General features: G+C 42.8%; 1 protein-coding gene across 1 annotated transcript; it reads left to right on the top strand.

Moving 5' to 3' along the window:
- Window positions 1–35577: 35577 nt before the first annotated feature.
- Window positions 35578–48171, top strand: LOC138351838 (piggyBac transposable element-derived protein 4-like). Its single transcript, XM_069303851.1, has 3 exons — window positions 35578–36103; window positions 46788–47497; window positions 47752–48171. The coding sequence occupies exons 1-3, from the start codon at window positions 35578–35580 to the stop codon at window positions 48169–48171; spliced, it is 1656 nt and encodes a 551-aa protein (XP_069159952.1).
- Window positions 48172–72089: the final 23918 nt, after the last annotated feature.

Genomic DNA, 72089 nt, shown 5'->3' with positions numbered 1-72089 from the left:
GTAGACTACAATTATTAACTGCCACCTCTGAGGTTGGTCTATCTGTCACCCCGCCTCTGATTCCATTGTCTGATAAGTGGGACTGTCTGGTACACCGCCTCTGATTCCATTGTTTGATTAGTACCCCCATTGTTTGTTAAGTGGGGCTATCTGGCTCTAAAACCTCTACTTCTGGGAGCCTCGCTCAGTGGGTTATAAGCAGCCATCGCAGTCTACCATTATCTCTGAAGACTTTGTATTCCTGGGAGAGCACGAAGAAGCCAAGTTTAGTGGGCAAGGAAGAACCAAGGATATCGAACTTGAGGATATCGGTCGGCACTGACTCAGAAGAGCCTGCCTGGCACCCGCGAGTCTGGCTTGTTGCAACGAGCAGTGTTGCAGTGACTGGGTCACATCTGCTGAGACGTTGGAGGGAAGACACCGTTTCCAGATCCAGGAGAAAATGTCTGGTTGAAGGAACATGTGTATACAGCGACTGGCTAAGTGACCACTGGTTGGACCAGTATAGGAATACCTGAACTCTAGGGAGTGGCACGGATACGATGCAACTACTTCACGACACCTGAGGCCTTGCAACACGCTACTGGATCGCTGAGGAGCGACCCGGGACCTTTAGGAACCTCACACAATTGAAATACAGGCGTCGTGGACAGAAGTGATTAAGGTAGATCATATTTCTCTTCCATTACACCTTGCTGATTAGTCTAGTTAGGCCAGTAATATATTTATATATAGATGACATTAGCATATGTATTATTATGTTAGTATTAGGAGAAGCTGTAGGGCAGCCAGCACTCTACAGTTTGGAGACGACAGTGTGTGGACGACGTGACAGTTGGTGAGGCGGCAGCCGACGTTGAAGAAGTGCTCCCCCCCCCCTTCTTGAGAGGGGTGTGAGTCCCCCATTTAAATCTGCCTAGCTGATGGAGTTGCCAGAGCTCGTGAGAGGAGAGCTGCCAAAGATCTCCAGAGCATTTATTTATATGTCTATTCATGTACCATTTCTATATGTGTGTTCATGTAGCTTTTTGTTAATATATGTCATATAATTTTACTGACGTGTTTGAGTTCGCCTCCATATATCTCTACGAGCATACACAAGTGATATTATAGTCCCCACAGATGAACAGTAAGATTTTATATGAAAATATTCTAGTGGCTGGCAAAGTGAGAGCAACACAGATATTTATGGAATGTACACTAGGCTGGCAATCCTGATTTAACACTGTGAATGTAGCAACACTTATGCTGTCAAGCAACAGAGTTCAACCACTAAACTCCACTGCTGGGGGGCAGAGATATAAACCCAGCTGGCGACCTTGTGATAGTGGAGAAATGCAGGTGTGAAAGAGAAACCTGCGACCCTTTTGTTACAGCGGGCAAGACTCAGAGGAAGTGCTGTTGAAGGTAAGTCTGAGTCTTCCTTCACTCCTCCATGGAACAAGGCTGGAATTGCTGGTAGCAGTTTTCCCGTGGTTGACTGAAGGGCTTCCAGGGCGATCAGTAGCACCCAGGTGGTGGAGCATAGACCTACGGTGGTGGGCTTGACGTGGTCCTCATCTTTGAGACCAACAGACTCTGGTGAGTCGCGTGAGTCAGACCTGGCTGACCTTCTTAACCCTGAACCACTAGCAACCTCCTTGGCCACAGCTCACCCCCTGTATAGCACCATCCATGTATCCATTCTTCTGCCCTCTACTCTGTCCATCTATTTATATACATCTATCTTTCTATCCATCCATCATCTTTCTATCCATCCATCTGTGCAGCCATATGTTCAGTCATCTATCCATCTATATGTGCAGCCAGCTATCTATCTAGCTTTCTATCCATTAATCTCTTCATCTCGCTTTCTATCCATCTGATCATTACTCTATCCATCTAGCTTTCTATCCATCTATCTAATCGTCTGTCCATCTAGCTTTATTTAATTCTATCTATCCATGCACCTAATCATCTTTCTATACATTAATCCATCCAACTATCTTTTCATCTATCTAGCCATCTATCTATTTGTCTATCCATCATTCTACCTATTCATCCTTATCCATCTGTCTATTTATCTGTCTATTCATGTTTATACGAGCAGAGGGTCTTAGTTGACATGGACTTAAAAACCCCCATATACTGCAGGTATGTTGCGACATTTTTATGCAGGTACCTGATGTCAGAAATCTGCAGCAGCTGAAGGAGGCATTCGAGCAGAATTCTGTGTTGAGTTTCACGTACGAGATGGAGAATGATTAGAAGCTGCCTTTTCTAGATGTAATAGTCACGGAAAGGAACGGAGGCTTCCACACTGCAGTCTACACTAAGGAAACAAACATATGAATATGCCTCAATTACAATAGGGACTGCCCAGACAGTTACAAGAGGAGTGTTGTCAATGCTTAGGTCGACCGTGCTCTCAGCCACAGCTCAGGATGGAAGTAAGTCGATGAAGAACTCTGTAGGTTAAGGCAGGTCCTAGTCAACAACGGCTTCTCTAACGGTCTTGTTGAAGACATCATAAAAAGAATGGTGAAACGCCATGCAACATCTTTAGAGTCAACCAACACAACACGTCTACCCCCTATTACACTATTTTACAGGAACTTCTTTTCGACTACTCATGAAATGAAGGAAAAGAAGGCTTGTTTGCATTTGTGTTCCTCACGTGTGCCCCAAAGAATGAGGTGATTTGATAAAATGCTATGCCCAAGATTACCATCCGAGTGCTGGCGGGGAAGTGGTTCAAATAGCTTCGGCTATCACTTCCTTATGTCCGGTCGTGATGGTCAAACGGATTAAGGCGTCCCTGTACATACCAGTTGCGTTGCTCCTGGCAGTATGGGTTCGAGTCACTTCTGGGGTGTGAGTTTTCAGTTGTATATAGTCCTGGGGACCATTCAGGCTTGTTTGCATTTGTGTTCCTCACGTGTGCCACAAAGAATGAGGTGATTTGATAAAGTGCTATGCCCAAGATTACCATCCGAGTGCCGGCGGGGAAGTGGTTCAAATAGCTTCGGCTATCACTTCCTTATGTCCGGTCGTGATGGTCAAGCGGATTAAGGCGTCCCTGTACATACCAGTTGCGTTGCTCCTGGCAGTATGGGTTCGAGTCACTTCTGGGGTGTGAGTTTGCAGTTGTATATAGTCCTGGGGACCATTCAGGCTTGTTTGCATTTGTGTTCCTCACATGTGCCCCAAAGAATGAGGTGATTTGATAAAATGCTATGCCCAAGATTACCATCCGAGTGCCGGCGAGGAAGTGGTTCAAATAGCTTCGGCTATCACTTCCTTATGTCCGGTCGTGATGGTCAAGCGTATTAAGTCGTCCCTGTACATACCAGATGCGTTGCTCCTGGCAGTATGGGTTCGAGTCACTTCTGGGGTGTGAGTTTTCAGTTGTATATAGTCCTAAGGACCATTCAGGCTTGTTTGCATTTGTGTTCCTCACGTGTGCCCCAAAGAATGAGGTGATTTGATAAAATGCTATGAACAAGATTACCATCCGAGTGCCGGCGGGGAAGTGGTTCAAATAGCTTCGGCTATCACTTCCTTATGTCCGGTCGTGATGGTCAAGCGGATTAAGGCGTCCCTGTACATACCAGTTACGTTGCTCCTGGCAGTATGGGTTCGAGTCACTTCTGGGGTGTGAGTTTTCAGTTGTATATAGTCCTGGGGACCATTCAGGCTTGTTTGCATTTGTGTTCCTCACGTGTGCCCCAAAGAATGAGGTGATTTGATAAAATGCTATGCCCAAGATTACCATCCGAGTGCCGGCGGGGAAGTGGTTCAAATAGCTTCGGCTATCACTTCCTTATGTCCGGTCGTGATGGTCAAGCGGATTAAGGCATCCCTGTACATACCAGTTGCGTTGCTCCTGGCAGTATGGGTTCGAGTCACTTCTGGGGTGTGAGTTTTCAGTTGTATATAGTCCTGGGGACCATTCAGGCTTGTTTGCATTTGTGTTCCTCACGTGTGCCCCAAAGAATGAGGTGATTTGATAAAATGCTATGCCCAAGATTACCATCCAAGTGCCAGCGGGGAAGTGGTTCATATAGCTTCGGCTATCACTTCCTTATGTCCGGTCGTGATGGTCAAGCGGATTAAGGCGTCCCTGTACATACCAGTTGCGTTGCTCCTGGCAGTATGGGTTCGAGTCACTTCTGGGGTGTGAGTTTTCAGTTATATATAGTCCTGGGGACCATTCAGGGTTGTTTGCATTTGTGTTCCTCACGTGTGCCCCAAAGAATGAGGTGATTTGATAAAATGCTATGCCCAAGATTACCATCCGAGTGCCGGCGGGGAAGTGGTTCAAATAGCTTCGGCTATCACTTCCTTATGTCCTGTCGTGATGGACAAGCGGATTAAGGCGTCCCTGTACATACCAGTTGCATTGCTCCTGGCAGTATGGGTTCGAGTCACTTCTGGGGTGTGAGTTTTCAGTTGTATATAGTCCTGGGGACCATTCAGGCTTGTTTACATTTGTGTTCCTTACGTGTGCCCCAAAGAATGAGGTGATTTGATAAAATGCTATGCCCAGGATTACCATCCGAGTGCCGGCGGGGAAGTGTTTCAAATAGCTTCGGCTATCACTTCCTTATGTCCGGTCGTGATGGTCAAGCGGATTAAGGCGTCCCTGTACATAGCAGTTGCGTTGCTCCTGGCAGTATGGGTTCGAGTCACTTCTGGGGTGTGAGTTTTCAGTTGTATATAGTCCTGGGGACCATTCAGGCTTGTTTGCATTTGTGTTCCTCACGTGTGCCCCAAAGAATGAGGTGATTTGATAAAATGCTATGCCCAAGATTACCATCCGAGTGCCAGCGGGGAAGTGGTTCAAATAGCTTCAACTATCACTTCCTTATGTCCGGTCGTGATGGTCAAGCGGATTAAGGCGTCCCTGTACATACCAGTTGCGTTGCTCCTGGCAGTATGGGATCGAGTCACTTCTGGGGTGTGAGTTTTCAGTTGTATATAGTCCTGGGGACCATTCAGGCTTGTTTGCATTTGTGTTCCTCACGTGTGCCCCAAAGAATGAGGTGATTTGATAAAATGCTATGCCCAAGATTACCATCCGAGTGCCGGCGGGGAAGTGGTTCAAATAGCTTCCGCTATCACTTCCTTATGTCCGGTCGTGATGGTCAAGCGGATTAAGGCGTCCCTGTACATAGCAGTTGCGTTGCTCCTGGCAGTATGGGTTCGAGTCACTTCTGGGGTGTGAGTTTTCAGTTGTATATGTGGTGTTTGTGTGTTACTGAGGAAGTCTTGGTTGTAGGGTTGATGTAAAGTCATGACTTGGTTACTGACTTTAATACTTAATATGATTACATGACTAGTAGCTACCAAGCTTGGCGGGCGTCCTGTACGCTCTCTATTGTTTTCCTTCTCTCTCTGGCGTCTCAGCCGCCGCACATAGAAAACGGATGGTACCATTTTCTGTGAACATGACATCCCTCCTTTTCTTTAAAAAGAATGAATACAGGATGTCTACCATGCTTGTAGCACAAAGCAAAGTTATTGACACAAAGTAAGTTATTAACATATCAAGAGATACTGCATACATTTAACATTAATTAAGCACACAAAGAATTTAAACAACTTAATCTTTTCCACAAAGGATTTCAATGTTAAAAATACATATGCAATGTTAAACATACATGAAAGAAACTGTAATACAAAGTTACAAAATATTGAATGAGATATCTGCATTATTCAAACAATATTAAATTTAGTTTAGCACAATAAGTAAATACTTTTCATTTCATAGGAACACAATTAATCATCAAATCGTGTAGGGCGTTTAACATGACGTTTAGGACGAGAGTCCTTAAATGCAATAACATCCCTTGATGAATTGTTTATCGGCTTATAACTCATTTTTTCTTTTTCTTTTGCACGACTTTGCACTTCATCATTTTCTACACTAGTTGGAATCACTTTGAAATAAGCCATATTACGTGTTATACTATGATCTCTATTACTAGCTGTTACCATAGTTCCTTTTACACTAATCACTTTATATGGTTTTGTATCATACGGCATATCTAACTTTCCCTCTTTTTTCCTTTTAACGAGAACAGTATCTCCAACTTTTATGAATTGTTCCTTTGCACGTTGATCATGAGCAATTTTCATCTTGCCCTTGGCTAGTGCATCCTTCTGAGCGAGACGTTTATCCGTTACCTCGGCTGGCATGACGGGTAGTGCGATTCTCATAGGACGTCCAAATAAAAGTTCGCCAGGCGACTTGCCCAGTGTTCCATGTGGTGTTGCACGGTAGTTCCTGAGAAAAGCATACATAGCTTGTTTCCAGGATCGTCCTTCGGCATGAGCACAGCGTACCGCTTTCATGAGAGGTTGCATGAATCTCTCAACTTCTCCATTTGCTTGGGGATGTAGTGGCATCACACGGCGGTGTTTGAATCCAATATGCTCAGCAAAGTTGACAAAGTCTTGTCCATTGAATGGCGGTCCATTGTCCGTCTTGACAACTTCAGGAATGCCAAAGTTTGAAAAGATCTTGTCAAGTTTCGGGATGACGGCCTTTGCAGATGTGGAATTGATGATTTCTACTTCTGGATAACGTGAGTGATCATCAATGACTACCATCAAGTACTCTCCAGTTGGTAGTGGTCCGCAGAAGTCCATCGATACTTCCGTCCATGGTGCAGCAGGTAGTGGTGAAGGTTGTAGAGGTGTTGGTCTTGAAGTATCCACTGCAGCTTGGCAAGGGACACAGGCATCATGCATATCCTTTGCTTGACGATCAATGCCAGGAAACCACACCTTTTCTCGTAGCAGCTGTTTGGTCCTAACAAGACCTTGGTGTCCTTGATGTGCAAGCTTCAGAGCACGTTGCTGGAGAACAGCTGGAATCACGATACGAGTACCTCGCAGCACAGTGTCGCGTTGTTGCGTAACACTTAATATTGTCTGGATGCGTTCAATATTGTTTGAATGCATCTTGGTCAACTCCTGAGGGTGGGATGCGTGGAAACTTTTTCTTAGTCAATGCATCCACTGTTGCTTGCAGAGTTGGGTCCTCCAGGGTTGCAGTACGGATTTCATCAAGAGTAAGAGCCTTAGGGACTGCATCACAGGTTACAGAGTGTACATATTCCTCGGCAACTTGCTGATGCTTGGTGATGGTGAAACTGTTTGCAGGATGTCGACTGATGTAATCAGCGGGATTGCCTGCACCCGGCTTGTATTTCACCGTAAAGTTGTATGGTTGCAGACGAAGAGCCCATCTCTCAATGCGAGCTGGTGGTTTGGACTTTGGATTATTGAAGATGGTCTCCAACGGTTTGTGGTCAGTGACTATCGTGGTGAAGGGTGCACCAAGCAGATACACATTGAAGTGTTCACAGCCCCATACAAGAGCAAGAGCTTCCTTCTCTGTCTGACTGTATCGTTGCTCAACATCTGTGAGAGAACGGCTGGCGTAGGCAATTACTACTCTGGAATCTGGTTGACCAGGTTTGTGTTGGGCTAAAACAGCACCTAATCCAACAGGACTAGCATCCACCGTTAACTCAGTGTCCATTGAAGGATCAAAGTATGCAGCAGTCGCATTCTCTACTAGTGCATCTTTCACGGCATCAAATGCATTTTGCTCGATATTGCTCCAGTACCATGATGCATTTTTCTTCAGGAGCTCACGTAGAGGCTTTGTAATGGTAGCAAAATCTGGAATGAAGCGAGAACAGTAGTTTGCCATTCCCAGAAAACTATGTACTTCAGTGGACGTTGAAGGAGGTGCAGCATTCTTGATATCTGCAACTTTCTTAGGATCTGGAGACAGACCTTTGTCACTAAGTACATGCCCAAAGAATTCAATTTTATGTTGATTGAACTCACACTTTGCTCGGCTTAGCGTCAAATTCTTTTCTCGTAAGCGTTGCAATGTTGCACGAAGAGCTTTGTCGTGTTCAGCTTGGGTACGGCCATAAACAATGATGTCATCAGACATGTTGTCAGCATTAGGTATGTCTTGCAATACCTGGCTGATGATGTGCTGGAATACCTCGGCAGCACTGTTGATACCAAAACTCAGGCGCTTGTACCTATACAGACCTCGATGTGTCGTAAACGTTGTGATGAATCGACTCTCCTCATCAAGTTCAAGCTGATGATAGCCCTTGTTTAAATCTAACTTGCTGAATACAGTTGCACCATTCAAGCGGTAGATCATATCATCTACAGTCGGTGTAGGATGGCGTTCACGCATTATTGCCTTGTTGGGAACACGCATGTCCACACAAATGCGTATCTCATCTGGATTCTTCGGCTTTGGTAGAGTGACAATTGGGCTTACCCATGGTGTTGGGCCTGTTACTGGTTCAATGATATCTAGTTCCATCAGCCTATCCAGTTCGGCATCGACTTTCTTGCGAGTATGGAATGGTTGTCGGCGATGTGGTTGGGCAACTGGAATTACATCTGGGTTGATATGCAGATGTACTTTGCTATCAGTATAACAACCTATGGATTTAAATCGATCCGAAAATTCAGCAACAATACCATCAACATTGTTTGCAGATTCCACTGCTACAGCATTAGAAAGCTGAAGTAGCCCCAATTTGGTTGAAGTCTTGTAACTGAGTAAAGACTCCTTTGCATTCCTAACAACATGGAATGTAGTAATGAGCATTGCATTCTTTGACTTAATCTCTGCAGTTAAAGTTCCAATCACTGGCAAGGCTAACTTCGAAGCATAGGCAGTGGCTTTACCATTGTATTTTTCTAGCTTTGGGAACTGTTTTCTAAATTTTTCATAGTGGCACTCAGCCATGGTGTCAATGTTTGATCCAGTGTCAATGAGAACTTTGAGACAAATACCAGCAATGTAAACACATGTCTCTGGGTTGTTTGGAAGATCATTCCATTCTGTGATTGCTTGTACTCCATAAGTATAATCACATTCACTGTCATCTGAGACTGGTTGTAATGAAATGTTGTCTTGTACATTATTAACATTCTGGATATGAGGTGCAATATTGTGTTTACCACCTCGACCCCTATGACCTGATCCTCGTACAGTGCTTTTATTCATTGACTGTGGTTTCTTTAGTGCGGAACGACACATAGCACCAAAATGACCTAGTTTTCCACACTCATAGCACTTCTTACCTTGAGCAGGACAAACATTATCTTGGTGTGGGTAGTCTCCTCCACAATTGCAACATTTATTGTTGACACCCTCTGATGTGGGTCGTTGTGACTGCTTGAGCCTTGTTCCTTGACCCCAGTTGTGACGTGGTTCTCGGCTAAATTTACTGTTAGGTTTGCCATGATATCTTCTTTGATCACGGTGTCCTCCCTGAACCTTACGTACCTCATCACTGTTAGTAACAGTGGCAGAACCGTTATTGGCACTGCACTCCATGACACGAGCATCACGTGCAGCATCTTCCATTCGACGAGCAATATCCAGTATCTTGGTAAGAGAACTTTCATCATCAACAAGTTCTAGAGCTCTTCGACGAAGACGTGTAGATGTGCATGATTCAATTATTTGCTGTTTGATTTCTTTGTCAACATCAGCAAACTCACAATGGGCTGCTAAACCCTGCAGACGTGTGTGGTATTGCTCCACAGTTTCATTGGAGAGTTGTTTTGCTCTCCTGAAATGCATAATTTCCATAGCAGTATTTTGCCTTGGTTTGAAATGCTCTGTTAGTTTGGCTTTGGCAGTGTCATAATCTTTGGCACCACCAGTGTCTTTCAGTGTGTCAAAGATGTCACAAACTCTATCACCTGCATAATGAAGTAGAAAGGCACGCTTTCTTTCAGCACTTTTGATGTCAGAAACTATCAACAAATTTTCAAACCTTTTAAGCCATTTGACCCACCTCTGTGACAGGTTTGTCTGGTCACAGTCAGGATCAAATGCAGGAAACTGAGGTATATTTGCCATTTTTACTGAATAAATGTAACTTATCACTTAAATGTTCCTCAGAATATTAAACACTTACTGCACTGTATATGTTAGTCAAGAATTCACTGTAATTACTTTAATTTTGCAAAGCACACAAGCATTTCAATGCAAAAGTTCACAACAGTGCACAATATAGCAGCAACTGACTTCTTACCTAGCCCTTGTGTACATGTGTTGTTCCTACTCACAGCAGCAGCACAGCAGTTGGCACAGCAGTTGGTACAGCAGTAGTTGGTACAGCAGTTGGTGCAGCAGTTGGTGCAGCAGTTGGTACAGCAGTCAGTTCAGTATGATGAATTTTGTAGCACGAAGCGTCGTTTCGTAACCAAAACATCAGGTTTTGTACACATCAAAGCGTCGTTTCGTACACAACGTCGGCAGATTCCTCAGTACACAGTTTCTTCAGCACAGCTTAGGTAGCACACAGCTTGGGTAGCACACAGCATCGGTTAGCACACAGCATCGTTTAGCACACAGCATTGGTTAGCACACAGCATCGGTTAGCATACAGCATCGGGTATGGCGCTCACAGCTTCTCTTCCTCCTCCAGGCAGCATGCTTCTCCCTTGTGTTTGAAACTGAACAAATACCTGCGTTCACAGTTCATCCTCGTCGCCAATGTGGTGTTTGTGTGTTACTGAGGAAGTCTTGGTTGTAGGGTTGATGTAAAGTCATGACTTGGTTACTGACTTTAATACTTAATATGATTACATGACTAGTAGCTACCAAGCTTGGCGGGCGTCCTGTACGCTCTCTATTGTTTTCCTTCTCTCTCTGGCGTCTCAGCCGCCGCACATAGAAAACGGATGGTACCATTTTCTGTGAACATGACAGTATATAGTCCTGGGGACCATTCAGGCTTGTTTGCATTTGTGTTCCTCACGTGTGCCCCAAAGAATGAGGTGATTTGATAAAATGCTATGCCCAAGATTACCATCCGAGTGCCGGTGGGGAAGTGGTTCAAATAGCTTCGGCTATCACTTCCTTATGTCCGGTTGTGATGGTCAAGCGGATTAAGGTGTCCCTGTACATACCAGTTGCGTTGCTCCTGGCAGTATGGGTTCGAGTCACTTCTGGGGTGTGAGTTTTCAGTTATATATAGTCCTGGGGACCATTCAGGCTTGTTTGCATTTGTGTTCCTCACGTGTGCCCCAAAGAATGAGGTGATTTGATAAAATGCTATGCCCAAGATTACCATCCGAGTGCCGGCGGGGAAGTGGTTCAAATAGCTTCGGATATCACTTCCTTATGTCCTGTCGTGATGGTCAAGCGGATTAAGGCGTCCCTGTACATACCAGTTGCGTTGCTCCTGGCAGTATGGGTTCGAGTCACTTCTGCGGTGTGAGTTTTCAGTTGTATATAGTCATGGGGACCATTCAGGCTTGTTTACATTTGTGTTCCTCACGTGTGCCCCAAAGAATGAGGTGATTTGATAAAATGCTATGCCCAAGATTACCATCCGAGTGCCGGTGGGGAAGTGGTTCAAATAGCTTCGGCTATCACTTCCTTATGTCCGGTTATGATGGTCAAGCGGATTAAGGTGTCCCTGTACATACCAGTTGCGTTGCTCCTGGCAGTATGGGTTCGAGTCACTTCTGGGGTGTGAGTTTTCAGTTATATATAGTCCTGGGGACCATTCAGGCTTGTTTGCATTTGTGTTCCTCACGTGTGCCCCAAAGAATGAGGTGATATGATAAAATGCTATGCCCAAGATTACCATCCGAGTGCCGGCGGGGAAGTGGTTCAAATAGCTTCGGATATCACTTCCTTATGTCCGGTTGTGATGGTCAAGCGGATTAAGGTGTCCCTGTACATACCAGTTGCGTTGCTCCTGGCAGTATGGGTTCGAGTCACTTCTGGGGTGTGAGTTTGCAGTTGTATATAGTCCTGGGGACCATTCAGGCTTGTTTGCATTTGTGTTCCTCGTGTGTGCCCCAAAGAATGAGGTGATTTGATAAAATGCTATGCCCAAGATTACCATCCGAGTGCCGTCGGGGAAGTGGTTCAAATAGCTTCGGCTATCACTTCCTTATGTCCTGTCGTGATGGTCAAGCAGATTAAGGCGTCCCTGTACATACCAGTTGCGTTGCTCCTGGCAGTATGGGTTCGAGTCACTTCTGGGGTGTGAGTTTTCAGTTGTATATAGTCCTGGGGACCATTCAGGCTTGTTTGCATTTGTGTTCCTCACGTGTGCCCCAGAGAATGAGGTGATTTGATAAAATGCTATGCCCAAGATTACCATCCGAGTGCCGGCGGGGAAGTGGTTCAAATAGCTTCGGCTATCACTTCCTTATATCCGGTCGTGATGGTCAAGCTGATTAAGGCGTCCCTGTACATACCAGTTGTGTTGCTTCTGGCAGTATGGGTTCGAGTCACTTCTGGGGTGTGAGTTTGCAGTTGTATATAGTCCTGGGGACCATTCAGGCTTGTTTGCATTTGTGTTCCTCACGTGTGCCCCAAAGAATGAGGTGATTTGATAAAATGCTATGCCCAAGATTACCATCCGAGTGCCGGCGGGGAAGTGGTTCAAATAGCTTCGGCTATCACTTCCTTATGTCCGGTTGTGATGGTCAAGCGGTTTAAGGCGTCCCTGTACATACCAGTTGCGTTGCTCCTGGCAGTATGGGTTCGAGTCACTTCTGGGGTGTGAGTTTTCAGTTGTATATAGTCCTGGGGACCATTCAGGCTTGTTTGCATATATGTATATATATATGTATATATATATGTATACATATATATATATATATATATATATATATATATATATATATATATATATATATATATATATATATATATATATATATATATATATGTCGTACCTAGTAGCCAGAACGCGCTTCTCAGCCTACTATGCAAGGCCCGATTTGCCTAATAAGCCAAGTTTTCATGAAATAATTGTTTTTCGACTACCTAACCTACCTAACCTAACCTAACCTAACTTTTTCGGCTACCTAACCTAACCTAACCTATAAAGATAGGTTAGGTTAGGTTAGGTAGGGTTGGTTAGGTTCGGTCATATATCTACGTTAATTTTAACTCCAATAAAAAAAAATTGACCTCATACATAATGAAATGGGTAGCTTTATCATTTCATAAGAAAAAAATTAGAGAAAATATATTAGTTCATGAAAACTTGGCTTATTAGGCAAATCGCGCCTTGCATAGTAGGCCGAGAAGTGCGTTCTGGCTACTAGGTACGACATATATATATATATATATATATATATATATATATATATATATATATATATATATATATATAATCTATCAATCCACCTATCTTTTTTCCATCCATCTATGCAGCCATTTATCATACAATCTAAATATTCATCTATTTTTCTATCCATCCATCTATTCATCTCTTTATCAATCCATTTATCAATCAATTTACCCGTCCATCTAACTACTCATCTTTCTTTATATCTATCCTTTCACTAATCTATCTATTTATTACACAAAAAAATAATAGCACTATCGAGATGCATCAATGAGAAAATGCGTAACAGCCGTGACGAGGGTTCGAACCATTGTTCTGGGTGTTCCCAGGCACACACTGTAGACGACTAGGCAACGACATGGTCAAAATGATTGCAACCTGGAGTACTAATGCACCATGTACGATTCCTAAGGCTTCCACTGAAGCCGAACCAGGGTTTTCACACACTTCTTCCATGCACTCTGACTCTGTCATCTCGGAATGTTCTACCTCTGACGCTCCTCCTTCAATACACAGAGAGCATGTTTATTCCTCCAAGGAGTGCCGGACCAACCGGGCTGTGGTGGGTATGTGGGCCTGCGGGCCGCTCCAAGCAACAGCCTGGTGGACCAAACTCTCACAAGTCGAGCCTGGCCTCGGGCCGGGCTTGGGGAGTAGAAGAACTCCCAGAACCCCATCAACCAGGTATCAACCAGGTATGTGTCTGGGAACACCAGCATATAGGTTCAAACCCTCATCACGGCTCCTACGGATTATTTATTTACTCATCTGCCTATTGGTCTATCTATTCCGTGTCTCTCCCATTCTCTTCCTCTATCTTTATCTCTGCCTCTCTCTATCTCTGTCTATCTGTCTCTAGCAGTGTTTCTGTTTCTGAGTTTCTGTGTGTGAGAGAGAGCTCTGTCAGTGCACTAAGTCTTTGCTTGATGTTATTGATGTTGAGCTTGCAAGAGTTAACCTTTAGGTACCAAATAACGGAGTTATCAAGTTGGTTATCATTGGACTCGCTACAACGAGATGAGTACAAGGAGGACAACAGTTGCGACACAGGGCACTTGGGTCAGCTGTAATCGATAATGCAGAAGTCTGTTACAAGGGGAGACATACTACTCAACCAGTGGGAAAAATATTGATGTAGAGTGGTAGGGGGGGGGGGGGTGAAAATGAGGTTTCCCTTCACAAAACCGTTGGAAGGCCTGATCACAAAACCCTCCACCTCGAACAACTAGTCACTATGTGAGAAGCAGTAACGCCAGGCATGGCTCCACCAGCATAAACTCTTGCCACAACGAATCAGAGAGGAGTATAAAAGTGGAGGGAGAGGCCTGTGGTTTTCACTGACCAAGACGAAATGAAGTCATAGGATCCACAAGGTGCCCGCAGCTGCTCAATGAAGCGTCTTGTGCTGGCATTCTCGTCAGTACATTCAGGGAGAAAGCAGGCCGTGTTTAAGAGCTCGAAGGAAGGCCTCTATTTGCCATTGTCCTGAACTATTGTTATCCTCACACCTGTAATTATTACTGGCACCGGAACGCTGAGATATTGCTGGAGTTTAAACGACATAATTTCCTTCAGCAAGAAGAAATTAACGATACTACGGCGGTTTTGGATATGCCAGTGACCATGTGTGTTGCCTTGATGGACTTTCAGTGTTAACAATGCTAGATTAGAGTCACGTGTAAGCTTCTGAACGTGAGTAGTGAAACCCCTTAGAGGAAGTTAAAAAAAAAACGAGTATACGCCTATTGTGCTGCATAGTGGAAGCAGTAATGGCTCAGTTAATGGAAGTCTGATTTGTAGGATGATTGTCCAGTCATCTGAGGAACAATCAAGTGTTGGAAATTTCCAACACATATTTATTAACACTTAGTACTTTAAGAAACTATTCTTGTACTATGTATTATAATCCACTAACTCTACTAACCAATAGTTTAGTAATCTTGAGTTCATTTTATTAAAGCGTAGTAATAACTCATTTTCCCTAGAAATTATGGCGGACTGTTGCATCAACCCACACAGCTGGGGGAAAATGTTTACCTTTACGTGAATTGCATTAAATTCACTTTACTTCAGCATTCTTTAATAAGAATTATTACCTGATCATAGATTTATAGTCGATTAATCCATATATTATTATTTGCTGGAAATATTTTATACAGCTAAATCCTGCTATTCCAGTGAATATCTGAATAACGAATTTCTACTCTTTATATTCTCTCCCATATGAACACGGATTCATTTAAATTATTTGTACAGCAAGAACTTATTTGTTGTCTTGTAAGACAACTTAACATCGTTTAATCTATATGAATTAAAATGGAAATATTCGTTTGTTCATAATCGCTAATCTCCGGAATTTCTTCACCAATTGCTTTGAAATTTTCCAACAACGTTCCATTCGCATCCGAACAGGTTTTTATATACATACTATATAGACGTCACGTCTGTGACGGTAAAAATCCTGCTCTTTCTGAAAAACTGTGTTTTTCATTCGAGGGAAATCTTCGAAACCTCTTTACCGGTTGCGTTGAAATTTTGACACAACGTTGCATTCGAATAGGCGCGTCTTTTTATGTAGCTACTATATACCTGACTCACCTATGACAAGAAAAAAATGCTTATTTTGAAAAACAGCGCCATCTGTTGGTCGTAAGAGCAACATACGCTGTAATCTCCGAAATTTCTTCACTGATTGCTTTGAAATTGTGACACAATGTGGCATTCGAATAGGCGCGTCTTTTCATATACCTACAATATAAATGCCACCCCAGTGACAGGTAAAAACATGCGTTTTTGATAAACAGCGGCATATGTTACACATAAGATCAACCATGCTATGCTAAATATGTTATGATTCCATTTCAATGTCTCTGATTTCATTGATAAATGAAATTTTCATAAATTTCGATTTATTTTAATTTTGATTTAATTATTTTGTGTAACATTGCGTAGGAATTGAGTTTTCTTGTTAACCATACCGTTCATTTCTTGAGTATAGTTTGTTTTTCTATTTTTTCATTATTTTTCATTTCGTTTTTGAGCTTTTTTTCTTATATTTCAGTGATGGGGACATCTGGGGCCAGATTCACGAAACAGTTATGCAAGTACTTACGAGAGTGTACATTGATGGCTTTAGTTGCATTTATTAACTGTTTACAAGCATGAAAACTTGTCACTCAACTGTTGTTATTGTTATAAACAGCCTCCTGGTGCTTCGAACATCATTAACTGTTTAATAATTCTAAACAAAGCTGCCAAAGATTGAGAAGAGATGTACAGGTTCGTAAGTGTTTGCCTAACTTCTTTGTGAATCTAGTCCCAGATCATTTGATGTTCCCAATTTTCTGATGGGAACATCAGATCATTTGATCATCAGACGAGGGAGTGGGGAATGGTGGGGAGGACGAAAGGACTTGGGAGGCGGTAATTCTGGGGGAAGACTAGGGGACGGGGTGGGGGTAATGGTGGGGGAGAACGAGGTGACAGGGGAGTTGGGGATGAGGGGAATGGAGAATGGTTGAGATGACAATGGGACAGGATAGTGGGGAGGACAAGGGGACAGGATAGTGGGGAGGACAAGGGGACAGGGGAGGAGGGGAATGGTGGGGAGAACAAAGGGACGGGGAGGGGGGAATGGTAGGGAGGACTAGGGGACGGGGGAGTAAGAGATTGTGTGGAGGACGAGGGGATGGTGGAGTAGAGAATGGTTAGGAAGTCGAAGGGATGGTGGAGTGGAGGATGAAGGGGAGGAAAAAGGAACGGGGGAGTGAGGAATGATTGGGAGAACGAGGGGACAGGGGAGAGGGGGCGAATGGTAGGGAGGATGAGGGGACGGGGTAGTAGGAGATTGTGGGGAGGACGAGTGGATGCTGGAGTGGAGGATGAAGGGGAGGAAAAAGGGACGAGGGAGTGAGGAATAGTTGGGAGGACGAGGGGACCGGGGAGGGGGGAATGTTGGGAAGGACTGGGAGACAGGGGAAGGTTGCTGTGGCTCAGCAACGCACATGCGTTGCTGAGCCACAGCAATGCGTGGCCGGGTACAAATAGTCTATATAAATAAAAATGGAAATGTTCGTTTGTTCAAAATCGCTAATCTTCGAAAGTTATCCACCGATTGCCTTGAAATTTTGACAGAACGTTCCCATCGCATCAGAGCGGGTTTTTATTTACATACTATATAGATGTCAGGTCGGTGACAGGAAAAAAACATGTTTTTTTTTAGAGATTTGTTTTTCGGGCGTTTTTCATGTTAGGGAAATTTTCGAAACCTCTTTACCGATTGCTGTGAAATTTTGACACAGAATTGCATTCGAATAGGCAAGTGTTTTCATATACCTACTATATACATGCCTCACCTATAACAGGAAAAAACATGTTTTTTTTAAAAAACAGTGCCATCTGAAAGACGGCAGATCAACACACGCTTTCCACACGTTCTTCACCGATTGCTTTGAAATTTGAACACAACGTTCTATTCGAATACTTGCGTGTTTTTATATACTTACTATTTAGATGCCAAATCTGTGACAGGTAAAAGCATGCGTTTTTTTTAAAACAGCGCCATCTGTTGCACATAAGAGCAAGACACGATATACAAAATATGTTATGTTTCCATTTCACTGTTTCCGATTGCATTGATAAATTGAATTTATATAAATTTGTATTTATTTTCATTTAGATTTAATTATTGTGTGTGACGTTGCGTTGGAATTGAGCTGTGTTGTCTACCATACCATTCATTTCGTGGGTATAGCTTATTTGTTTCTTTTTCATTGTTTTTATTTCGTTTTTTTAACTGTTCTTCTTATTTTTCAGTGCAATTGGTGGTGAAATTGAGGGGTGAACGATTGATCTGCGTTTGAATTGAAATATCTCGTTAGTATTTTTTGTTTTGTTTTTTAAACAAGAAAATGGACAACACGTTTATTTCACAGCTGCAAATGTGCAACAAACAGCTATGAATCCACCAGCTACAACGTTAACCGTTTTCTTCACGTTATGTCAAAATGACACGTTTGCGAAAACACTGCTGTACTCGGAAGTGCCTACGTATTACACATGGAATGCCAGTAGAAAATCATTTGATCGACGCAAACGAGGACAACGAGTCGACGGACATCCTGGCATATTCAAATAAACTACGATAGGCAGACTGTACACCGTGCATCCCAATCAAGAAAAATGCTTCTTTCTTCGTATGCTGTTGGTAAATGTGCCGGGTCCAACATCTTTCCAGCCATTGAGATACATGCCACTTTCGGTAGTGCAAGTCAAGCTCGGAATTTATTGGCGAACGACCGACACTGGAATGTAGGCATTAATTAATGACGCTTCCAACACGACACATTCAAATCAAATTCGTGCATTGTTTGCAATCATACTGACCACCGACTCTCCTTCATCTCCAACAGAGTTATGGGAGAAATATAAATCGCACATGGCTGAAGATATTATCCGTCGTTGAAAAGTGTGGGAATTAAATTAAACCTCATTAAACAGTTATTGTTGCAAATTGTGCTGGTGCTCTTAGGGTCTTGTCTGTGTGATAGGATCAGCCCTGTGTATTGCAAATCCTAACTCCTAGATTTAACATCGATCATCTGATAGCTGGAGGTGGAAGCTATCCATTAATATGGGTATAGTACTGGGTCTCCTCGCTCACATGTACAGCCTATCTGCCACGCTGACCATCATCTACAGCAGCTGCTGTGTGTATGAGCGTGTCAGGGTGTGAATCTGTATGCAAGTACAATTTCCGGGTATTGTTAATATAGTGTGCACTCATTAATTTGGTAATTAGTAATTACCCGATCTTGGATTATCAAAGTATCTCACAACAAGTTTTCTGGGGGAGTGTCCAAAGGGATCGTGGAATGTGTTAATCTGTCTGCTTGACAGCTCTTAACCTTCCTTGGCCTGTCATTAGTGATTGTAATTGTCCGCGTGAGCCAGTAATCGGGTTCTGCGTAATGTGCCTTAGAGCCTCTTCTTCTATGATCCCACCTGCAAGTCAATGGTAAGTTCTCAAGAATTGGCGGTAGCAAGGAATAGTGCAAGGAATAAAGGGGAGTAAACAAGATGCAATTACACCTTCACCAATATATCATCTATGGAAGTATAACTACACCTATGTACACAGTGTTGCGTTCACCCAGGACACTCAATATATCTGCAGTGTTCCTCAAAACCCGGTGAGTCTACTATCTTCACGTATACGTCGTCCACGCTCAGTGTTATTCACCGTCGAGTTCACCTTCCTCAACATGAGCCAGTCCACACACCGTATCGTCACAATGTCCCAATACCCCACATTTAATCTCCAGAAACACTGGCAGAGAGCTTCAGCAACACATTGAAAGAGGTCACAAATAATCACTTCCATGGGTCTTTAACACCCTGACAGAAGTCTCTAGCAACACACTAGCAGCACTTCTCAGCAGACGCCCACTATTGTCGTCTTGTAACTCCTCTTGGCCAAATACCGGGTACGTCGGTCCACACAATCATTGCCTAATTACAAGAGCCAACTGCGTGCTTAATACCGATGGCGGCCACTTGTCCTCGCAGGAAACGTCAAGAGTTCTGGACAGCCCAAGGTAAACTGATTTCCAGAGTGCAATAACCTTCTACGTCACATCTGTGAACATAAAAGTCAATAGCAAGACGGAAGACAAGGAGAACATAGGATGGAAACCTTTCACTTGGGAACGGTGAAATGTTAATGGATAAAATTTAGATGGGGTTGATATCGTCACGTCACTCACCAAAGATCATCACCAACGATCTCACCTCCTAACTGAGATATGAAGCAGGAGTCTTTCACAGGCGTCACACCTCCTACAACAGATGACGTTGTCTTCGTCTAACTTGATGCCTTGGAGTTGGAGTACAGGTCCATAGATGGCGCTGATATCGTCACTCCTCACTCCAGCAATGGTGTTGATACCATAACAGTGATTGACAGGTGACGTATTGTGTGTGTGTGAATGATTTAGGATGCTAACATCTGGTACAGGTATTGAGAAGAGATTCACTACTACGGTTGTCTCAGTGGCACAAGAGTAAATAGTGGTTGTCTGTGTGGCACACTAATATTGATATCAAGTCTAAATAATATTTATATTATATATAATATAATAATTTTTTATATAAAATTTTAAAATAATATTTTAGATTTAGTGTTAACTAACAAGGAAACACAAATTAAGGACATGGAAATAGGGAGTGAGCTAGGGAACAGTGATCATAAAGAAATCAGATTTATCATAGAATGGAATAGCTCTTTCTGTTATTCTGTTATTCTGAATTCTGTTAAAGTGCCAGATTTTCGAAAAGCTGATTATAATAGCCTAGAATTTTTTTGGGTCAAATTGACTGGAATGTCTTGGGGATGGGGTGTGGGCGAGATGTGAACCCAGTAACAGGTGACGGAAATGGGGATTTCTATGTTGATTCAAAATATAGCCTATTTAAAAATATTCTAAGCAAAGCCCAGGAACGTAGTATACAATATAAATTGAATAGATCGAATACTAATGATCCAAAGTGGATAACAAAGGATCTGAAGAACCTTACAGGTAAAAAGAGAGCGTGGTACAAAAGGATTAAGAATGGGGAAGTTAGATTAGAAAGGGAATTCGTTCAACTGGTTAGAAATGTTAAAAAAGAGATTAGGAAAGCAAAAAGAAACTACGATGTTCGCATAGCAGGGCAAGCGAAGACAAATCATAAAGGGTTTTATCAGTTATATCGAACTAAGACTAGGGAAAGGATAGGTCCATTAAAAACTGAGACAGGTCAAATAACAGATAGTGATGAAGAGATTAGTATTTTTAATAAATATTTTGTATCTGTATTTACTAAAGAGGAACTTAACAATATGCCTTCAGCCGAACAAGTCTATGTGGGTGGGGACGAGGACAGGTTTCATCAACACAAGACAGAACACGAAACAATGGATATTAAATAGAAGTGTTTGTAGAAAGCCTATTGGTCCATATTTCTTGATGCTTCTATATTGGAGCGGAGTCGTGAGGTGGGTAGAATATAGTTGTGCATTAATTGGCTGTTGATTGCTGGTGTTGACTTCCTGATGTGTAGTGCCTCGCAAACGTCAAGCTGCCTGCTATCGCTGTATCTATCGATGATTTCTGTGTTGTTTACTAGGATTTCTCTGGCGATGGTTTGGTTGTGGGAAGAGATTATATGTTCCTTAATGGAGCCCTGTTGCTTATGCATCGTTAAACGCCTAGAAAGAGATGTTGTTGTCTTGCCTATATACTGGTTTTTTTGGAGCTTACAGTCCCCAAGAGGGCATTTGAAGGCATAGACGACGTTAGTCTCTTTTAAAGCGTTCTGTTTTGTGTCTGGAGAGTTTCTCATGAGTAGGCTGGCCGTTTTTCTTTTTTTATAGTAAATCGTCAGTTGTATCCTCTGATTTTTGTCTGTAGGGATAACGTTTCTATTAACAATATCTTTCAGGACCCTTTCCTCCGTTTTATGAGCTGTGGAAAAGAAGTTCCTGTAAAATAGTCTAATAGGGGGTATAGGTGTTGTGTTAGTTGTCTCTTCAGAGGTTGCATGGCGTTTCACTTTCCTTCTTATTATATATATATATATATATATATATATATATATATATATATATATATATATATATATATATATATATATATATATATATATTTATATATTTATATATATTTATATATATATATGTCGTACCTAGTAGCCAGAACGCACCTCTCAGCCTACTATGCAAGGCCCGATTTGCCTGATAAGCCAAGTTTTCCAGAATTAATAAATTTTCTCTAATTTTTCCTTATGAAATGATAAAGCTACTCATTTCATTATGTATGAGGTAAATTTTTTTTTATTGGAGTTAAAATTAACGTAGATATATGACCGAACCTAACCAACCCTACCTAACCTAACCTAGCCTATCTTTATAGGTTAGGTTAGGTTAGGTAGCCGAAAAAGTTATGTTAGGTTAGGTTAGGTAGGTTAGGTAGTCGAGAAAACATTAATTTAAGAAAACTTGGCTTATTGGGCAAATTGGCCTTGCATAGTAGGCTGAGAAGTGCGTTCTGGCAACTAGGTGCGACATATATATATATATATATATATATATATATATATATATATATATATATATATATATATATATATATATATATATATATATATATATATATATATATATATATATGTATATATATATATATATATATATATATATATATATATATAAATATATATATATTTATATATATTTTTATATATATATATATATGTATATGTATATGTAAATGTATATGTATATGTATATATATATATATATATATATATATATATATATATATATATATATATATATATATATATATATGTATATGTATATGTCGTACCTAGTAGCCAGAACGCACTTCTCAGCCTACTATGCAAGGCCCGATTTGCCTAATAAGCCAAGTTTTCCTGAATTAATATATTTTCTCGAATTGTTTTCTTATGAAATGATAAAGCTACCCGTTTCATTATGTATGAGGTCAATTTTGTTTTATTGTAGTTAAAATTAACGTAGATATATGACCGAACCTAACCAACCCTACCTAACCTAACCTAACCTATCTTTATAGGTTAGGTTTGGTTAGGTAACCGAAAAAGGTAGGTTAGGTTAGGTTAGGTAGGTTAGGTCGTCGAAAAAACATTAATTCATGAAAACTTGGCTTATTAGGCAAATCGGGCCTTGAATAGTAGGCTGAGAAGTGAGTTCTGGCTACTAGGTACGACATATATATATATATATATATATATATATATATATATATATATATATATATATATATAAATATATATATATATATATATATATATATATATATATATATATATATATATATAGGTGGGTACCACCACTGGTGCAATTATAGGGACCCACAGCTTCAGAGAAGGGAACACAGAGCATTCAGAGAAAAAATTGCCATTTAACTCTGAATATGAAAGAGTGTTCGCTTCTCCTACCACCCCTTTTTTTTTTTATTATGGTGTACACTTTATTATGCAAGGTTATACAGTTACATATCTGATTTTATACAAAAAGTGAACATTAAGAGGACACAAGAAAAAGTTCGCTTCCTATAGGCTGTAGATTTCCTCGAACTCCTCCGACGCCGGGCAGGAACCAAGGATGCAGCGGGTATTCCCCCTCTGGATCGCGACACTGAGGCGCTGAAAGAGAAAACTTGCCACTCTAGGGTCTCTTGTGGTGTCAATGAGCTTGGAACCTAGATCCTTAAGAAACCTTCTTGCACTCTCACCCCATGGGCCTAGGGTCTCAGACCCTATTGGAATGAAGCTGTACCAGTGATCTAATTGCCTGTACTTGACGGACTTTTGTTTTTCTCTGTGTATCGCTGTGGCTCCTGCTGTGCCGGCAGAGAGGGTGATGTATGTTGTTGCCAGGGTGGATACTCAAGTATAGTCCCATGCTAACTGCCTGCCACCCTTCCACGGACGCAGTGTGATTCCGTCTGGTCGGCCGGCGAAGCTAACAGAGTCACGAATCAGTAGGTTGCGGGGCTCTCTCTCTGCTGGACACTGAGCAGAGGCAAGGCTTCTTTTAATGATGTCGTTGACTTCGTCGTGTCTAGTGTGCCAACCACCCGATTTTCCACAGTGCAGGCCATGCAATCCATATTCGTCAGCATCTGCTTTGCCGCAAATACACCTGTGAACAGTGTGGATAGGGGCAGCAAGGCGGAGAGCAACTGCAATACGGAGCTCCTGCGGATCAAGACGTGTGCCTGTCGCAGACATGGGGACTGCCAGAAGGAAGTCCCCAGCATGGGGAGCCTGCACAGCTGTGAGGCGTGCACGATCACTGGGGGTTGTGGCTGCCTCCAGCAAAGCTGTGGCTTCTTTGTCTACAATGGGAGTGTCCCAACTGGATTGTTTCTTGGCTTTCGGCATGGCTGGTCTGAGTGCTGGATCTGTCATGGCACCCCATTTCGTGTCGCATTCCGTGTAGTGGAGGTCCTGTATCCCCGCTACATCACTCAGGGTGTCAGGTAGAATTTCCTTAACCAGGTCATCTGATGCTGACGAGGAAGACAGGAAGGCTGGGACAGCAATTTGGGTGGCGGTGCGGACACCCAAGCCACCGAGCCTGACAGGAAGAGTGGCTTGTTTCCACTGGCGTTTGTTGAGGGAGAGGTTAACAACTTTTTCCAGCATGGTCTGGATTTTCCACCTCCTGACCCAGGTGGAAAAGAAAGGGCTGAAAAAAAAGAATGTTGTCGCCTTGAGGGGCTCTGGGTGGGTGCTTGCTTTGCAGGGCCCGTGCTGTGGTTATGTTTCGAGGAGCAATTTTTATTTATATATATATATATATATATATATATATATATATATATATATATATATATATATTAGTATATTTTGGTAGCAGTCTTTCCTGTAGACATATATTATTAAATATGACCGAAAAAGTAAGATTAATAATTCTAACACGAATTTTCTAAATCTTTCGTACATTTCTTTTCACTGTTGGAGGTAAATAAAAAATCAATTCTCCAAAATTCATTTTTATTTCTAGTCTGACGCGACACGAGCGCGTTTCGTAAAACTTATTACATTTTCAAAGACTTTAGTTCACAAATACACAACTGAATAGAACTTACGCATCTCCGATTTTATATCTACATTTGAGTGAGGTGGAAGGGGTGATGTGGCATTAACACAAGACAGAACAAGAGGTGGCATTAATAGGGTATTAACTTCATCAACACAAGACAGAACAAGAGGTGGCATTAATAGGGTATTAATTTCATCAACACAAGACAGAACACGAAACAATGGGTATTGAATAAAAGTGTTTGTAGAAAGCCTATTGGTCCATATTTCTTGATGCTTCTATATTGGAGCGGAGTCTTGAGGTGGGTAGAATATAGTTGTGCAATAATTGGCTGTTGATTGCTGGTGTTGACTTCTTGATGTGTAGTGCCTCGCAAACGTCAAGCCGCCTGCTATCGCTGTATCTATCGATGATTTCTGTGTTGTTTACTAGGATTTCTCTGGCGATGGTTTGGTTGTGGGAAGAGATTATATGTTCCTTAATGGAGCCCTGTTGCTTATGCATCGTTAAACGCCTAGAAAGAGATGTTGTTGTCTTGCCTATATACTGGTTTTTTTGGAGCTTACAGTCCCCAAGAGGGCATTTGAAGGCATAGACGACGTTAGTCTCTTTTAAAGCATTCTGTTTTGTGTCTGGAGAGTTTCTCATGAGTAGGCTGGCCGTTTTTCTTTTTTTATAGTAAATCGTCAGTTGTATCCTCTGATTTTTGTCTGTAGGGATAACGTTTCTATTAACAATATCTTTCAGGACCCTTTCCTCCGTTTTATGAGCTGTGGAAAAGAAGTTCCTGTAAAATAGTCTAATAGGGGGTATAGGTGTTGTGTTAGTTGTCTCTTCAGAGGTTGCATGGCTTTTCACTTTCCTTCTTATGATGTCTTCGACGAAACCATTGGAGATGCCGTTATTGACTAGGACCTGCCTTTTCCTACAGAGTTCTTCGTCGACTTGCTTCCATTCTGAGCTGTGGCTGAGAGCACGGTCGACATATGCGTTAACAACACTCCTCTTGTACCTGTCTGGGCAGTCGCTGTTGGCATTTAGGCACATTCCTATGTTCGTTTCCTTAGTGTAGACTGCAGTGTGGAAACCTCCGCCCTTTTCCATGACTGTTACATCTAGAAAGGGCAGCTTCCCATCCTTTTCCATCTCGTAAGTGAAACGCAGCACGGAACTCTGCTCAAATGCCTCCTTCAGCTCCTGCAGATGTCTGACATCAGGTACCTGTGTAAAAATGTCGTCAACATACCTGCAGTATATGACCGGTTTCAAGTTCATGTCGACTAAGACTTTTTGCTCGATGGTACCCATGTAGAAGTTTGCAAACAGGACACCTAGGGGAGAACCCATGGCGACCCCATCTACTTGCTAATACATGTGCCCATCCGGGCTCAAGAAGGGTGCCTCTTTAGTACAAGCTTGGAGTAGTTTCCTCAGAATATTTTCTGGTATGTCAAGAGGAGTACAGGCTGGATCACGATACACTCTGTCGGCTATCATTCCGATTGCCTCGTCCACAGGTGCGTTGGTAAACAGCGATTCTACGTCCAATGAGGCTCTTATCCCTGTGGCCCGTGTGCCCCGCAGTAAGTCAACAAATTCCTTTGGAGACTTCAGGCTGAAGGCGCAAGGAACATAAGGAGTCAGCAGGCCGTTGAGTCGCTTCGCCAGTCTGTACGTGGGTGTGGGTATCTGGCTAATGATTGGCCGAAGTGGGTTTCCAGGCTTGTGTGTCTTGACATTTCCATACGCATATCCAGGTTTATATTCCCCAATGATCTTTGGCAGGTGGAGTCCGGATTTCTTGGCGTTCACAGTTTCGATCAGTTTGTTGACCTTTGCTTTTAATTCGGCTGTAGTGTCCTTCGTTACCCTTTGGAACTTAGTTTGGTCAGAGAGTATGAAGTTCATTTTCGCCAGATATTCGTCTTTTTTAAGAATGACATATATTGCCGACTTGTCAACTCTCCTGACAACTATCTCCTTGTTCTCACGAAGGCTTTTAGCTGCCGCTTTAAGCGACATATATATATATATATATATATATATATATATATATATATATATATATATATATATATATATATATATATATATATATACCCTAGGCTGCTATAAACCGGCCTCACTCTAATATCATCTCCAGTTTTCCTCAAATAAACGGCACTAGGCTGCTGTTCAGTTTTCAGCCCTTAGCCTACTGCCTCCTCACTGCTTGGTTTGCCTAACTAAAATATAAAGAATTTCTTCAACAAGAAATATTAGATTTTCTCACCTTGCATTGCTTCACTCACGCCATATGTACTCATGCACTCCTGCATACATATCAAAGTGTCTCTACAATCCTCCGTTCTATGTCCTGAGGCCCACCACTAAGAACGACTGTCTTTGGGTCCTCAAAATATTAGGTAGGTACTCCTGCAGTTCTCCAATATCTGCTGCTACTTGAAATCCCACTCAATGTCTGTGAAGTTCCTCTAAGCAGCTTCAATAACGACACGTGTAGGTCCACTACACTCGAAGTTTTATATTAACACTGAAGCTCTGTTCCACCACTGAAGTTCACCATGTAATCTTCATCAGACACGGAGCTCCTTCACGAACTTCTCCCCCCACACAAACCTAATTCCATTACCAAACCCTAATAACAATTTCCCTAGCAACACATAATTAATATATATTTACATTAATATCGCCATCCGACATCTCCTTACCGGTTTTTCTGAGATGGGTCCTCCCCCATTCCTAGGCGAGTCCACACCGAAATCAACCTTTGAGGCGTACCCCTGGGGCCAAGCCCCCAAGTCGCAGGGTTGCCAGATTGGGCTACAAGTAGCGAATTGGGCTACTTTTGAGAACCCCGCGCTCCCATATTTTTAATTTCGCTACTTGCTACTTTTTGGGCTAGTTTAAAAGCAAGTTGGGCTACTTTGGGCTATTAATATTAAACAACTCAATGATTATTATTTATGCTTTAATAATATAATGTGTACAAATCACAGCTGCGTCCAACAGCCTGACTGACTTGACCATTTACCCCAGGAGGCCTGGTCCCAGACCGGCCCCCTGGGGGCATTGATACTAGGAATCTTCGAAAGAAAAAGTAACCGCAAGGCAAGGTAATCAATCCTCCCCAGGCGCCATAGATTTCCCAACCTTAATTGTCATTAATACTTTATCCCAAAAGCTACACCTGGTTAAACAGATCTTCATTAAGGGGAGAAAGTTATCTAGAAATTTCCAGATTGATAAATGATTGGAAAGATCCCTTACAGTTAATACCTTTGTCAGGAAGACGATGGTTGGCAAGGAGTGGTAGTGTAAAGCGGCTGTTAGATCAGTGGGATTCTTTAACCACTCATTACCAAATAGCTTTTTTCCTCTTGTGATAAATATGTTGCAAGGCAACTAATTTCAATGTACGCTGATCCCTCCAATAAGCTATATTTCACATGTCTCAAACCAATCCTAAATGATTTTGAAAGGATGAATTTACTTTATCAAAAAGATGAAGCAGATCAGTATAGCCTTCACACTGTCTTAGAAAAATTCACTCTTGGAATACTCAGAAGAATCGTGCATCCTCATCATGAAAGCTTCATGTTAATTTCGACTACATTTCTATGTATCTGCCCCTTGAGAAAATTGACTTTGGTTACGAATTTTCAACACTTCGGGCCACTAACAGACAAAACCATTTTATAACCCAGGACAAGTTTCAAAATATTAAAGAAAGATGCGATAATTTTTTAGTGAAAGCTTGCAAATAGCTTCTTTCTCGTATTCTTAGTAATGTTGAAACTATAAAAAAGGTGAAAAATCTGTTACCTGTCATATGCCTTAGCCACATACGGCCACCATTTTCAGAACTAACATTAGTATTAGCTGACCAATCTAAGCTTAGTGAAATTGAAAGTCAGCGGCGCCTACTGTTAACCATTGACTAGTCCAACATTTGTGAGGGACAAATTCCGACATCTGAATCGTCACTTTAGAATAAGACAATAACTGTTAAGAACGCTGCTGGCGATTCTATACTGATTGACCTCGCCCAGTTTGCCTTGAAAATATACAGCTTGCAAATCAGTAATGTCCTGGTTGAACGGGTATTTTCGAGAGTAACGTCTGTGAAAACTAAACTGAGAAATCGAATGGGACTTGAGCTTTTGACATCAATCTTGAGAATTAAAACATATCTCTAAGAATATGTAACTTGTTGCTCGTCATTTGAACCACTCATGTCAATGTTTAAATATGAGTCCGCAATATACAAGAACGAGGTTGTGGATGCAGATCAAGATCTTGGTAATCTTCAACTGTAAAGACGTGGAAGGACTCCACACCCATTATGCTTCATACAGTAAATATTGGTAAGTTATCCTATTATCATAGTGATTAAATATATATATGCAGAGATAATATTAACAAAACAATTAAAATCGTTTTATGTACTCTATATATTATAATATATTACTTTGAAACCCGTATTAGTCACTAAACAAAAAATTGGGCTACTCTTATTACAAATTCGCTACTTTTAGACCTTCAGCTCGCTACTTTCAGCAATTTGGATCTGGCAACCCTGCTTGGTCGCTCACTGACCTCCGGAGAGCAAGCATGCGTCACTCTCACCTCCAACATGTCCCATCATCTCTAATTGCTTATATATTCTTACTATCTTCATGAAATATCTAACAAATGTTCGTAAACGTCTCTTATTATCACCAGGAACACGATCGATTAATAATAAACTATCTGTCAATTAATTAAGTGCACTCAGTGCAGAAAGTGACTATCTGGCGACACTCGCCCTGGGCGCTCCAAAATGGCGCTACGCTTGATCGTCCACCAAAATCCTTTTGGACTGTCTCTTGAAGCTTCCCCTCAGTCTTGTCTTGAGAGCACGATGTCGCCTGGCAGGCTTCACAGAGAAACACCTGCTTACTGTCTTCCACCCGAAGGATAACACACATCCACAGAGTATACGACCATCATGTAGGCTTCCGGCCGTCCCTATTACTATTCCTGATCACTGAGAAATGACTTATGACGTCCCAGGCATTTCCCTCACACTTTGTAATATGTAGCCTTCACTCATCCACTAAACTGGGAACTATATTGTTCCTTCTTCCCAGGAGGAATCCGACGTACGTCCATTCCTGACGACTGTAGCAACTCAAGTGACGCATTACGACTTCCATCTGCGTCACGTCACGTAACAAAATGTAAACATTTTGACATTTTGACTCTCACTCACTTCTATAAGATGCTTGTCCTCTGCTGGTTTTCTTTTCGGTCCTAATTCACCGACGTTTACTCTATTCAGTTCCTTTCCCAGACTTCTAACTATAGTCAGGTGGGTAGAATAACTCTCACAAGGCACCTACCTCACTTGGGTACCTGGGGGTCATAACAATAGTGTCCTTCCTTGGGGTCATCATTGGTTACAACTTCGATGAATTTGTTATAGAGTTGTTGTTGTATTATGTCCTGGTACAATTTCAGGTTCCCAGGTTGACTAAGTGCAACACCTAAGACCTTAATTGATGCCAGTAAATCATGAAATGATTTACTGGCATCTAAAGATGATTCAGCTTCCATGGTAACCTGACCCAGTATTGGTTGTCCCAGTAGACAAATGAGTCCAGGTATTGATTGTATATCCAGTCGTCATCTGGATTAGGTTGTTCAGGGACGATCCCTAAGGTGGCTAGATTTTATAATTTATGTAAAGAGGGATCTCCGAATTCTCTGAATCTTCAGAGACAAGTCTCTGAATTTAAGTGGTGACTGTTCTCAACCTAGTAGCGCCACCATCTCTAGGTTGACATGTTGGTTGTCTAAAGATGTGGGTTGTTTCAAACTCAAAACTGAACCAGTGAGCAAATTGCCTCCCACAGACAATAACAGGTTCATTTCCTGCTCTTTAGAGTGATGAATTGTCTAGTGAGAATTTATGATAATATTCTGAACGTACAAGGAATCCAATGATGAAGAGGTGGTCAGACGTGATTTTGTTATCATGCAACTTAATTCCCCTTTCTTGTAATTATTTGGCTGTTGTCCCTAGACCATGATCATATTGGTCGGATGGGATTTTGTCTACTACAATGGCTTGTACAGGTCGCACATAACCGCCTAAATATACTAATGGTTGGACCACTTTCAGGCGTGGGGTCCTGTGTTGATCAGGAACCCTGTTATATTTAGTTTTTCCTGTGCAAAAGGTTTCAATTTTAAGTTATCTGCCACTTCCTGGGTGACAAATGTTTTTTGGGACCGTTGGTCAAAAAATCCGTGGGTGTTGACCTCAGCCATACTGTTTTTTTATTGTAAGCTGGGCAGTTAACAAAGTCACATTTTTCTTAGACTTTGTCGACACGACACTTATATCCTTTCGTTCTTTGCAGAACAGGACGGTGAAGCAAGCCTCTTCCTCCACCTTGGCTTTGGGAACTTTAATTTTATGTCTCCACACAGTACTGAGTAGTGTTGCCCTTTATCGCACCTGTTGCAGGTTTGCAGTTGGGTTGTACATGTATCGGTGTTAAACAACCTGAGGTACTTAGTGCATTTATGCAATTCCTTGAGTCGCTTTACACGTGTAGTACGGTCAAGGTAATTAGTGCAGTGGTATATGGAATGTTCTTCATTACAGAATAAACATGTAATCCAGCCTACAGCACATTTGGGAGTCACCACCTTGGGTGAAACAGTAACTGTAGACTGTAGCTAGTAGATTATGCCAATAATATACTCGCTCCAATCTCATGAGCTTAATGAGAGAGAAGAACATTTCTCAGTAGCACTAATGACTAAACTCAAATCATTTCCGTAAATACAGTTAACATTCCTTCCAACCTATTGGATTAGGTTTAGATGAGGTGTAGTCCAATCATATAAGCGACCAAGAAGTGTGTAATCATCAGTACAATTCCCACAGTGATTCAATTAACTTCACTACATACACTTGGGAGTTACCACACACTTTCTACCTCAAAAATGTAGTACTCGGCATATTCAGTTCTAACCGACCCCAAGATGCTTTGGCTTTGACACAGAGTTCGATGCAGTCTGAGTTTACTGTCTGTTCTGTATCGAAGTTGAAGCGTCTTGGGGTCGGTTAGAACTGAATATGTCGAGTACTACATTCTTGAGGTAGAAAGTGTTTGGTAACTCTCAAGCGTATGAACTGAAGTTCACTGAATCACTGTGGAAATTATTCTCATGATTATTCGCTTCTCGATCGCTTATATGTTTAGACCACACCTCCCCTCATCATCCTCCAATAGGTTGGAAGGATGGAAGGAATGTTAACTGTATTTAGAGAAAAGGTTTGAATTTAGTCATTAGTGCTACTGAGAGTTGTGCTACTCTCTCATTAGGCTAATGAGTTTGGAGCTAGTATATGAGTGGCCTAATCTACTCGCTATAAGACTTTGAGGGACCACAATGCATATGTGCCCACACTGCCAAATTTCCCTTGTGGAGAGGAGTTAAATGTTTTATGTTTAGTTACAGTACTGGGTATACTCTGTGGTTTATTATTGGTGATTAACGAGGGTTTGGTTGTTGGTTTACTATCTGTATTTGCTCGCTGTCATTCTACAACAGAGCGTAAACCTTTTGTAATCTCTTGAACTGTCAGAGAATATATGCTACACAGGGAACTCAACCTATCCATAGTCTCACTGGGTTATTTGCATCATACGTTAACTTTAGTTAACCACTCAGCACTAGTTATATCAACCTTAATTTTAAGGCTGAGTGCTTTTTGTAATGATTCAAGCTACAATCTGAAGGCTTGGAGTTAGTCAGTGGTTTCATTAGTTGGGGGCAAGTCAAAAATTTTTAAACTAAATGTGTGACAGCTCGCTCTGTGTTATCATAATTATCTTTAAGGAGCTAAACTGCAAGATCATAGCTGTCACTATTTAGGGTTAAATTTGTTACCACCTTTTCAGTTTCACCTTTAAGTTGACTGCGTAGGTATGTGAATTTGGTAGTTTTAAGAATTTTGGGTTTAGAATCCACAGCATCAACAAATTAATTCCAGATGTTTTCCCAATTTTCATCCTCAGTTCCAAAGAATGTGGGTAAACTGACTGAAGGTCGTTTAACTTCTGGACGAGTAGTATTAGTTGCAGTTTTTTTTGTGGCTTTACTCTGGGTAATTAATTTGACAAAAGGATTTAACCTGGCTTGAGTGTCATCCTCATAATTTGCCAGATCATCCATAATACCATATAATACACCAGTACTTGCATTGGTGTTGGCAAATTCAGCTAAATACTTTCTATTTGGCGTTTGACTTGGTCATACTTGTTGCAACTTGCAAGTAGGTTTCTAGTTCAATATGTTCAACTGGAGTTTGTTGTGACAGATCATGGCATTTATTAATCTGCCTTGTTAAGTGACCCTTAAGTCGTTTTGGGTCCTTTTCAGTTTTGTTTCTAGATCAGCTGTGTTGACTGCTTGGTTGGAATTTACAGGGCCTATTATATTGTTCCTAATGTAAGTAGGGTACTTGCTTATAATCTTGAGCAATTACTAACGATAGTAGCCAAGGGTCAGTTTTATATCACCAGGCTAAAATACTACCTCCTTCGAGGTTATTGTACATTAACCCGTAGGCTGCTCAGCCTTAGGGGTCAAGAAGCGAAAAATAAACGAATTATGTAAAAATTACTTATAAATGTTAAACAAATCTCTAACTTATTATCTTCAGTGTCGTGAAAGTTTCATTAAAATATTTTCAGAAATTTATTTTCGACGAATTTTTTAAACCGAAGAACGTTTTGTTGATAAGGGGAACAGCTCCTAACAACAGGAACTGAAGAATAATGCAGTAATAAAGAGATACAAGCACCTGTCCGACGTACAAATAAGAAGAAAAATAGTTAGAAGTTTCCATAAGGAGGATATGCAGCTGGTGCCATTATATCATTGCTACGTAATACATAACAACACACATAGTAAGGAGTAAGTATGTTATTTTGCTCTATTTTGTTATACATCATATAAATACATTGCCCAATGTTAATATCTGTTACTTGCACCAATGTCCCCAAATATATTTTTTTAGGGGAAATTTCTTTTTTCTTTTTTTTTCTCCTTTGTTTATTATCAAATTTTGGTGTAACCTCTACATCCTGGAGAGTGTATAACCGTCCAACCTATGTGAAGATAAAATTAAATTGGTCAACAAATAAATCAGTTACAACTTGCAGAACTTTGATTTTTTTGGGCTCGCTTTTTCACAGATTTCAAGCTCAGTTTTCTTTGCCTCTCTTGGTGGTTTCGATGATTAGGGACAAGATCAGGACTTTTCACTTACATAAAGTAGATCCATAAATATATCCCCTATATAATTTTAATTATTATAATTACCTTTATATTTGTTTTTTTTTTTTGGTTATTTTTTCTTGACATCTTTTCAACACATATTGACCGACAACTTTCACATATTTGAGTATGAATGTTAAACAATGCTTATTAAAACATACTAGAAAATTAATGAATACTACATTATTCATTGTCGATAACTTCAACTTCAATTATGACTATAAATAGAGTTTCAACTGTAATAAGCATAAAAATATCGAGTTTCTGATCTATTCGAACCATATTTACATATAAAGTGCACAGTTGTCTGTTCAACAATCTCATTTGAATTGATTTTTCATAAACCTAAACTTCATCTAAACACATATTGACCTATAACTTTCACACACTCGAGTACAAATCCCAAGAAATGTTTACTAAAACATACAAGAAAATTCTTTAATTAGAACTACCATATTAATTTTCAATAACTTCAACTTCAATTATCTCTAAAACCGGAATTTCAAATATGAGACCTGGTAAAAAATTAAGCTTCTGTCCGATTCCCACCATATTTACACACTATGTGCAAAGTTCTTAATTCTAAGGCATCCATATACCTTAGCATTATTCGAATTATTCATTTTCAATAACTTCAACTTCAATTATCTCTAAAACAGGAATTTTAAATTTGAGACCTGATAAAAAATTCAGCTTCTGACCGATTCTCACCATATTTACATTACTTCCCCCCCCCTCCAAAAAAAAAAAATATATAGGTATACGTTAGGGATAACTGTATAACAGACACTGTGCTCCTTAACTGTCTAATAGTAGGTTCGACATATATATGTATGAGATTGGGTGGACATAAATAGGAGCTGCCTCATATGGGCCAAAAGGCCTTCTGTAATTACCTTCATTCTTATGTTCTTCTAACAAACATATATATTGTGGTAACTATTGCCCATATAAAAGTAATAAGGCCCTAATATGTTCCTCATTCATCAATACAACCTTATGAGACAAAGATAATAGAATCTGAAATCTGTAAATAGATCTGCCCCAAAAAATTAGTCACAAATTCTGCCACCTATTATTTTGTTATATATGTTATATAACATTATTAATATTACACTTTCACCCGGGCATGACGCAGCATTGCGTCATCCGTTTACTGTCTGCAATGCCGGGGATGACGCAGCATTGCGTCATCCGCTTTAAAAATTCGCCAAAAATCAGGTTTTTATCTGATTTTTTTGGGACTGGGTTTAAAATGCGCGCCGATGTCTTCCCATTTTCTTTGTTGTGCCTAGTGACCCGCAGGCGGCGCGGCACACGCCGTCGGCCCATTGTTTTTGCTCCACTGTTGTGACCGGTGTCACCTCCCCTCGCGTCTCAAACGTGTGAACATTTCAGTTATTTTCCGTGGCTATATTTCTTACTGCGGCTTTAAAAACTATCTATGCTTACTCCACGATGGATAGTGATCATGAACAAGGCCCTTCCTGGAAGAAAATTGCGAAAGAAAGGCGTGAAAAGCAGAAGCTGAGTAATGTACAGGAGAAGTACAAGCATGTGAGACTAACTCCCTCTAAGTTTCAGGCTGTAATTGACGATTTGTCTGGGTCATCTAGTGATGAAACTGATGTCGGTATTGATACTGATGCAAGTAGTGAACATTTAGAAACAGAAACGGCCGATGAGGATTTTGATAGTGATGAAAGTGAGGAGTCTGACGTCGAGACCGCCACTCGTGCACGGCGCGGTACTGGAGCTCGTGCCAGAGCCAGACGTACCACACGTACCACACGTACCCCAGCACCAACAGATTCTGATGATGGATGGTGTAGTGACAATACTGAACCCTTTGTGGACAATTTTACAGGTACACCAGGCTTGACTGTTCCTGTACCTTCCACTGTTCTTGGTTTCATTCAACTCTTTCTGACTCAAAAATTGCTGAAATATGTTGCCTATGAAACAAATTTATATGCTTCCCAAAGTAAGGCAGGTACTGAGCAAAGGACAAAGCACAGATGGCAACCAGTGACAGTGAAAGAAATTGCTAGATGTCGGAAAATCCGACACCATTTAATAATCATACAGATAATAGCTGTATTACCCACAAGTTACCCATAGAAAACGTAACTTGTAGTGGAATTACCGTCTATAGAAAACGGGATATCATCACCACATACTATTATAATTCACCAGCTATTTTGCTGGGAATTATTCTTAAATACATTAGTCTTTGGACTTTACCATCATAAAAACATCTTATATAAATTAACTTAATTATCAATATTAAAGTAGAGTAAATGTGACCCTTCTATCACTTTCTGAAATCTGGACAAAGTAGGCCAGGCGTCAGAGTGAGGAGGAGGGCAGCCATTGTTGTGTCACCTCCGAGACGTGTGGAGCAAATTCGGCTCCTATCATTCTGGACAATGTCGGCCAGTAACGTCAATAGTATGGAGTGTTAAACAGCCATTGTGTATACGAGACCAGAGGCACACGGGAGCAAATACGGCTCCTGTTAATTTTACTTGGACGTAGTGTTATGGAAACCAAAGGTACCATCTCCAACACGATGTCTACAATTCAAGTTAAGTCTATCCGAAACCCGTTTATCATTCATTTATGGCCATTAATGTCAGGATATAGGGTGACCCGGTTAGATCGCGAAATCGCCTCAAACTAAAGGTAATTAAGCCAGGTCTTCATGTTCCATGTACTGTATAGTGTTTTCTCTGATATAGCTTGTCATATATAGGATTCTGGCTTCACAGCTAGCGCACTTTTGACAGGTCAAGACGAGGATGGAAGATTTGTGCACCAGTTACTGGGTGATATGGAAGCTACCTCAAAGAGGATAATTTGGTGTCTACACCCTAGTTATACCTGGTGGACTAGCCTGCTGTACTATAAGATAAGGAACCTTTTCAATGTATGTAGATACTGTAGTTAGATTGGCTGCATATATATTAATTTAATAACCCCCCTAATGTGTAGAGGATCGATTTGTGAGATTGAGATTATTGCAGAAATACAGTCCACTTATCATTATACAAATTGCTATCGAAGTATATAAATTAACGTAAATATAAATTCATATAAATTAAATAAATATAAATCTCACAGGTCGGTTCCCACAATATTTGGTCCTTCGAAACCGAATTATTTGGACCTTCGGAACCGGAATATTCGGTCCTTTTAACCCACATTTGGTCATCTTAGTACCGGATGAACCAGTTATCCAGTGGATTCATTAAATATACTAGTGCAGTGTTATTTAAACAAAGGCCAGCCAGTCAAGACGGCAGCCTAGCCTCGAGGGAGCTCAGGAGCCTCCCTCAGCCCAGTTCAGCTTCGTCAGCGGTTTCATGCACACCCACAGATATTTGGTGGCGTGTTATTTCGTGAAATGACAGCGCTAATATAGAAGCCAGCCTAATTAGTGACTGTGTCTTCGCGATATTGTTCACGGATTTCGTGGTGTTACATTTCGCGAGAGATTATCCACGAATTTTGTGGACTTTATTTCGCGAGGTCACTAATAACATTTAATACTTCTAGATAATATTAGAAGTTTCATAGAGGCTAATTAAGAGGCTATTAACAATAATTGTGTATATTATTTCTCCAAAATAGAGAATTATTTAATATATATTGCACTAGTGATCACAGTATAATATTTACTAATTGCCAACCCACAACAGGGTAGGATATTACCATTGACTAGTTGAACTATTATTGTTCATCCTAGTCCCATTATTACTATAGTCAGTTGTACTATATTCAACAACCTAACACCATTAATGAATGGTCCAGACCCTATTTTGGGTGTAATTTTTATCAACTCGAGTTGAGTTGTATATATAATAATTTACTTATGATCATTACACCTTTGAGTGATTAATTAGTGTCTCTACCATCCTAGGGTGATATAGAAGAGCTAACCTAAAGGTACTTCCAGTGACACTGGTTTATCACTCAAATCATTAGTGTGTATGATTGTATATATATAATGTGTATTAATTTTAAGTGCTAACCTCTAGTAGAGGTAGGATTATTGCCTAGTGAGTGCAGAATTTACCCTAGGCTACCATTAGAGCTTGTTCAGTATTATGAGCAGCCCAAGTACAAGTCCCACAAGGCTTCACCAACGAGCCAGTATGGATAATGCAGGGAGAATGAAAAGAACCCTTGCAGGTCTTAAAGGCCACTTAACAAGACAGATCAAGAAATGTGAAGATTTGTCACAACAATCAACAGTTGATTATGCTGACCTGGAAAGCTATTATCAAGCAGCTGCAGGTAAATTTGAGCAAATCAAATGTCAAATAGCAACATATGTGGCTGAACTTGCCAACACTAATTTATCAGAAACAGAAATAGACGACATTATGGTTGATCTTGCGAATTATGAAGATCACACTCAGGCCACGTTACAGCCTTATGTCAAATTAATTGCCCAGAACAAGGCAACAGCAACAACAACAACAGTTGCATCTAATACGAGTCAAGCAGAAGCTCGACTCCCTCCAATTAATTTACCCGCTTTCTCAGGAAAAGATGAGGAAGATTGGGACGAATTTTGGAACAAATTCGTTGACCTTGTAGACTCAAAACAATCTTTACCAAAGAGTAGTAAATTCTCTTATTTGCAAGGCCAATTATCAGGTGAGGCTAAAACAGTAGTATCCCATCTGAGATTAACTAATGACGGCTATGATCTGGCAGTAAAACTCCTCAAGGATAATTATGCTGATCCAGAAGTAAGAACATCACATTTAGTTCATGAGCTGTTGCATTTAACCCCACCGGAGGCTTCAGCTGATTCACTCCAAGTCTTCAAGCTGGAGGTAGAATCATTGATCAATGCCCTCAGCCTGACAGCAGATACAAACGGGGCTGAGTGGGTCTTGAAAATAATTGTCCAGGAGAAAATACCTAGGGACATATTGAGACAAATGAGTGCTCATTACAATAAAAGCATCTTATCCATGAATGAAATATCTGAAGGTTTAAAGTCAGTAGTTCATCAATTACGAACACATGACAAATTAAAACCACCAAGTAAACCCTCAGAAACCAATAATAGTAAACCACAGAGTACCAAAGGTACTCCAAATCAATCTAGACAATATAATTTAACACCAAAGTGGAACAGTGGCAGTGTGGGCGTATATGCAGTGGGACCCTCCAAGCCTATAGTTACTGTGTCACCCAAGAACGTGACACCAAAGGGTACTGGAAGCTATGGAACGTGTTTGTTCTGCAATGAGAAACATTCAATGTACCACTGCTCTAATTTTCCTGATAGTGACGCCCGTGTTGAGCGACTCAAAGATTTGCAACATTGCACGAGGTGCCTCAGGAAACATAACATCAAGGATTGTGATACCCAATTACACCCTTGTAATAGGTGTAACAAAGGTCAACACCATGCAGCATTGTGCAGAGACACCAAAACAACGTCTCCAAACCCCAAGGTGGAAGATAGCATTCCCACCACAGTACAGTACTGCAAGGTGCAACAAACAAAGAGTGTCCAATCGGCAAAGTCTAAAGGTAATACGACTTTGCCTACTGCCCAAATTACCATCCTGAATAAGAGGGCCAAGGTCCATACTCGTGGGTTGTTTGACCAAGGATCCCAAAGAACATACATCACTAAAAGGTTGGCAGATGAATTACAATTAAGGCCTGTAGCCCAGATGTCATTCAACATCTCAGGGTTTGTAACAGATGCAGGACCTCAAGTCTACCAGGTGGTACAACCATCAGTACGCTTAGGCAGGTACGTCTGTCGAGTACAAGCCATTGTGGTGGACAAAATACCAGTAGACCTACAAGTTCAAGGTCTGAGAGCAACAGCCAAATTCCTGAGAAATAGAGGAATAAAATTGGCAGATAATATTAAGTCTGATCACCTCACCGACTTCAGTCTCCTTGTAGGGACAGACTATTGTCATCGATTCATCGGTAGCCCTACTAAATATCAGGGTATAACCATGTTAAACTCTGCAGGAGGTAAATTAATCTCAGGCCCAGTATCAAGCCTGAGGAGACCTATGCCTGCAGATAAACAATACCAGTAGAAATCTAAATTTGTCAGCTGATTATATTTCTCCAGTAGCATTATACTAAGGAGATTACAGCTGACTATAGTAACAGAGGTTGATGTTAGTATCATCATTTAAAGCTGAAGATGAGTTCATGAGGCCTCAGTGGCAAATCAGTGAACAGTAGCCTAAAACAGCTACAAGTCACTGCGACCAATGTCACTGAACCCACTGCAGTCTCAGAACCATACTTTACTTTAATGATGAGCTATTCAATCCTCTGAATCAATTAATTAAATTAAACCCCAATAAATCTGATGACTGATTTGATACATTTATTATTTAATCAAGATGTATTCCATGGGCCTCAGTGTTTATATATCAGTGACCAGTTACCTGAAGAAACTTCAAGTTATATCTAATGTCACTGATCTCACTGCAGTCCCTGAATCATACTTGACTGTAGTACTTGATCACATTCAGTCTTCTGGGTAAATAATATGTAATAAGGCTTGAATATTAGCCTTTCAAGAGTTGACAGGGAAATGAAATCGCATTAGACTTCTAACCCCTGCAACTCTAGTACGGGACATCCGTCCTGTACGAACAGACGCACAAATGTGTGATTACTAACTACTAACATCAAATTAATGTAATAATTCGATGGAGGAGTATCGGTGTTCGTCTGTTCTAAACAGGACTTCGACCCGTGAGCAGCCCCCTGGGGAATTATGTCGGAAAATCCGACACCATTTAATAATCATACAGATAATAGCTGTATTACCCACAAGTTACCCATAGAAAACGTAACTTGTAGTGGAATTACCGTCTATAGAAAACGGGATATCATCACCACATACTATTATAATTCACCAGCTATTTTGCTGGGAATTATTCTTAAATACATTAGTCTTTGGACTTTACCATCATAAAAACATCTTATATAAATTAACTTAATTATCAATATTAAAGTAGAGTAAATGTGACCCTTCTATCACTTTCTGAAATCTGGACAAAGTAGGCCAGGCGTCAGAGTGAGGAGGAGGGCAGCCATTGTTGTGTCACCTCCGAGACGTGTGGAGCAAATTCGGCTCCTATCATTCTGGACAATGTCGGCCAGTAACGTCAATAGTATGGAGTGTTAAACAGCCATTGTGTATACGAGACCAGAGGCACACGGGAGCAAATACGGCTCCTGTTAATTTTACTTGGACGTAGTGTTATGGAAACCAAAGGTACCATCTCCAACACGATGTCTACAATTCAAGTTAAGTCTATCCGAAACCCGTTTATCATTCATTTATGGCCATTAATGTCAGGATATAGGGTGACCCGGTTAGATCGCGAAATCGCCTCAAACTAAAGGTAATTAAGCCAGGTCTTCATGTTCCATGTACTGTATAGTGTTTTCTCTGATATAGCTTGTCATATATAGGATTCTGGCTTCACAGCTAGCGCACTTTTGACAGGTCAAGACGAGGATGGAAGATTTGTGCACCAGTTACTGGGTGATATGGAAGCTACCTCAAAGAGGATAATTTGGTGTCTACACCCTAGTTATACCTGGTGGACTAGCCTGCTGTACTATAAGATAAGGAACCTTTTCAATGTATGTAGATACTGTAGTTAGATTGGCTGCATATATATTAATTTAATAACCCCCCTAATGTGTAGAGGATCGATTTGTGAGATTGAGATTATTGCAGAAATACAGTCCACTTATCATTATACAAATTGCTATCGAAGTATATAAATTAACGTAAATATAAATTCATATAAATTAAATAAATATAAATCTCACAGGTCGGTTCCCACAATATTTGGTCCTTCGAAACCGAATTATTTGGACCTTCGGAACCGGAATATTCGGTCCTTTTAACCCACATTTGGTCATCTTAGTACCGGATGAACCAGTTATCCAGTGGATTCATTAAATATACTAGTGCAGTGTTATTTAAACAAAGGCCAGCCAGTCAAGACGGCAGCCTAGCCTCGAGGGAGCTCAGGAGCCTCCCTCAGCCCAGTTCAGCTTCGTCAGCGGTTTCATGCACACCCACAGATATTTGGTGGCGTGTTATTTCGTGAAATGACAGCGCTAATATAGAAGCCAGCCTAATTAGTGACTGTGTCTTCGCGATATTGTTCACGGATTTCGTGGTGTTACATTTCGCGAGAGATTATCCACGAATTTTGTGGACTTTATTTCGCGAGGTCACTAATAACATTTAATACTTCTAGATAATATTAGAAGTTTCATAGAGGCTAATTAAGAGGCTATTAACAATAATTGTGTATATTATTTCTCCAAAATAGAGAATTATTTAATATATATTGCACTAGTGATCACAGTATAATATTTACTAATTGCCAACCCACAACAGGGTAGGATATTACCATTGACTAGTTGAACTATTATTGTTCATCCTAGTCCCATTATTACTATAGTCAGTTGTACTATATTCAACAACCTAACACCATTAATGAATGGTCCAGACCCTATTTTGGGTGTAATTTTTATCAACTCGAGTTGAGTTGTATATATAATAATTTACTTATGATCATTACACCTTTGAGTGATTAATTAGTGTCTCTACCATCCTAGGGTGATATAGAAGAGCTAACCTAAAGGTACTTCCAGTGACACTGGTTTATCACTCAAATCATTAGTGTGTATGATTGTATATATATAATGTGTATTAATTTTAAGTGCTAACCTCTAGTAGAGGTAGGATTATTGCCTAGTGAGTGCAGAATTTACCCTAGGCTACCATTAGAGCTTGTTCAGTATTATGAGCAGCCCAAGTACAAGTCCCACAAGGCTTCACCAACGAGCCAGTATGGATAATGCAGGGAGAATGAAAAGAACCCTTGCAGGTCTTAAAGGCCACTTAACAAGACAGATCAAGAAATGTGAAGATTTGTCACAACAATCAACAGTTGATTATGCTGACCTGGAAAGCTATTATCAAGCAGCTGCAGGTAAATTTGAGCAAATCAAATGTCAAATAGCAACATATGTGGCTGAACTTGCCAACACTAATTTATCAGAAACAGAAATAGACGACATTATGGTTGATCTTGCGAATTATGAAGATCACACTCAGGCCACGTTACAGCCTTATGTCAAATTAATTGCCCAGAACAAGGCAACAGCAACAACAACAACAGTTGCATCTAATACGAGTCAAGCAGAAGCTCGACTCCCTCCAATTAATTTACCCGCTTTCTCAGGAAAAGATGAGGAAGATTGGGACGAATTTTGGAACAAATTCGTTGACCTTGTAGACTCAAAACAATCTTTACCAAAGAGTAGTAAATTCTCTTATTTGCAAGGCCAATTATCAGGTGAGGCTAAAACAGTAGTATCCCATCTGAGATTAACTAATGACGGCTATGATCTGGCAGTAAAACTCCTCAAGGATAATTATGCTGATCCAGAAGTAAGAACATCACATTTAGTTCATGAGCTGTTGCATTTAACCCCACCGGAGGCTTCAGCTGATTCACTCCAAGTCTTCAAGCTGGAGGTAGAATCATTGATCAATGCCCTCAGCCTGACAGCAGATACAAACGGGGCTGAGTGGGTCTTGAAAATAATTGTCCAGGAGAAAATACCTAGGGACATATTGAGACAAATGAGTGCTCATTACAATAAAAGCATCTTATCCATGAATGAAATATCTGAAGGTTTAAAGTCAGTAGTTCATCAATTACGAACACATGACAAATTAAAACCACCAAGTAAACCCTCAGAAACCAATAATAGTAAACCACAGAGTACCAAAGGTACTCCAAATCAATCTAGACAATATAATTTAACACCAAAGTGGAACAGTGGCAGTGTGGGCGTATATGCAGTGGGACCCTCCAAGCCTATAGTTACTGTGTCACCCAAGAACGTGACACCAAAGGGTACTGGAAGCTATGGAACGTGTTTGTTCTGCAATGAGAAACATTCAATGTACCACTGCTCTAATTTTCCTGATAGTGACGCCCGTGTTGAGCGACTCAAAGATTTGCAACATTGCACGAGGTGCCTCAGGAAACATAACATCAAGGATTGTGATACCCAATTACACCCTTGTAATAGGTGTAACAAAGGTCAACACCATGCAGCATTGTGCAGAGACACCAAAACAACGTCTCCAAACCCCAAGGTGGAAGATAGCATTCCCACCACAGTACAGTACTGCAAGGTGCAACAAACAAAGAGTGTCCAATCGGCAAAGTCTAAAGGTAATACGACTTTGCCTACTGCCCAAATTACCATCCTGAATAAGAGGGCCAAGGTCCATACTCGTGGGTTGTTTGACCAAGGATCCCAAAGAACATACATCACTAAAAGGTTGGCAGATGAATTACAATTAAGGCCTGTAGCCCAGATGTCATTCAACATCTCAGGGTTTGTAACAGATGCAGGACCTCAAGTCTACCAGGTGGTACAACCATCAGTACGCTTAGGCAGGTACGTCTGTCGAGTACAAGCCATTGTGGTGGACAAAATACCAGTAGACCTACAAGTTCAAGGTCTGAGAGCAACAGCCAAATTCCTGAGAAATAGAGGAATAAAATTGGCAGATAATATTAAGTCTGATCACCTCACCGACTTCGGTCTCCTTGTAGGGACAGACTATTGTCATCGATTCATCGGTAGCCCTACTAAATATCAGGGTATAACCATGTTAAACTCTGCAGGAGGTAAATTAATCTCAGGCCCAGTATCAAGCCTGAGGAGACCTATGCCTGCAGATAAACAATACCAGTAGAAATCTAAATTTGTCAGCTGATTATATTTATCCAGTAGCATTATACTAAGGAGATTACAGCTGACTATAGTAACAGAGGTTGATGTTAGTATCATCATTTAAAGCTGAAGATGAGTTCATGAGGCCTCAGTGGCAAATCAGTGAACAGTAGCCTAAAACAGCTACAAGTCACTGCGACCAATGTCACTGAACCCACTGCAGTCTCAGAACCATACTTTACTTTAATGATGAGCTATTCAATCCTCTGAATCAATTAATTAAATTAAACCCCAATAAATCTGATGACTGATTTGATACATTTATTATTTAATCAAGATGTATTCCATGGGCCTCAGTGTTTATATATCAGTGACCAGTTACCTGAAGAAACTTCAAGTTATATCTAATGTCACTGATCTCACTGCAGTCCCTGAATCATACTTGACTGTAGTACTTGATCACATTCAGTCTTCTGGGTAAATAATATGTAATAAGGCTTGAATATTAGCCTTTCAAGAGTTGACAGGGAAATGAAATCGCATTAGACTTCTAACCCCTGCAACTCTAGTACGGGACATCCGTCCTGTACGAACAGACGCACAAATGTGTGATTACTAACTACTAACATCAAATTAATGTAATAATTCGATGGAGGAGTATCGGTGTTCGTCTGTTCTAAACAGGACTTCGACCCGTGAGCAGCCCCCTGGGGAATTATGTCGGAAAATCCGACACCATTTAATAATCATACAGATAATAGCTGTATTACCCACAAGTTACCCATAGAAAACGTAACTTGTAGTGGAATTACCGTCTATAGAAAACGGGATATCATCACCACATACTATTATAATTCACCAGCTATTTTGCTGGGAATTATTCTTAAATACATTAGTCTTTGGACTTTACCATCATAAAAACATCTTATATAAATTAACTTAATTATCAATATTAAAGTAGAGTAAATGTGACCCTTCTATCACTTTCTGAAATCTGGACAAAGTAGGCCAGGCGTCAGAGTGAGGAGGAGGGCAGCCATTGTTGTGTCACCTCCGAGACGTGTGGAGCAAATTCGGCTCCTATCATTCTGGACAATGTCGGCCAGTAACGTCAATAGTATGGAGTGTTAAACAGCCATTGTGTATACGAGACCAGAGGCACACGGGAGCAAATACGGCTCCTGTTAATTTTACTTGGACGTAGTGTTATGGAAACCAAAGGTACCATCTCCAACACGATGTCTACAATTCAAGTTAAGTCTATCCGAAACCCGTTTATCATTCATTTATGGCCATTAATGTCAGGATATAGGGTGACCCGGTTAGATCGCGAAATCGCCTCAAACTAAAGGTAATTAAGCCAGGTCTTCATGTTCCATGTACTGTATAGTGTTTTCTCTGATATAGCTTGTCATATATAGGATTCTGGCTTCACAGCTAGCGCACTTTTGACAGGTCAAGACGAGGATGGAAGATTTGTGCACCAGTTACTGGGTGATATGGAAGCTACCTCAAAGAGGATAATTTGGTGTCTACACCCTAGTTATACCTGGTGGACTAGCCTGCTGTACTATAAGATAAGGAACCTTTTCAATGTATGTAGATACTGTAGTTTGATTGGCTGCATATATATTAATTTAATAACCCCCCTAATGTGTAGAGGATCGATTTGTGAGATTGAGATTATTGCAGAAATACAGTCCACTTATCATTATACAAATTGCTATCGAAGTATATAAATTAACGTAAATATAAATTCATATAAATTAAATAAATATAAATCTCACAGGTCGGTTCCCACACTAGATATTTGGGACTGACGATCTTGATAGGTATTTTCCCGTTGCCAAGACTTAGAATATATTGGCAAACAGGCAGATTCTGGCACATACCATGTTTCAACACCTTCATCACTGGTAAGCGATTTGAAATGATTGCTAAATATTTCCATGTTTATAACAATAAGTCCATACCACCAGGCCAAGGAGTTGACAAACTTATCAAAGTTCGCTCACTCATGCAATATCTCCTGAATAGATTAAAGAGAATATACATTCCCAATAAAAAATTGAGTTTGGATGAAGGGACAATGCCATGGCGTGGCCGTCTATCTTTCAAGACCTATAATCCCAATAAACCAGATAAATACGGAATAAGGCTCTACATGCTAGCTGAAGCCACCAGTGGCTACATTTATGATTTTCAAATCTATTCAGGAGTTGGGAAAACGACGATTGACACAGTTATGGCCTTGATTGAACCACTGAAGGATAAAGGTTACCATTTATATATGGACAACTATTACAATTCGGTCAGATTGAGTGAGGCACTGCTTCAAGTAGGGGTATACACCTGTGGTACCCTCAGACTACAGCGTGGTGCACCTAAATCTCTTCAGATGCAAGCAAATGGTAAAGTGCCAGTAGATAAAACTTTATTCAAACGCAAGGACAATACTTTCATAATTTTGTGGAAAGATAAACGAATTGTTTCACTCATAACAAATTGCCACAATGCAGAAACACAACAGGTTCAACGCAGAAAACGAGTACGGAATCGTGATGGAACAACCTCAGTGCAGCAGGTAACTGTCAACAAGCCGAATGCAATCTGTGACTACAATACAAACATGAAAGGTGTTGATCACTTTGACCAAATGATCAAATATTATCACTTCACAAGGAAAACACACAAATGGACGAAAAAATGACCTTTTATTTTGTGCAAATGGCTATCTACAATGCTTTTGTGATGTGCAACTACTATACAACAGATAGAAGGAAACTGACATTACTCCATTTCCATGAATAAGTCATTGCTGCACTATTGTTCTATAAGTCAAGTAACTGGCCTGAGGAAGATGATGACATCCCACATGCTGCTGATGTCAATGCCACTGGAGCCAATGTTGCAACACCAGGACCATCAACACCCAGACCTCCAACAGCAGGACCTTCAGGTGTGAGGCGCCCACTATTCACTTCACCTGTACCTGCAGACTTACCTTCATCGTCTGAGTCAGAAGACGAGGCTGTGATTATCACTAGTGGTGCTTCTGCTGCAACAAGACCCCGTATTGTGGATAATCCATACCGCCTCAAAAGAAACTTGTCCCATACCCAAGTAAAGATACAGAAGCGTCTGAGGTGTCGTGTGTGCAAATTGTCGGGTAAAAGGAAGGACACACACTATAAGTGCAAGACGTGTGATGTGGCATTGTGTCCTGCACCATGCTACAGTTACTGCACCATGCAGTAATGCTTGCCCACCATCCACTCCACCTATACAAAACATGGGTTGACCCTGCAAGAAACGTTTTCCAGGAGCAGGTGGAGTGGATAAAACAAATGTTCAACCCATGTCATGTTCAACACACAACACTGAGGTGGTAAGTACAAAAATTTTTATTATTTTTTTTTCATACTTTCCCGTATTGTACAGGCAATGTTGTTCTTCAATTGGCCCTTATATGCACTATCCATCTAAAGAATTCTATTAGGAACATTTTCATACCTAAATGAGCGCTGTAAAACGAAAATTGAGATTATCACCAGGAAATAATACTAAACATTTGTGGGCGGGAATTGGGAGTGTAGCTGGAAGGCGTCTGAGCGCTCACTCATGGCTAACACGTGGCTCGTCTTCAACTCGTCGGCGGTTGGAGCGTGACCAGGTTTTTTATTTTATATGCTAATGTTACTCTAGAGAATTCTATTGCGAACCATTCAGACCAAAATGAAAGACCTAGAACGAAAATTGAGGTGACCAGAGTGAAAATAGCGAAAACATTTTATCGGGTTTGCGTGCTCCTGGGTAACTCGTTCGCACTTTCTCTGTTTGCTGCGGGTAATTAGCCGGGCTTTTGGAGTTTATATGCATTTAGTGCTGTAGAGAATTCTATTTCGAACACAATGATACCAAATTTAATCTTGTAGAACGAGAATTGAGGTGACAAAGTTGAAGAGAGTATACACTTTTCGGAATTAACGCGCGCTCCCTTGAAACGCTGGGACCCAAATCGTATCGTTGAGGGGGTGACGAGCGGGGTGCGCGATTTAACATGTTGACCAATTTCGTTACAACTTCACATGCTTAGTGACAGATATGCGTTCTCCAAGATGTAGAAGTCACAACAAAATCCGAATAGAAACAAAGGAGAGAGAAAAAAAAGTGGTTGTCAGTTTTTTGTACAAAGGGACATAAGAATATTGCCATTGCGCAATGTATTTAAATGATATATAATAAAATATGGCATAATAACATACTAACTCATAATGTGTAAAATCTGGCCCTCCAGGTGGCACCAGGTGCATATCCACTTTGTATACCCTCCTTACTACTACTTGTCTTCTTTGTGTGTCGAACAGGTGATTGCATCTCTTTATCCCTGATTGCCAGTAAATAGGTGTGTCCCTGTAGGAGTACTGCAAGTTAGCCTTTCTTTATCGTGTTTAGTTGGTACAGAGACACTCATTAACACTAAACGGTGATATGATTATAGGTATATATATAAAATATGAAAATAATTATTGATACACAACACAACTTGTGCTGGTATTGATCCCACCAGATATAAGGGCCTGCATAATTAATTAATGGTGTTAGGTTGTTCAATATTTAGTACAACACTAGGCTATGGTAATATAAATGGGACTAGGTTGATCAGTATTTAGTTGAACACTTGTGAGATATCTGGGGCTTAACTCATATATTCAATTATTTACTTATTGGATTTAATAAATCGAAGGACCACCCACTTTTGAGAAAAGAGGGAAAACTTATAGAAGTGATCATTAGAATAACACTAGAGAACCAGTGTCTATGGATAATCATTAAGAGAATAATCACTTGAAATAATGAATGGAATGTATTATTAATTAATTATAGTCAGAGCCTCAAAGACCTACATTGGGGGGTATTTCTAGAAATTCATATATATCTAGGAACCAGTGTGGTTCGCCACCAGTTCATTGTTGAGTAAAGGATATAATTAATCTAAACTACTATAGATTCAAAATATGAGAACTCAAATTGTGAATATTAAAGATCATGAATTACTGAGCAACAGTCAGAGCAAAACACATTAATTACCAATCATCATTTCTGGTAATAATCTATTCAATGTAAAGATTCTACAGGAATTATATAAGAATCAATAATCATATTAAATAAATTTGTACGAAAAAATGTCTTTAAGACGATTTCTGTAACATCATTTCGTCATTCGTCCTCGTGGTCACAGGATCTGCACAAAGAAAGAACTCGAGGTGAATATCACGAATGATGAGAAACAACTTGATGACTCCTCGTATACATGCTGAAATTAGAGAAATTTAAGTAGCATTTGAATAGGCTACGTTTTATTTTCAATATTCATGAAAACGGAGGAAATTGTCGAAATTTTACTAACGTTGTATATTGGGTATCCTCGCTATATGACGACAGACTACTCACAAATATATAATCTAGGATGATGCATCAATCGAGAAACATATACTTAACATGAGCGTATTAAATACTGAGGTCTGCCGAAACCGCGTCAGCCAGTCCCTGGCGTCCACTGCCGTGTACATGTAATTACGGGTCTTGGCTTCAATTGTTGAAACGTTATTAACTGGCTGAGCACTATAGAACACGTTAATAAGTAATTATTAACTATTGACCGAGTATCAACGTAATTCTTGCCGATAAATTCCCCAGTCACTACCACGTGTCTCCCCACTCTTTACGCCAGGGATGCCTTCTCTCGCACAATGGCGTCGCTGCCTTCCTCAACCCGTCTCTCGCATTCACCACAGAAATTATTAATCACGAATAATTCTTTTCCGCGCAATTATGGATGTAATACGTTAACGAGAACTGGGTTGCAATTGTAGGGATTTAAATATTATCATATTCTCGTTTTATGGTGTTAAACGAGAAATGGAGAAGAATTTATTTTCTCCATGGCATTCACACGTAACAGAGAAAACTGCTACTACATAACTATTTCAGTTAATAACTCTCGGTTTTAGATTATTGGGAGTTATATTATCCGTAGGTAATTATTACACGGCATACTGATAATTTTAGAGAACCACATTCAATTCTCTAATCCATTGGTAATAAATGTGTCTAACTGGACATTATCTGACGCAATGTTGCTACTTGATTTCATGAGAATTCTAGCATTAATACGCAGATGCAATGGTTAATTTATGTTGACACTACCGTTAGTGAAATTAGTAACTACTGTAGTTAGTATATAATGATAATGATTTATTATAATACAATAGTAGTTTATTAGTGTTGGAAATTTCCAACAACACTAGTCAATGGTAAAATGCTTCCCTTAAAAGGGGTTGGGATCTAGCTACTAGAATATAGTGTAATAGACACAAAGTGCAAAATATTTTAATTGGAGTTTTAGTTTATATTTTAAATACTTTTCTTCTTAGATAAATTATATACACAATTGTTGTTGGTAGCCTCTCATTAACCACCGGTGTTATTTTGGTAGTAATAATTATTTTATTAGTGACTTTTCGCGAAATTAAACACCACAATCTAGTAGATAAACTCTGTAAAAATAAAGCCACAATTTGGTTTTATTTAATTTATGTGATAAAACTTCATGGATATCACACTCCACGAATTTGGTGGATAAGCTCCACGAAACGGCTGTGAGTCTAGGCTACTGACCAGTCTATGACTGGTGATATGTGTTTAATATATTATTGATTCATTGGACTGGTTTATTTAATTTGATGGACCAGTGTGATCTAGGATCATTAAGTACCCATCTAGGTTCAAAGGCCTGTAAATTATATTTGTTGCTCAAGATCCAGTAATTTCTGTATATGATGAACCAGTGTAGCATTTCTGGTTCATCCAGTTTGAAGGTCCATAAATTATTTGGGGGAAATCTACCTGTAATTGATTTGATTAATAATTATAAAATTAAATAATTGTATATATTACATTTCAGCAGAGTGCATTTTATAACTTTTTTCACCAGTAAACTTCCCTTCACACATTTTGGTGGGTTTTATATTTAAATCTTACCATAATTATACGGTAGACTTAATCAATAACCCCTGGGAGGCGCTTGCCTTAATAGCCTTCAACACCACCAGGCGCAAGAAATTATATTATTAAAAACTTTTGTTTCATCATATAAAAATGCTCATTTGTGTTCCGTGATCATGGGAAAATCAAAATCAAATAGTAAGTGACATATTTTGGCTGCAATAAAGCGGTAAAGTCTGGCAAAATTAAAGCGTTGACAGAGTAAGCGTCCTCTGACAGTCTTCTCTACCTCGCGGCAGGCAACAGTTGACACAACGACATTATTACCTAATTATTTCAATGTCTCTGATTTTTTCTCACTTTTTTGCAGTAATAAAATTCAATAGTGTGTAATGTGTTATATTTATATAATAAAAATGTGTAAACCAAATGTACTACTAATCTGGTATGGTGTCCAAACAATATAGTGGCCGTCAATACCACAGCCAGCAGACCATGCTACCTCACTCACCAAAAATCCTCCTCCCACTATACTGTTTATGCTGTTAATACGCTATATACACACACACACGTTATATATACGTATCTACATGTTTTATTCAACATAATTGTACAACAAAGCTGGTATGATGTCCAATCAACATAGTAGCCACAAGAATCTGCATGACAAGTGACACAGCAGACGACAGCCTCACTCCCTCCCACACTAACACCTCCCTCACCAAAATGTCTCCTCCCAGCATATCCTTTTACTGTTATTACACTATATATACACAGGTTATATATAGGTATATACATTTGTGTCCACCATAGCGAACCACAAAACTGGAATGGTGAGTCCAAACAACAGGAGTGAACTGCCACTCCCAGCCAGCAGACGCCATCTCCCTCACTCCTTCAACACCTTATTCGCCAGCATTCCTCCTCCCACAATACTGTTTGTGCATTAATTAAACTATATCCACACGTTTTATATAAGTATCTTAATCTTTTATACACCATAATTGTACAATTAGGCTGGTATGGTGTCCAAACAGCATAGTGGCCACAATACATGACATGACATGTCACACACCAGCCAGCAGACGACAGCCTCACTCCCTTCCTCACCAAAATGGCTCCTCCCAACATACTCCTTTTGCTGTTATTACACTCTATATACACGTTATATATAAATATTTACTTTTGTGTTCACCATAGCGAACCACTAAGCTTGTATGGAGAGTCACCACACAGGGCCACGAGGCCGATGTTTACATATTTGTATCAAGGTATAATTGGGCTATAGAGAACAGTTATACAGTAAATTAGTGAACGGTAACACAACAGGCGAAAGGATACAGCATACTGAAACAACCACCAGCACCGATCCACTGGCACTCAGTGGAAGAGTGGGACTCCAAACCACGTGGAGAGACGACGAATCCACCGAGGCCCACGACATAAGGACATCATTATAAACTCACATGGTTGGGTGAGCGGGATGGTTTTGGCCGGTGAGTGCTGCCTGCTCCTGTCAGTTAACTGATGTACAGTAAGGTTAATTATAAGAGAAATCTTGTTCAGTTTATCATATACATTTAGACTCACAAAGTGGCTCATTCCGGGTAGAAGTGTGACACATAGGAGACCCTCGTGACACTCACACTCACAAGCAAACACATACACAAGCAAATACACACACACACAAGCAAACACACACACACACACACACACACACACACACACACACACACACACACACACACACACACACACACACACACACACACACACACACACACACACACACACACACACACACACACACACACACACACACACACACACACACACACACACACACACACACACACAGTAAAGGGATGGAGTAAATCAAAATACGAAATGGTTTTTACGTATGTGAAACATCACGCCAGCAACAGGATACCCTTCCCCCCACCCCCTTCTTTCCCACCCCATCTTACCCAAAACACTACCCTATGGGAACTGGCTAGATAGCGGCCTTTGACACTTAGTTGACAACTGTTGGACAACTGACCATACCTCCAATTTCTCACCCTCCTCCTTCTCCCTCTCCCCCATTAAACATACACAAATAGATCTCTTCTGTTCCTCTCCCCTTCCTCCCAATATCTCTCCCCCTAACCTCCCCATACACACACTCCAGTGTTTGTGGCTTTGTGTGTACAGTGTTTTTAGTATAACAAGTAGTCTTGGATACTAGCTAAAGAAAGTAAAGAATCTTGACGAATACGGCTCATGTAGGTACTAGTTTCTGTCACCTTAGAATCAAAAGATCACACCACCAATCCCCCCACCACCATACACCATCCACCCCACACACAAACACACACACACACACACACTATGGAACTTTCTGAGCCAGCACGTCAAGGAACCCACAGGAGTGAGAGGCAATGATGAACCAGCTGGACTCGACTTGATATTCACCCTGAATGAGTCAGAAATAAGGGAAGTCAAAGTTGAAGCCCACATAGGAATGAGTGACCACAGTGTACTGACCTTTGAGTACTTGGTGGAGGTAGGGATAACCTATCCAAGGATGGGAGTAGAGGGAAAAAGACTGATTTACCGAAGAGAAAAATATGACGAGATGAGGAACTTCCTCAGGGGAATACCATGGGAAACAGAACTTAGAGACACGAATGTGCAGGACATGATGGATTTTGTCACCCAGAAGTGCCAGGAAGCTGCAGACAGGTTTATCCCCGTTCAAAAGGAGAAAAACGAAAACAACAGAAAAATCCATGGTTTAACCAGGAATGCATGGCAGCGAAGCAACTGAGTAAAAGAACATGGAGAAAGTACAGAAATAACAGAACACCGGAGAGCAGGGAGAGATATCAGAGGGCCAGAAAAGAGTACCTCAGGGTGAGGAGGGAAGCAGAGAGACAGTTTGAAAATGACATAGCGAGTAAAGCCAAAACCCAACCAAAGCTGCTCCACAGCTACATCAGGAGGAAAACAGCAGTGAAGGAACAAGTGATGACACTGAGAAAAGGGGAGAACAGATACACAGAGAATGACAAGGAGGTGTGTGAAGAACTCAACAAGAGATTCCAGGAGGTCTTTACAATAGAACAAGGAGAAGCCCCTGCACTGAATGAGGAGGAGGCAAACCAAGCAACCTTGGAGGAATTTGACCTCACCAGTGATGAGGTCAAAAGGTGTCTGTTGGAGCTGGATGTGACAAAGGCTGTTGGGCCTGACAGAATCTCACCATGGATACTAAAGGAAGGTGCAGAAGCACTAAGTGTACCACTCTCTATGGTGTATAACAGGTCACTGGAAACAGGAGATTTACCAGAAAGTAGGAACACGGCTAACGTAGTCCCAATATACAAGAAGGGTGACAAGCAAGAGGCACTGAACTACAGGCCAGTTTCCCTAACTTGTATACCATGCAAGGTGATGGAGAAGATCGTGAGGAAAAGGTTCGTAGAGTATCTGGAGGGAAATAACTTTGTAACACACCACCAACAGGTGTTCAGAGATGGTAAATCGTGCCTCACAGGTTTAATAGAATTCTATGACAAGGCAACAAAAATTAGGCAGGAAAGTGAAGGGTGGCCCGACTGCATTTTCCTGGACTGCCAAAAAGCCTTTGACACAGTACCCCATAAAAGGCTGTTAAAACAGTTGGAGCATCAGGCAGGAGTAAAAGGTAAGGTGCTCCAGTGGATAAGGGAGTACTTAAGCAACAGGAAACATCGAGTAACGGTGAGGGGGGAGACATCAGAGTGGCGAGATGTCACCAGCGGAGTCCCACAGTGCTCAGTACTTGGACCCATCCTGTTTCTAATATATGTAAACGATCTTCCGGAGGGTATAGACTCGTTCCTCTCAATGTTTGCTGATGATGCAAAAATTATGAGAAGAATCAAAACGGATGAAGATAGACAGAGACTACAGGATGACCTGGACAAACTGGAGAAATGGTCTAGGAAATGGCTGCTAAATTTAACTCAGGAAAGTGTAAGGTAATGAAATTAGGCGAAGGGAGCAGGAGGCTGAACACAAGGTATCATCTGGGAGGTGAAATCCTGCTAGAATCAAATAGAGAAAAAGATCTGGGAGTTGATATTACACCGAACCTGTCCCCAGAGGCCCACATTAAAAGAATATCATCAGCGGCATTTGCTAGACTGGCCAACATAAGAACTGCCTTTAGAAACTTGCATAAGGAATCGTTCAGGACCCTGTATACTACTTATGTAAGACCAATGCTGGAGTATGCAGCTCCAGCCTGGAGTCCATATCTAGTTAAACACAAGACAAAGTTAGAGAAGATTCAGCGGTATGCCACCAGGCTCGTTCCGGAACTGAGAGGAATGAGCTACGAGGAAAGGCTAAAGGAGCTGATCCTCATACCCCTGGAAAACAGAAGAGTAAGGGGTGACATGATAACCACCTACAAAATTCTCAGGGGAATTGACAGGGTGGACAAAGACAAACTCTTCAGCACAGGAGGGACACAAACAAGGGGACACAGGTGGAAACTTAGTACCCAAATGAGCCACAGAGACGTTAGAAAGAATTTTTTCAGTGTCAGAGTAGTTAATAAATGGAAGCACTAGGAAGTGATGTGGTGGAGGCTGACTCCTTACACAGTTTCAAATGTAGATATGATAGAGTCCAGTAGGCTCAGGAATCTGTACACCAGTTGATTGACGGTTGAGAGGCAGGACCAAAGAGCCAAAGCTCAACCCCCGCATGCGCAATTAGGTGAGTACACACACACATCTTTATTCAATTTCCTCCCCCCTCTCCCTCGCTCTCTCCCACTCTCCTTCTGTCCCTCCCTCCCTTCCTCCATCTTCCTCACTCCATCCCTCTTTCCCCCCCCCCACCATCCTTCCCTTCATCCTGCCTCCTGCCACCGGCTGACCCCCGTAGGTACCCCCCCCCCCCTCACCATACACACACACACACACCCTACCCTCCCCCCAACCCCCCGCCTACACCCCCCCCCCTCCCTCCATACACTCGTCCCCTGACTCCCTTCTCTTTTCACACACCCCACCCACACTCTCCCACTCACACTCAAACTCACACAATCACACGCACACACACAGACACAGACACACACACACACACACACACACACACACACACACACACACACACACACACACACACACACACACACACACACACACACACACACACACACACACACACACACACACAAAGTTGAGAGGTGGAACCAAAGAGCCAGAGCTCAACCCCCACAAACACAACTAGGTGAGTACACACACACACACACACACACACACACACACACACACACACACACACACACACACACACACACACACACACACACACACACACTCACACACACACACACACACACACTCATTTAGGCGGGATCCAAGAGTCAATGCTCGATCCTGCAAGCACATATAGGTGAGTACACACACACACACCCTCCCTACCCCCACTCAAATGTTCAGCAAAATCTCCCTCCCCCCACACCCAATCCCCACCCTTCTACCCCTCCCCTCCTCCCGAGTCCTCCCTCCCCCCCTTTCCTTCCCGTCCTCCCTCCCCTTTCACCCCATACCCTCCCTGTCCCTCCCCCTTCACTGGATCCCCCGCCGCTCATCCCAGTATCCTCTGAGACCCTGTTATCCACCTCACAGGTCCTCACACCCATGGAACAGCCTCCCCCACCAGCAGAACACTCACCAAGGAGGCGATTTGAGAAGGGACAGAAGAAAGTGAGCCTCAAAGCGATGTACACAAACATAGATGGAATTACAAATAAAGCAAATGAGCTTGGAGAACTGGTACTAGAGGAAAACCCAGACATAATAGCCCTCACAGAAACAAAGATCACGAAAACGATAACAAATGCAGTGTTCCCACAGGACTATTATGTTATGAGGAAAGAGAGGGAAGGAAGAGGTGGGGGTGGTGTAGCTCTGCTGGTAAGACAAGGCTGGGATTTTGAGGAGATGGATATTCAGGGCTGCGAAGGTTTCAGTGACTACATAGCAGGTACTGTAACAAATGGAGGGAAAAAAATTATAGTCGCAGTCATATATAATCCACCACCAAATGACAGAAGACCTAGACAGGAATATGATAGAAACAACATGGCCACCATTAACATAATAGAAAGAGCAGCTTCTGTTGCTAGCAGGAATGGATCTGGACTACTAATTATGGGAGACTTCAACCATGAGAAGATAGATTGGAAGAACAGAGACCCGCATGGAGGACCAGAAACATGGAGAGCTAAGCTGCTGGACGTGGCAACAAGAAACTTTCTAAGCCAGCACACCAAAGAACCAACAAGAATGAGAGGAGAAGATGAACCAGCAATGCTTGGTTTGATATTTACCCTAAATGAATGGGATATAAGGGAAGTTAAGATGGAAGCGCCCTTGGGAATGAGTGACCACAGTGTATTGAACTTTGAGTACCTGGTAGAGCTAGGACTTATCTCCCCCCAAAAAGAACTAGGAATCAAAAGGCTGGCATACCGAAAGGGGAATTATGAACAGATGAGAAGTTTCCTAAGTGAAATACCTTGGGACACAGACCTCAGAGACAAGTCTGTACAGGGTATGATGGACTATGTTACCCAAAAGTGTCAGGAGGCAGTAAACAGGTTCATCCCGGCCCAAAGGGAAAAATCCGAGAAGCAACAGAAGAATCCATGGTATAATAGGGCATGTATGGAAGCGAAGAAACTGATCAAAAAGGCGTGGAGGAACTTCCGGAATAACAGAACACCAGAAAGCAGAGAGAGATACCAGAGAACCAGGAATGAGTACGTCAGGGTGAGAAGAGAAGCAGAGAAAAATTTTGAAAATGATATAGCAAACAAAGCCAAGACCGAACCAAAGCTACTCCACAGTCACATCAGAAGGAAAACAACAGTGAAAGAACAGGTATTGAAACTTAGAACAGGCGAGGACAGGTATACAGAGAATGACAGAGAGGTGTGTGAGGAACTCAACAAGAGGTTCCAGGAGGTCTTCACAATAGAACAGGGTGAGGTCACTGTGCTAGGAGAAAGGGAGGTAAACCAGGCGGCCTTGGAGGAGTTCGAAATTACGAGAGAGGAGGTCAAGAGACACCTGCTGGATCTGGATGTTAGAAAGGCTGTTGGTCCAGATGGGATCTCACCATGGGTACGGAAAGAGTGTGCAGAGGCACTTTGCCTGCCACTCTCCATAGTGTATAGTAAGTCACTAGAGACGGGAGACCTACCAGAAATATGGAAGACGGCGAATGTGGTCCCAATATACAAAAAGGGCGACAGACAAGAGGCACTGAACTACAGGCCAGTGTCCTTGACTTGTATACCATGCAAGGTGATGGAGAAGATCGTGAGAAAAAACCTGGTAACACATCTGGAGAGAAGGGACTTCGTGACAAATCGCCAACATGGATTCAGGGAGGGTAAATCTTGCCTTACAGGCTTGATAGAATTCTACGATCAGGTGACACAGATTAAGCAAGAAAGAGAGGGCTGGGCGGACTGCATTTTCTTGGATTGTCGGAAAGCCTTTGACACAGTACCGCATAAGAGGCTGGTACATAAGCTGGAGAGACAGGCAGGTGTAGCTGGTAAGGTGCTCCAGTGGATAAGGGAGTATCTAAGCAATAGGAAGCAGAGAGTTACGGTGAGGGGTGAGACCTCCGATTGGCGTGAAGTCACTAGTGGAGTCCCACAGGGCTCTGTACTCGGTCCTATCTTGTTTCTGATATATGTAAATGATCTCCCGGAGGGTATCGATTCATTTCTCTCAATGTTTGCGGACGATGCTAAAATTATGAGAAGGATTAAAACAGACGAGGACTGTTTGAGGCTTCAAGAAGACCTAGACAAGCTGAAGGAATGGTCGAACAAATGGTTGTTAGAGTTTAACCCAACCAAATGTAATGTAATGAAGATAGGTGTAGGGAGCAGGAGGCCAGATACAAGGTATCATCTGGGAGAGGAAATTCTTCAGGAGTCAGAGAAGGAAAAAGACTTGGGGGTTGATATCACGCCAGACCTGTCTCCTGCAGCACATATCAAGCGGATAACATCAGCGGCATATGCCAGGCTGGCCAACATACGAACGGCATTCAGAAACTTGTGTAAAGAATCATTCAGAACTTTGTATACCACATATGTCAGGCCAATCCTGGAGTATACAGCCCCAGCATGGAGTCCATATCTAGTCAAGGATAAGACTAAACTGGAAAAGGTTCAAAGGTTTGCCACCAGACTAGTACCCAAGCTGAGAGGTATGAGCTACGAGGAGAGACTACGGGAATTAAACCTCACTTCGCTGGAAGACAGAAGAGTTAGGGGGGACATGATCACCACATTCAAGATTCTGAAGGGGATTGATAGGGTAGATAAAGACAGTCTATTTAACACAAGGGGAACACGCACAAGGGGACACAGGTGGAAACTGAGTGCCCAAATGAGCCACATAGATATTAGAAAGAACTTTTTTAGTGTCAGAGTGGTTGACAAATGGAATGCATTAGGAAGTGATGTGGTGGAGGCTGACTCCATACACAGTTTCAAGTGTAGATATGACAGAGCCCGATAGGCTCATGAATCTGTACACCTGTTGATTGACGGTTGAGAGGCGGGACCAAAGAGCCAGAGCTCAACCCCCGCAAACACAACTAGGTGAGTACAACTAGGTGAGTACACACACACTGTCACGTGGGGGTGGGGTGGTCCGGGGCTCTGCTAACACTCGGCTGCTAGGGGCTCAAAAGACCCAAATACTCAGCCCCTCCGACTCCTGGGATCCACCGGAGCCTCCCTGGTCACACGGGAGAGGACCAACAATGCCCACCTCCGCAGGTCTTTGCTTCCACCACAAAGGGGTGCCACTGATTCACCCTGGAAGCCCTTCAGTCAAACACGGGGAAACTGCTGTTAACAGTTCCGGCCTAGACCCGTGGGGGAGTGAAGGAAGACTCAGGCTTACCTATAACCATAACCTCCCTGAGTCTTGCCTGCCAGACAAAAAAAAAGGTTGCAGGAACTCCTTTCCCGCCTGTCTTCTCTATCTTCCTCTTAGCAAGGTCGCTAGCTGGGTTATTATATCTGCACCCCAGCAATGCAGTTCAGTGGGTGTATTATATATTGTTTGTAGCCAGAAATGTATGCTCATAGAGAAATATCATAAATGGAGGCACACTCAAACACAGTAATAAAATGTGTGGCTTTACTGATGCAAATTACATGAAGACACACACACAATTACAAGTAATACATGAATATGGAAACATGGATAATGAGTCTGGAGATCGTCAGCCTCTTCTTCCACGACCTCCAACACTCCTTCAACTGGGCAGGAAGACAGGAGTCTCACACTCTCACAGGAGGGCCTCTTCACCACATCGGCACCTCTTCTTCACTGTCCTGTCATCCATACACACTGTCCTCTCTGACAGTCCTGGACTCAAGCTGCCTTGCAGTCTATTCTACTATTAAAGTAATAAAGTCTTGCTGCCACATACACAAGTAAATATTGTGGCCTAACTAGCCTACTCATACAAGGGGTAATGGGAGGGAAAATGATCTACCTTACATTCCTGGCTCACGACGCCTGTCCCTCGATGGTGTGAGGTTCCCACGCTTCCTTGGGTCGATCCTTGACGATCCAGGACGTTCCACAGGTCCTCAGGTGTCGTCGAGCCTTCGCGTCGTCGCCGTTCCAATCCCTGAGATTCAGCTACCCCAATCCTGGTTCATCGATGGGCGCTGAGCTAATCACTATTTTCCCCACACTCGCCTCTCCCACAAGGCGTTGCTCCTTGTCCTAGGCACGGTGTCGTCCTTCCAAGATTCTCAGTGGATGTGACCCCAGTCACAGCTAGGCCTGCCCGCCCACCTTCCAGACCTCAACGTCCAGCCAGCGGCGCCGCCCAGCGTCGTCGCCGACTATTTTCCAAGTTTGGCACTTCTCTGCTCACTGAACTTGGTTCCTCTTTTGCTTCCCAGAAGCGCAGGGTCTCCAATAACTATGATGGGCTGCGATGGCCAGCTCAATCCACTGAACAAGGCTTGCAGAGCCTCCAATCCTTGAGAGCAGACCGAGGCGCGTCCTGTCGCTTTCAAGGTCAGAACCACTCTGACATTGTCGCCGCCCTGGGCACTCGGTGACGTCATGGCGGGCCCTGATTGGTCGCCCGCGACCCACGTCGGCCAATCCGCGATCGGCAATGTCCCTTCCAAAAGGTCATATCTGCCGTAGGGGATACTGTTTCATTTTATAACAGGGCGCCAATTTTCCTTTATTTACAACTTATAATATAACTTCCTTCCCTTAACTGGCAGCCGGTCTGGTCGCCACATACATCAATAGACTCCCTGAACCTCAGAGAATCAGTAGGGAGAGCTGATATGACTCTTTAAGCCGGCAAACGAAAGAAATAGGAGAGGGCACCGTAACATACCCCTCCCCTTAAAATAAGAGTCATATCGGAAGAGCAGCACTCAAGAGGGCAACCTATACTCTTGCTCCCTCCGTTCCTGAAGTGTCACTCCTCCAGTTGGTGACGTGGCTCGTACCACCTTGCCAGTCACTTGCCTCATTGTATCTCCACCTCGCATAGTACCGGGTGTGATGGGTGTTCCCTGAACACCTACAAGAAATCCCCTCTCCGTGGCTACGAGTGTACTCCCACGGTTCGTTACCACTGTAAGATTCAGTGCATGCAGCGCCTCCACCGCGTCGTGCACTCCGAGATAGTCTTGCATTTCCACTGCGTCCTACAGGTACTCCATGTTTCATCTCATGATCTCCTCTTCGCCAATCTTCTCTCTTCTCGGTTCCTCTTCTCCCATAGGTGCGTTGTCTCCTCACAGTGGCACTTGTAACCCGTACTCCATTCAGCAGCTTCCTCTCTTCCACACTAGGCTTTTGCGATGGCCCAATGCCCCTCTGGTTAGGCTGGCGCCTACCCTGGGTGTACCTATTCCCTGCTTTCTTCGTATTGGCATTCCTATACCACTCGCTCCTTCGTTCCCGACGAACATCTTCACTCCTCTATGAGATTCTCTTCCCTGCAGACGTCTTCTTCGGTTCGTGGTTGGGCTCATCCACCTCCCTGTGGCTCACCTCACTACGGTGGTTCATCTTGCACCTACCACTATTCATCTGGCCGGCATAGGGTGCACTGCGTCGTGGCTCCTCCACTCTGCCCCCCACTGCCGTTCGCTCATCCACTGAGCTTACTTTATTTGCGTTTCTGTATGGAGGGAGTGCGGTCTGCAGCCTCTTCACCGCCCCAGGCGTTTGTACAGCTGCTCCTCGCCACTCCTCCACACGCATCATCAGGCTTAGTCGGAGGTCCCCGTCGGGGTTTTCCACAACCTCCGACGACCTCTCTGCACTCTCGCCCTCGTTGTCGTCGTCTCTGGCGACGTTTTCGCTGTCGAAGTCGGCTTCCTCACTATTATTTGGAGCGACTGATACCTCACTTGGCAGGGTTGTACCGCTGCTTGAAACATAGGCACTCCTGGCCCAATCGGGTTGTATCCTGCCTCCTCCGAGGTCATTACCCAGCACCATTTGTACGTGCTCTAGGGGTAATTTAGGGGCTACAGCTACTATAGCTTTCTCGACTCCGCAGTCGGCAATCAGCTGTACTTCGTGAAGTGGCAACCTATATTCCTCCCCCACACTGCGTATCCTCACCACTCCCACAGGTGAATCATTAAATTCCTTGGGGAGAATACTCCTGGTTACCATACTTATGTCAGCACCCGTATCTCGAAGAACGGCCACCTCAACTGGGTCTGACTTTCCAAACTTCACGTTGGCCTCGAAAACGAAGGGATGTTCACCCAACTTCATTTCCCAACCATTCACGTTGGGTCCACTATAATATGGGGTGTGAACAAACACTCTCTCCTCTTCCAACATTAATCCTACATTCCTTTGGTGCTCCTCACACTCGCGGGCATAATGTCCTCTCACGCCACAGTTGTAGCATCGGCTGCCTTCCCTGGGCGGCCACTCGCTAGTCACTCTGGCGGTACCACTTGCAGACGTCCCCTGGGTCCTCCTTGGACTCCCTGTCGTCGTATCCGGGACTGCAGCACTTGCTCCCGAGTTAGGTCCACTGCTCACAGCTTGGGGCTTCCTCCCCGCGTCTCTTGAGCTCTTGAACCACGTTACTTCATCGGGCACACTACTCTTGGGAGAGTCCCCACCCGTCCTCGCTCCTCCTGAACTCCTAAAGTTCCCTCCCGACCTGGGGTAAGGCGAGTGTCTGGGCGGCCCCTCCCTCCTGATATGTAGTGCCTCCTCCAGCATGTCGGCTCGATCCGCTGCAGCCTTCAGGTCCTTAATACCTGCTTCTCTCACCCTTACTCGCAACTCAGGATGGAGCACCGACATGAACTTCTCCATCACTATCAGTCGTTTGATATCATCCACCGACTCCGCTTCCTCCGCCTTCATCCATCGTAGGAATTTCCGTTCCATATCCCTGGCGGTCTCGGCGTAAGTCTTTCCCGACGCTCTTGTACACTCTCTGAACCGCTTCCGGTACATCTCCGGAGTCAGCCGGAATGAGTGGAGAACCGCATTCTTAATCGCGTCATAACTAGTACACTCCTCTAGGTCCAGCATGTTATAGGCTTCCCGGGCCTCACCAGTCAACCTGCCCTGGACCAGAGCAGCCCAATCATCTTCCGGCCACTCCTTCAGAGTTGCTATCCGTTCAAAGTGTTCGAAGAACGCCTCAGCTTCTTGTGGTTCGAACGTAGGTAAGTCACGTTCCCTTACCTTGAGGTCATCCCGCCGTGCAGGTAGTGAGGGCAGACCACGCTCAACGCGACGCAATTCGACTTCTTTCTTTGCCTTTATCTCCTCCAGTCGCAGTTGTCTCTCTCCTTCTTCTCGCTGCAGCCGAGCTTCTCGCTCCTCTCGCTGCATTTGCGCTTCTCTCTCCTCTCGTCGCAGCTGGGCTTCCAGTTGTATCTTCATTATTTCCAGTTGCAGGCTCCTCTTACTACAGCTGGACCTTCCACTGCTCCCATGTTCACTGTGAATTCTCTCCACACTGGTAGGCGCTTGGGGAGGCCCTAGTCGGGACGGTTCACCTTGAGACGGCTCTCCTCGGGACGGCTCCTCTTGAGATGGCTCCTCTCCCGTCGCTTCCTCTCGAGCTGTGAGTTGTGCCATGATCTCTATCCTTCGCTCCGCTACCTTAGTCGTCCTCAACCTGATCCCAAAGTGGTTACACACTTGTTGGAGCTGGGCCTTGGTACACTCTTCCAAAATTCTCTCGTCCCTTGTGTCAATAAATTTCTTTACTTTGTCCTCCATCTCTATATCATTGAAAATACACGACAGCACAGACAAGTTAGTAGGCACTAATTTCACCGTTTCAGTCCCTTAGCCGTTTGAGTAACAGTACTACTGAATTTCACTGGCCACACTGTATTAGTACCCTGGCAACACTTGTCTTGAAATTTGGGCCACACTGTAGCTTGATCCACGCTTCCTGGCGAAGTTCCCAGTTCTTGGCTACTGGGGTTCGAATCCTGGCAAGGTCGCCAGTTCTCTGTCACGTGGGGGTGGGGTGGTCCGGGGCTCTGCTAACACTCGGCTGCTAGGGGCTCAAAAGACCCAAATACTCAGCCCCTCCGACTCCTGGGATCCACCGGAGCCTCCCTGGTCACACGGGAGAGGACCAACAATGCCCACCTCCGCAGGTCTTTGCTTCCACCACAAAGGGGTGCCACTGATTCACCCTGGAAGCCCTTCAGTCAAACACGGGGAAACTGCTGTTAACAGTTCCGGCCTAGACCCGTGGGGGAGTGAAGGAAGACTCAGGCTTACCTATAACCATAACCTCCCTGAGTCTTGCCTGCCAGACAAAAAAAAAGGTTGCAGGAACTCCTTTCCCGCCTGTCTTCTCTATCTTCCTCTTAGCAAGGTCGCTAGCTGGGTTATTATATCTGCACCCCAGCAATGCAGTTCAGTGGGTGTATTATATATTGTTTGTAGCCAGAAATGTATGCTCATAGAGAAATATCATAAATGGAGGCACACTCAAACACAGTAATAAAATGTGTGGCTTTACTGATGCAAATTACATGAAGACACACACACAATCACAAGTAATACATGAATATGGAAACATGGATAATGAGTCTGGAGATCGTCAGCCTCTTCTTCCACGACCTCCAACACTCCTTCAACTGGGCAGGAAGACAGGAGTCTCACACTCTCACAGGAGGGCCTCTTCACCACGTCGGCACCTCTTCTTCACTGTCCTGTCATCCATACACACTGTCCTCTCTGACAGTCCTGGACTCAAGCTGCCTTGCAGTCTATTCTACTATTAAAGTAATAAAGTCTTGCTGCCACATACACAAGTAAATATTGTGGCCTAACTAGCCTACTCATACAAGGGGTAATGGGAGGGAAAATGATCTACCTTACATTCCTGGCTCACGACGCCTGTCCCTCGATGGTGTGAGGTTCCCACGCTTCCTTGGGTCGATCCTTGACGATCCAGGACGTTCCACAGGTCCTCAGGTGTCGTCGAGCCTTCGCGTCGTCGCCGTTCCAATCCCTGAGATTCAGCTACCCCAATCCTGGTTCATCGATGGGCGCTGAGCTAATCACTATTTTCCCCACGCTCGCCTCTCCCACAAGGCGTTGCTCCTTGTCCTAGGCACGGTGTCGTCCTTCCAAGATTCTCAGTGGATGTGACCCCAGTCACAGGTAGGCCTGCCCGCCCACCTTCCAGACCTCAACGTCCAGCCAGCGGCGCCGCCCAGCGTCGTCGCCGACTATTTTCCAAGTTTGGCACTTCTCTGCTCACTGAACTTGGTTCCTCTTTTGCTTCCCAGAAGCGCAGGGTCTCCAATAACTATGATGGTCTGCGATGGCCAGCTCAATCCACTGAACAAGGCTTGCAGAGCCTCCAATCCTTGAGAGCAGACCGAGGCGCGTCCTGTCGCTTCCAAGGTCAGAACCACTCTGACATTGGCGCCGCCCGAGGCACTCGGTGACGTCATGGCGGGCCCTGATTGGTCGCCCGCGACCCACGTCGGCCAATCCGCGATCGGCAATGTCCCTTCCAAAAGGTCATATCTGCCGTAGGGGATACTGTTTCATTTTATAAAAGGGCACCAATTTTCCTTTATTTACAACTTATAATATAACTTCCTTCCCTTAACTGGCAGCCGGTCTGGTCGCCACATATATCAATAGACTCCCTGAACCTCAGAGAATCAGTAGGGAGAGCTGATATGACTCTTTAAGCCGGCAAACGAAAGAAATAGGAGAGGGCACCGTAACAACACACACACACAAACACACACACACACACACACACACACACACACACACACACACACACACACGCGCGCGTTCAGGAACCTGTGTAAGGAATCATTCAGAATCTTGTACACCACATATGTAAGACCAATCCTGGAGTATGCTGCCCGAGCATGGAGCCCGTACCTTGTCAAGCACAAGACGAAGCAGGAAAAAGTCCAAAGGCATGCCACTAGACTAGTCCCAGAACTAAGAGGCATGAGTTACGAGGAAAGGCTGCGGGAAATGCACCTTACGACACTGGAAGACAGAAGAGTAAGGGGAGACATGATCACAACCTACAAAATCCTTAGTACGACCGGGTAAACAAGGATAAAGTATTCAACACTGGTGGGACGCGAACAAGGGGACACAGGTGGAAACTGAGTACCCACATGAGCCACAGAGACGTTAGAAGGAACTTTTTCAGTGTGAGAGTAGTTAACGGATGGAATACACTAGGCAGTGATGTGGTGGAGGCTGACTCCATACACAATTTTAAATGTAGATATGATAGAGCCCAGTAGGCTCAGGAATCTGTACACCAGTTGATTGACAGTTGAGAGGCGGGACCAAAGAGCCAAAGCTCAACCCCCGCAAGCACAAATAGGTGAGTACAAATAGGTGAGTACACACACACAGATATAGCATGGGAAACAGAGCTCAGGGGAAAGACGGCCCAAGATATGATGGATTACATCACGCAGAAGTGCAAGGACGCAACAAACAAGTTTGTCCCAGTCCAAAAGGAAAACAGAGAAATGAAAATGAGAAACCCATGGTTTAATCAGAGATGTAGGCTAGCTAAGCAGCAAAGTAAAAGGGCATGGAGAAACTATAGGAATTACAGGACTCTGGAGAGCAGAGAAAGATACCAGAATGCCAGGAATGAATACGTCAGGATGAGAAGAGAGGCAGAAAGACAATACGAAAATGACATCGCAATCAAGGCAACGACTCAGCCTAAATTGTTGCGAAGCCACATTAGGAGAAAAACAACAGTAAAGGGACAGGTTATGAGATTAAGGATAGGGGCAGAAGGATTCACTACAAATGACAAGGAAGTGTGTGAGGAATTGAATAAGAAATTCTAGGAGGTCTTCACCTTAGAGCAAGGAGAAATTCTAGAGGTAAGTGAGGGAATAGCTAACCATGAACCACTGGAAGAGTTTGAGATTACCAGTAGGGAAGTAAGGCAAGAAAGAGACGACAGAGACGTTAGAAAGAACTTTTTCAGTGTCAGAGTAGTTAGTAAATTGAATGCACTAGGAAGTGATGTGGTGGAGGCTGACTCCATACACAGTTTCAAATGTAGATATGATAGAGCCCAGTAGGCTCAGGAATCTGTACACCAGTTGATTGATGGTTGAGAGGTGAGACCAAAGAGCCAGAGCTCGAGCCAGAGCCTGAGAAAACGATAAAAACAAATGCAGTGTTCCCACAGGACTATTATGTTATGAGGAAAGAGAGGGAAGGAAGAGGTGGGGGTGGTGTAGCTCTGCTGGTAAGAAAAGGCTGGAATTTTGAGGAGATGGATATTCAGGGCTGTGAAGGTTTCAGTGGCTACATAGCAGGTACCGTAACAAATGGAGGGAAAAAAATTATAGTCGTAGTCATGTATAATCCACCACTAAATGACAGAAGACCTAGACAGGAATATGATAGAAACAACATGGCCACTATTAACATAATAGAAAGAGCAGCTTCTGTTGCTAGCAGGAATGGATCTGGACTACTAATTATGGGAGACTTCAACCATGGGAAGATAGATTGGAAGAACAGAGACCCGCATGGAGGACCAGAAACATGGAGGGCTAAGCCTCTGGACGTGGCAACAAGAAACTTTCTAAGCCAGCACATCAAAGAACCAACAAGAATGAGAGGAGAAGATGAACCAGCAATGCTTAATTTGATATTTACCCTAAATGAGTGGGATATAAGAGAAGTTAAGATGGAAGTGCCCTTGGGAATGAGTGACCACAGTGTATTGAACTTTGAGTACCTGGTAGAGCTAGGACTTATCTCCCACCAAAAAGAACTAGGAATCAAAAGGCTGGCATACCGAAAGGGAAATTATGAACAGATGAGAAGTTTCCTAAGTGAAATACCTTCGGACACAGACCTCAGAGATAAGTCTGTACAGGGTATGATGGACTATGTTACCCAAAAGTGTCAGGAGGCAGTAAACAGGTTCATCCCAGCCCAAAGGGAAAAATCCGAGAAGCAACAAAAGAATCCATGGTATAATAGGGCATGTATGGAAGCGAAGATACTGAACAAAAGGGCGTGGAGGAACTTCCGGAATAACAGAACACCAGAAAGCAGAGAGAGATACCAGAGAACCAGGAATGAGTACGTCAGGGTGAGAAGAGAAGCAGAGAAAATTTATGAAAATGATATAGCAAACAAAGCCAAGACCGAACCAAAGCTACTCCACAGTCACATCAGAAGGAAAACCACAGTGAAAGAACAGGTATTGAAACTTCGAACAGGCGAGGACAGGTATACAGAGAATGACAGAGAGGTTTGTGAAGAACTCAACAAGAGGTTCCAGGAGGTCTTCACAATAGAACAAGGTGAGGTCACTGTGCTAGGAGAAAGGGAAGTAAACCAGGCGGCCTTGGAAGGGTTCGAAATTACGAGTGAGGAGGTCAAGAGACACCTGCTGGATCTGGACGTTAGAAAGGCTGTTGGTCCAGATGGGATCTCACCATGGGTACTGAAAGAGTGTGCAGAGGCACTTTGCTTGCCACTCTCCATAGTGTATAGTAGGTCACTTGAGACGGGAGACCTACCAGAAATATGGAAGACGGCAAATGTGGTCCCAATATACAAAAAGGGCGACAGGCAAGAGACACTGAACAACAGGCCAGTGTCCTTGACTTGTATGCTATGCATGGTGATGGAGAAGATCGTGAGAAAAAAAGAGGAGGGTAGTGTTGTGGAGGAGGAAGAGTAGGGTAGTGTTGTGGAGGAGGAAGAGGTGGGTAGTGCTGTGGAGGAGGAAGAGGAGGGTAGTGTTGTGGAGAAGGAAGAGGAGGTTAGTTTTGTGGAGGAGGAAGAGGAGGGTAGTGCTGTGGAGGAGGAAGAGGAGGGTAGTGTTGTGGAGGAGGAAGAGGAGGGTGGTGTTGTGGAGAAGGAAGAGGAGGGTAGTGTTGTGGAGGAGGAAGAGGAGGGTAGTCCTGTGGAGGAGGAAGAGGAGGGTAGTGTTGTGGAGGAGGAAGAGGAGGGTAGTGTTGTGGAGAAGGAAGAGGAGGTTAGTTTTGTGGAGGAGGAAGAGGAGGGTAGTGCTGTGGAGGAGGAAGAGGAGGGTAGTCCTGTGGAGGAGGAAGAGGAGGGTAGAGCTGTGGAGGAGAAAGAGGAGGGTAGTGCTGTGGAGGAGGAAGAGGAAGGTAGTCCTGTGGAGGAGGAAGAGGAGGGTAGAGCTGTGGAGGAGGAAGAGGAGGGTAGTGCTGTGGAGGAGGAGGAGGAGGGTAGTGTTGTGGAGGAGGAAGAGGAGGGTAGTGTTGTGGAGGAGGAAGAGGAGGTTAGTTTGTGGAGGAGGAAGAGGAGGGTAGAGCTGTGGAGGAGGAAGTGGATGGTAGTCCTGTGGAGGAGGAAGAGGAGGGTAGTGTTGTGGAGGAGGAAGAGGAGGGTAGTGCTGTGGAGGAGGAAGAGGAGGATAGAGCTGTGGAGGAGGAAGAGGAGGGTAGTCCTGTGGAGGAGGAAGAGGAGGGTAGTGCTGTGGAGGAGGAAGAGGAGGGTAGTGCTGTGGAGGAGGAAGAGGAGGGTAGTGTTGTGGAGAAGGAAGAGGAGGTTAGTTTTGTGGAGGAGGAAGAGGAGGGTAGTGTTGTGGAGGAGGAAGAGGAGGGTAGTCCTGTGGAGGAGGAAGAGGAGGGTAGTGCTGTGGAGGAGGAAGAGGAGGGTAGTGCTGTGGAGGAGGAAGAGGAGGGTAGTGCTGTGGAGGAGGAGGAGGAGGGTAGTGTTGTGAAGGTAGAGGAGGGTAGTTTTGTGGAGGAGGAAGAGGAGGGTAGTATTTTGGAGGAGGAACAGGAATGTAGTGTTGTGGAGGAAGAACAGGAGGGTAGTGTTGTGGAGGAGGAAGAGGAGGGTAGTGTTGTGGAGGAGGAAGAGGAGGGTAGAGCGGTGGAGGAGGAAGAGGAGGGTAGTGCTGTGGAGGAGGAAGAGGAGGGTAGTGCTGTGGAGGAGGAGGAGGAGGGTAGTGTTGTGGAGGAGGAAGAGGAGGGTAGAGCTGTGGAGGAGGAAGAGGAGGGTAGTGCTGTGGAGGAGGAAGAGGAGGGTAGTGTTGTGGAGGAGGAAGAGGAGGGTAGTGCTGTGGAGGAGGAGGAGGAGGGTAGTGTTGTGAAGGTAGAGGAGGGTAGTTTTGTGGAGGAGGAAGAGGAGGGTAGTATTTTGGAGGAGGAACAGGAGGGTAGTGTTGTGGAGGAAGAACAGGAGGGTAGTGTTGTGGAGGAGGAAGAGGAGGGTAGTGTTGTGGAGAAGGAAGAGGAGGTTAGTTTTGTGGAGGAGGAAGAGGAGGGTAGAGCTGTGGAGGAGGAAGAGGAGGGTAGTGCTGTGGAGGAGGAAGAGGAGGGTAGTGCTGTGGAGGAGGAGGAGGAGGGTAGTGTTGTAGAGGAGGAAGACTAGGGTAGTGTTATGGAGGAGGAAGAGTAGGGTAGTGTTGTAGAGGAGGAGGAGGAGGGTAGTGCTGTGGAGGAGGAAGAGGAGGGTAGTGCTGTGGAGGAGGAAAAGGAAGGTAGTGTTGTGGAGGAGGAAGAGGAGGGTAGTTTTGTGGAGGAGGAAGAGGAGGGTAGAGCGGTGGAGGAGGAAGAGGAGGGTAGTCCCGTGGAG

Source organism: Procambarus clarkii, chromosome 51 (genome assembly GCF_040958095.1).
Source record: "Procambarus clarkii isolate CNS0578487 chromosome 51, FALCON_Pclarkii_2.0, whole genome shotgun sequence".
Taxonomy (NCBI): domain Eukaryota; kingdom Metazoa; phylum Arthropoda; class Malacostraca; order Decapoda; family Cambaridae; genus Procambarus; species Procambarus clarkii.
This window is presented reverse-complemented; position numbering and strand designations above follow the sequence as displayed.

Bases quoted from the DNA above. Each gene is read 5' to 3' on its own strand.
- LOC138351838 (XM_069303851.1), top strand. From the start codon at position 35,578: ATGGATAGTGATCATGAACAAGGCCCTTCCTGGAAGAAAATTGCGAAA. The intron at 36,104-46,787 runs GTAAGGCAGGTA...ATTGGCAAACAG, and splicing joins AAATTTATATGCTTCCCAAA to GCAGATTCTGGCACATACCA. The intron at 47,498-47,751 runs GTAACTGTCAAC...TTGTTCTATAAG, and splicing joins GAACAACCTCAGTGCAGCAG to TCAAGTAACTGGCCTGAGGA.